Consider the following 65283-nt stretch of genomic DNA (forward strand, 5'->3'; position numbering starts at 1 on the left):
ACCTCTTGTGGCAAAATTGACACCAAATTCGTCCCGAAAACCACCCGAAAAATCACGAAAGCTGTCCGAATGAGCAATCACCTCAATCCATTGCTAGATGGTGCTGCAATCAGTGAGAGACAAAATCAAGTTGGAATGGATTTGTTGAGTGTCCTTTTGAAATTCTGAGATTTGCCTCGATATTAAAGGATAATCACGTGAATAACACATTCAATTCCTTCATAGAGAATACACTACATCTGATTCAAGTCAAGTTGAGTGATACTCCCGATGTGAAGGAGAGAATTTCGCTGGCAGAAATGTTTCAAGGTAAAAAAAAATCAACATGGAGGTTTTTTTAGAACGAAACTTGTGATGTAATTGCGATCAATTTACAGCTTCAAAGGTGCCTGATTTATCCTTAGTGACTGAATATCCTGAGAAAGTGGGATTTGATGCTGTCGACTTGATGGCAATGGAGATTTTGATCGACCAGGGAGTTGATGTGGATTCCATTGTTGAGGACTTCAATATTGCAGAGATCAATGTTGATGCTTCGGATTTTGGTATTTAATTTACCTTAATTTCTCTTTAAAGGCGTATTTTGATTGACACAATGACTTCTTTGTCAGATTTCCTGGACAACTATCAAGAGGTTGCAATGTTTCCTGATGCTTCGCCGCAACTTTCCCCGCCAGTGAAATCTCCTGAGGAGCAGCAAATCTGCGAACCTCTTTATTTCACTATTCCCGGGGAGGACAACGCAGAGGTGCCTGCTCAAGTTGCTGAGCCCGCAGCGACGACGACGGCTTCTGTCGAGGTCCCGAAGTTTGTGATCTTGAAACCTCCGCTGCAAGTTGTGACGGAATCTTCGGAGGACGAGCAGGAGATCAATTTGGGGACTGATGCGGAAGAAATGCCAAAGGCCGAGATTACGATTCCTGTAATTCCCGCAACAGTGACAAAACCCAGAATAAGAAAGCAGATCTTCAAGAAGCAAGCACCAAATTGCCAGGAACGTCCAATGTTTACTCCAATCGTGACGACGCCTAAGAAGAAAAGGAAGAAGTCTGCTGCTCAAGTGAAGAGGCAACTCTTCCCGGCTGACATCAAGGGGGCTGCAGAGAAGGAGAACATTCCTCCGGAGGATTCGAGTCGCGGAGAGATGCCAAGGCAGGAAGCGTCACCAAATGTGTCTTCAAAAATCACCATTGCGACTCGCCGAAGTCTTCGTATTAACAATTTCATCTCTCGCGAGAGCAACAAGGAGATCTACTTCTCCTGTGACATCTGCCCGAAGATCTTCAAGGAGAAGAAGATGATTGAGAAGCACCGCAAGAATCACGCCGCGAAGTCGCCGCAGTGAGTAGAAGTTTGCGAAATACGTATTTACGAAGTATTTACGTCGTGCACTTGGTTGTGTTGATTATGATTTGATTAACGTGGAATCAGCAGTTAAAGAAATTTAGCATTATCAAGACAAAATTTCTTATGTTCATACATTTCTCATACATGATGTATTTTAAATCTTAAAACACAGGTTTTTTAGAATTAAAATAATTTCCTGTCAAATTACCATCGGATAAGTTAATAATTTTCAGTAATTATCAAAGTGAATTCTTAAACATAGGTAATATTTTAAAAATCTAGCATTATTTCGTGGTAATTTCCGCCAGACGCCAAAAGAGTTGAAGAGATTGAGTGGATTAATAGTTTTGTCACGTTAAAGACATTATTTTCACATCAGATAAATCAATTTATAAGTGAGTGGAATGCTAGAGTCGGCTAGAAGAAGCAAAAAGTTAATTTACAATGCATTGATTTATTTGATATCTTTATGTTATGGTGTTTCCTCTTCGACAAATTAATTCAGTTGAACAAGTCAATTAAAGGGCAGTTTGAAGCAAATTTTATTCTGACGTCATTAAAAGAAGATATTTAAGTATGAAGTGATAGAAATAAACCACATCGATTCGCAATATTTGGTCTTATTTGTACGAAAAGTTTAAATAATGTTCTATATAAGAGTGAAATTGACGTGTTACGAAACTGTTTCGTTATCACGTGAAAAGTCTTGCAAAAAAGAGAGAGACAGACAAGATCAAATGAACACACTTCTAGAACGCGTTGAATGTAACGCCATGGCTTTAATTTGATTGTCAAAATTTACGCTTAGGAAGGAGAAGAATCTCTTGAGACCCTGACCATGATTTTTTCCCATTTAGACGTGTGATAATTAGTAATTAATTAATTTGTGTGTTTGGCCAGCGTGTTTAATTTAAATTCTGTTCACTTTGTGGGTGTGCGGAATGTGCGCGACAGAAGAGAATCCTTTAATTCCTCATGCTGTCAAAGAGTGATTTAGTGGCTGTTTTTTTTTATCTCCTCCTCCCGCTGTCTATAAATATTCTTTCGATGATCTCTCTCTGTCTCTCTCCCTCTATTCTTAATCCCCACTTTTCGGGGTTGATTTGAATGCTCTGCAGGTGTTGAGCGAACGTTCCCCAATGAGATTTTCACACTTAAGAATTCTGGGAGGGCGCAAGAAGAGTGTTTGTTGAGAAAAATTGCCAGTGAATTTGGTGGGGAGAATTTCACTGGGATATAAAATTGTGATCTGTCGCTGATGGTGTCAATTGCATTTGCTAATCTATCGTCTCTCCAGTGAGTGTTGTTGCCACAGTGATCAAGTCGCGTTGTATTCGTTAAAACACAGTGAAATATAAGACATTGTTTGAATTAGTACGTCAATTAACTAAATAAGAGTTTTTTTTCGCCTTTATGTGTGTCTTGAGTGAAAAGACTCAAAGATTGTGAGTCTATTTGATCATTTGGTGAGTGAAAATTTACGTGAAAAAGGAACAATAAGTGCAAAGAAGTGACGATGAAGATTCGCGGATCACATCAATTGTGCCATTTGCTCAGCCTATTTGTTCTTGTTCAGGTGTTTGAAGGTAAGACTTGTGTTTTTCCTCACTAAATATATATTTGCTCTAGAATTGCACATCACGTGAATTGCACAAATTTGATGATAAACGAGAGAGTGAGAGAGAGAGAAAAATATGCTAAATTGCTTGGCTCGTTAAGGGAAAATATCTTGTCACCTAGATTTAAATCTCATGCTAATTCTCTCCATTTGGTCATTTATATAATGCATGTCTGAAGAGTCTGGCGTCAATATTGTGTGTTTTGAGAGGTGATTTTCCCCAGATGTAAACTGTGTAAATTTAATATTGAATATGATCATTTTTTTTTGGTGTTATATTTGCTCTCAAATTTTACTGCAAATAAACGTGATGTGCGCATGTTCACGCGTGCAAATTGACTTGTATTGAAACTGATCGTCAGGCGATTTTCATGTGCTTTTCAGGTGATTGCCATCGCTTTGGATACAGTCAAGCTGAGCAGAGAAGATGGTCGAGGAAACATGGAACGTGCTCGGGAAAATATCAATCACCAATTGCTATCAATTCCAGAAGGGTATTTAGAGCAATTCACTTTGCCTTGCTGCTGAACTTGAGGTCTTCCTTTCCTCCTTTCAGGCCTTTCACTTACCAATGCCAGCACTGGAATTGGTGGGTTATCACAATTTACTTCCAGGACCAATTTTGATCCACAACAATGGCCATTCAGTGTCTTTGACGATTCCCAAGCCAACCAGTGTGCAGCTTGAGCAGGGAATTAAGCATCCCTACATATTCGGTGGCAAACTCAAGAGTGAATACGAACTGGAAGGTCTGCATTTTCACTGGGGCGACAAGAATAATCGCGGTGCTGAGCATGTTCTCAATGATATTCGCTATCCCATGGAAATGCACATAATTCACCGCAATCGAAAATACAAAGATGTTGCTGAGGCGCTCAATTATGGTGATGGATTGACAGTTTTGGGATTCTTCTATCAAATTCAAGAGCACGACGGTGGAGAATTGGCGACTATTGTGAGGAATTTGAGTCCAGTGTCTGATTTTGATCGGACTTATTCACTCAATTTCACCTTTTCGCTGTCTTCGCTCATCTCAACGGTGGACACGCAATTATTCTACACGTACAAAGGCTCCCTCACAACTCCTCCGTGCTCTGAAGCTGTCACGTGGATTCTCTTTCCCGATCCACTGCCCGTTTCTGTGTCGCAGATGAACAAATTCAGACACTTGTCGAATGGAATTGAAGGATCTGTGCTTGTGGACAACTATCGAGCGCTGCAACCGCTGGGAAATCGAAGAGTTTTCGTGCGGAAGGTGAATGAGAGAAACACTCACTTGAATACGATAGATAAGAACCTTCACTACAACAAATGGGATTGGCTGTATTAATTGATAGATTGCTTTGAAGTTGTGCTGATTTCTCTATACTGAGACGCCCCAGAATTGTGTAGATAATGATATTACTTGTTATATAAAGGGTGGGAAAATGTGCAATGACCAGACAGAAAGGTGGCAAAACTCCATTGAATACTTTTGACCTCTCAATAAAATTATGCCTTATCTTTATGATTTTTCGGGCTCCGTCAGACTCATAAAGTTTCGTCTGCGCAAAATGTGAGCATTTTACAACCTCACGGTGCTAAAAAAGATTACTTGAGAATACTTAAATGCTGATAGAGCAAAAAATTGGGCATGCATGAGTTGTTTCCATGCATTTCAGTAATTAAAACCATTAAAACAGATTTCAGATGAAGTTTATTGAGTGCTTAAGTAAATGGTTTTGAGATGAAAGTTATAAATACACAGTTACTAATATTTATTAATAATTGTAATATTAGAATTGTTCTTGCTTCTTACATTATTATTATTGAATCTTGTTAGAGAGCAAATATGATTAGAAATAAATTTTATGAATTTGTGTTCAATATTCATTTGATGTTAAAGATCTGAATGTCCTAAAGTCAAACACTGCGGATCATCTTTGAATTCTCCGACATTTTGCAAGACTCCGTGCGGTGCACACTGCCAAGGATCATTTGTGTCTTGCAGCCACTTCTGCAGGCGTTCCTGGAGTTCCGCCTTCACCTTATCCATGGCTTTGTTGGTAAAGAGATTTCTCAATTCTCCCGGATCTTGCTTCAGATCATACAATTCCCATTCGTCTCTCTGGTAGTATCGCTTGAGGCTCTTATACCACGGCAGAGGTTGTTTTGTCATGGTCCTGTTGAGGATGTCCTGGAATGTGGGCGACACATAGAAGTCCTGATCAATTGGAAAGGGTGCTTGATAGTTTAGATTGTGAATCAGTTTGTAGCGCCTTGTCCTGATGGCTCTCATTGGGTAATTCATGGTGACTTCGTGATATGATTGACTAGCGAAGATGGCTGCGTCGGGATCATTGGGTGGTTCAGCAGTGATGATTGGCAAAAGGGACTTTCCGGTTAATTTTGTCTTGGCTTTCTTGGGATATTGCACGCCGTACCAGTCCAGGAAGGTTGGAAGTAAGTCTAGAAGGCTGGTTAGAGTGTAGCTAACTTCATTTTTACGGGCATCTGATGCTGGCGATCGGATAAACATTGGTTCAGCAATGCCGGGATCGTAAAAGTTCGTCCTTCCAGACGGTAGAGGAGGACCATTGTCTGAAGTGTAAACCACAAGGGTGTTGGAGTCAAAGCCAGCGTCTTGGAGCTCCTTCAGGACAAGTCCGACGCCTTGATCAAGGCGTGATATTGTGGTGTACTGCGCAGCGACGTCTCTTCGAGCTGGTTCGGTGTCTGGAACGTAGAAAGGCAGATCAATCTCATCCCAGACATAGTAGATTGGATGCCAGTCCGGAATGAGACCCATTCCTTCCTCTCCACTTCCCCAGCGTTCGCAGAAGCTGCCATACTGAGGCGTCACATGTCCACAGCGATGCGGATCATGAAAGGAGACCATCAGGAAGAATGGTCGAGTGTCGTTGGACGATAGGAATTCCTTCACGAGGTTCTTGATATTGGTGATGTTTCGGCCGACTTGATTGATTGGAAATTGCTCTTCTGTTCTCTCAAAATCGAATTTGTACACTTCAGACGGCCCAACGTGTTTCTTTCCAATGATTCCAGTGCGAATATTGCCCTTGCTTCCCAGCAGATTAGGCAGACTGACGATGGAATCGAAGGTGTTGAAGTGATGAACACCCTGGTGAAGACCATACATTCCATTCTGATGACTCGGCAAGCCGGTGAGCAGAGCTGCTCGGCTTGGAGAGCAGCTGCTGACTGAAGTGTAGGCGTTGTTGAATATCACACTCTGCTTCGCTAAAGCATCGAGGTTTGGGGTTTGGCAGATGCGATTCCTATAGGCGCCCATCTCGAAGCCACCATCATCGGCTGAAACGGAATGTTAATTCAAACAGGGTGCTCAGCCGAGACTCGTAGTTTGTGGGCGAACGGCGAGACAGTCGAGACACTCACCGAGGAGCAGCAGAACATTTTGCTTCGAAGGTGGCTCTAGTTGTATTGGACGTGGCACCTCAAGAATTGCCGGCTGTGCAGCCGATGACAGTGCCACAGAAACGATAAGGAAAAGTAAATATTTCACTATCATTTCATCAGAAAATTTCACGCACATCCACATCAATTTCCCAGAGACTCTAGAGAGCGCGAGTCACAGAGTGGAAGAAATATTCTCTCTATTTGGTGGATTCTGTGATGAGAAATATACTGAGCAAGACACGTAGTGAAAGCTTTCAGCGAAAGTAACTGAGAGACACTGAAGGCGTCTTTGGATATTCTGTCAATCTTCACGTGATCCAGAAGGCGGGGTAAAAAACCGTGATTTTATTATCTTTTTTGCCAGTGTATTTTATTTGAGCGTGTTTTCTTATTCCAGCCATCATGACAAATCTCAAGCGAGACGAGATTCTCCTACTCTTCGACGTGGATGGCACTTTGACGGGTCCCAGGATGAGAATAACTCCTGAAATGGAGGATTTCCTGTACCTCAAAGTCCTCCCGAAGGCGACACTTGGCGTCGTGAGTGGATCGGATTTGGAGAAATTGTTTGAGCAAATCAGTCGCGATAGAATTCAGGAGTTGGACTATGTTTTCCCAGAAAATGGACTTGTTCACATTGAGCGTGGTCAGGAGAAGAGTCGACAATCGCTGCAGAATCACTTGGGAGAGGAGAAGATTCAGGAGTTTGTTAATTTCAACCTTCAGCATCTCTCGACGATCAAATTGCCACTCAAACGTGGCACGTTCATTGAGTTCCGAAGTGGAATGATTAATATCTCGCCAATTGGAAGGAATTGTACGCGTGAGGAGAGAAATGCCTTTGCGGAGTACGACAAGGAGCACGAAGTGCGGAAAGGAATGATTGAGGTGCTGAGGAAGCAGTTTCCCAATATTGATCTCACTTACAGTATTGGTGGTCAAATCAGCTTTGATGTCTTCCCGAAAGGATGGGATAAATCCTACTGCCTTAACCATGTCACGAAAGGTAGAAACTTCAAGGAGATTCACTTTTTCGGCGATAAAACCGATCCAGGTGGAAATGATCATGAAATCTTTGCTGATTCACGAACTGTTGGACACAGTGTCACATCTCCGGATGATACCAAAAGAAAGTTGCAGGAACTCTTGGGAGTTTAATGTGAAACTGAAGCCTTTTCACAAATATCTCTGATTGTAAATGCACTTTATCACATAAATTTGTGTTGTTACTGTGTACAGAAGACGCTTATTCACCCTTGTAGATGGGCTTTCTCTTCTCGGCGAATGCCTTCAGGCCCTCAAGACGATCAGTTGTTGGCATTACTTGGGCATAACAGGCCTCTTCAATGGCAAATCCCGTGTTGATATCCACCTGGATGCCATTGTTGATGGCTTTCTTGGCCATTCGCACGCCAACTGGTCCATTGGGGAGGATTTCGGTGGCAATCTGCAAGGCTCTCTGGTATGCGGCGTCTTTGGTGTCATTCTGAGGCACAGTGTGAGTGCAGATTCCCATTTCCTTGGCCTCCGTGCCATTGAATACCTTCGCCGTGAAGATAAGTTCCTTGGCCAGGCTGGGACTGACAGTTCTGGGAAGTCGTTGAGTTCCTCCAGCGCCGGGAATAATGGCTAAGCGTGTCTCAACGAGACCCATCTTGGCATCAGCTGAAGCACAGCGAATGTCACACGCCAGAGCCATTTCCAGACCGCCTCCCAGGGCAAATCCGTCAACGGCAGCGATCACGGGCATTGGCAGCTGTTCAATCTGCGTCAGCATCCCTCGGAGCTTCTTCACGAACCTCACCACTTCCTCGGGTGTCATCTTGGAGCGCTCCTTGAGGTCGGCACCAGTGCAGAAGGCTCCGGGAACGAGACTCCTGAGGACAACCACGCGGCAGTTCTTGTCATGCCACAGAGCATCCACGGAGTCGATCAGCTTGTTCACGAGGGATTGTGAAAAGGCATTCTTGGCACTTGGACGATTGAGAGCGACTACGGCGATTCCTTCCTTGTCACCCTTGAGATACTCCAACTAGAATTACAGGAGAGGCGATCAAGTCTCGATCAGGATGATCAGTTTAGGGAGATTCTCACCTCAATCTCTGTCTCCTTGGCAGCACTGAAGTGTCTGTTGATGATCGGGGAGAAGGTTCTGAGGCTGCGGAAGTTCCTGAGGAGTTGAGCCATTTTTACGTAATAACAACCAGAAGACTGATAACTGCCCGCGGTGATTTTGACTCGCGCTGTCAAGCTAAATCGGTCGTAATCAGACCTCGAGCGCCCTCAATCAACATGTGGGGAAGTTACATTCATGTTGCTTTAATGTTCAGAACTTCAAGTGCATCAGAATTAGGGTCATCGTGTAATAACACATAAGAATACCTTGTGTGGTCAAGATTTTCTTCTTAGAAATCAATTAATAAAGTGATGAAGAAGATGCGATGTAAGGTTATTTTTATGCTCTCAATTCTACAGAATATTTTCATACTTGATTTCACACCTTATCTATGAATGTTGTTTTGAATATACATGTCGATCAATTTCCTTGGGTTTCCACATCATCAGAAATATCAGTGAACGATGATATCGAGTAATGGAGCTTCGCCCATATATCATTGCACACTTCTTTGTCATCACTGACCCAGTGTATTAAAAAACCAATCATAAATTTCCTTTCAATGACGCACATGAAGAGTTGAAAGGTCAATAAAATGTAAAATCATCACACTATCAATACATTAACAGCATTTGAGGTGGCAAACGAGGTTTTATAATAAATTAGATGTAGTCGTGGAAATGCTTTTAGAGATTGTTATCAGATTGCGGGGGAATTTTCCATATTTTATTTTTGGAATTATCGTTGGCTTATTTATTTAACTTATATATTTTACAATTCATCCTCTTGATAATACAAATAATATTCTTTTATCATTGATAATCTATACCTGAAGAGAACTATACAATTTTGGTTTCTGCAACTAAATCATTCACACATATTTACTTAATAGAAAAAAAGGTCCTTCAAAACCATTTTAAATTAATTTATAGAAATTGAACTCAATGTTCAAGAATATATGTTCATTTAAAAAAAAACTGTTGATGCATATCAACACATTTTGTTCGTTGGTTTTTTTTTTAATAATATAATTGTGACTATTAACCTTATTATTTACACACTTTTGGTAAAAGAAATCTTCCGCACTACCTTTTCTGCTAACACTTTTTTTTTATCCTGTGGCTCTTTTGTGTCTTTACATATAAAATTCTTAAATTCGATTTCACATCCTTCTCAACGAAGGAAAGCGCTTCTTTTGCAGTGCGATCTTAACATCTGTGACTAGCCTATCTTGTTCAGTGGCACCTCTTCGGCTGGTCTCACTTGATCTGTTGGGGCTGGTCTTCTGGTTCGCGTTCGGCACATTTTAGTCTTAATACCGCAGCAATCTCGTCTGCAGATGACGCCAATTGCCAGTCCAACAATGGCTATTATTATGATTCCTGCGAAAGTGGAAAATAAGGTGTTATTGAGGACTTGCAAGATAAGGTTTTGTATTGCCGATGGGATTACCTATGAGGATGTTGTTGATAGTTTCAGCTGAGAGTTCAACAACGCCTCTGGAATCGATTCCTTTGGCTGGCGTGTTTGCCACACTGTCCTCTGTTGTTGTCATATTGCTGACCTCTGTGCTGTTGTCCATAGATATGATCCTAACTTCGCTGGATATTGAACTGAGGTCCTTTCGATTTTCGGGTGCAGCGGTTGTCGATGATGTGGACTCAGAGGACTCTGCGCTGACTGATTTGGTGGTTGACGGAGTGTGTGGCGTTGTGGATGTTGGTGGCGGTGACACTGTTGATGGTGGATGCGTGGCGATGCTCTCCTCAAATGTCGATCCCGATGCCAATTCGAAGCAACTCAGGATGAATGTGGGAAAGCGTATTTCATCTATGGACACGAGATTGTCACATAACTCTGGAATGTTGTCCTGATGCAATGTAATGCTCTGGAAGTGCTGCAGACTCTCCAGTGGTTTGAACACATCCACATTCAAGTTCTGCAGAGAGGAGAGAATTGAGAGATTGTCAGAGGAATTGGATGGACGAAGAATGTGTGGGGGAAATCAATTCACCTCATCGATGGGATTGTTGTAGAGATTGAGTGCCACCAAACCACTCAGATTTGTGAAGGTGGTGAGATGGAGATTGCTGATATTGCAGTCACTCAAGTCGAGTTCCTCCAGGCTCGGTGCATTCAGCAGTGATGCATCTTTTGGAATCTCCAGTGGATTTCCACTCAGGTTCACCTTCTTCACGTCTGGTGAATGGGCCAGGGTGTCCGGATCGATGTGCTTGAGATGATTGTGTGACAGGTCGACACTATCGAGCCGGTCTAGTTGGGCAAATGCCTTTTAAAATATGACAATTATCTCTCCAACGAGGTGTGTCTTTGGGTCGCGGGGACATGGACTTACCATTTTATCAATGCTGGCCAGCTGATTGCCACGCAGGTGGATTTCTCTGAGGTGCGTCGCATTGCTGAAATCATCGATGTGCACTGTGGTGATGAGGTTGTGATTGAGATCGATAAATGTGGTGTTTGGCGGCAGATTTGCGGGCACTTGTGTCAAATTTCGCCGACTGCAGTCAACAAAGGAGTGCGGAAGGCAAGAGCACTCCGTTGGGCATTCTTGCGCAGGAATTTCCCCATCCGCGTCACTCTCCTCGTCGTCAAGCACTTCCCCTGCAGTTGACTCAACGGATTTTTCGCTAAACGCCTCTTTCACCTTTTCCGCCAATTCGGTGATGTTGAATCTCTCCATTGACTTATCGGGCGCTTTATCAGTTTGATTTTCACTCTCTTCCATATAATCTTCATCCTCATACTCTTCATACTCCTCGTCCGTGACATCTGCCTTTACTATGCTACATCTGCAACAGGGAGTTGAGAATTCATTAGAAAACATTTATCTTTCGTTGCGCAATTCGGCACACATCTTATTTGTGAGATTGTTGAATGTTAATTCAAATATTGTTCTTGGGATTTACTTGGACTCTTTGTCTCATTTTCCAGCGACTGATAAAAACCCCCTTTTTCTTTCCATCCAATCCAATTTGGCAAAAGATAATTTCACGCGTTTAATGATGAAACAGCACCCATGAAAGCCCAGACACTTTATGGATATACAGCATCATTGTGTGTTTGTTGGTGGAAAAAGCATTCCTACCTTTTTTCGTCTCTAATATTCATCACTTGATGGTACTTTTGAGCTCAAGAATATTATTTATAACACCCAGTGTCTCCTACAGTGGGAATATGTTTTTTTTTTGAGGCGATAAGGTGCGGAAAAAAATTGTCACGAAAGTCGCGTGGTTTTCGTGAAACATATGGTGAGTGTTGGACATTCACGCAATGTTATGGAGAATTTAATTATACATGGAAATATTTGAAATAATAGCATTTTTACGCGCTCAAAGTCTCTGCAATAAGGAATGAATTTTGCATTTTGCAGCACAATTCTATTGATTTTCTCACACGATCATTTTGTCCTTGACCTCCGGGCAATTTATACATTTGAGTCAACGTCAAATACTGTGATTTGATGAACTATTGAAACACATTGTGCTAATAATAACGAGATAAGTTTAGAAATTTGAATATCCTATTTTCTATGGAATGAAAAAAGAAATTTGGTGATTCGCTGATTATGATGAATTGAAAAAAAAATCTGCCACGCCTCCATCAATTCGAAGATTTCTCACCAAGGAGAAGAGTAATCTATTGAAAATGTTCCGCTTTTGATTTCTTATCGTGAAAATGAGGAGAAGAAGAAAAAATCTGACCATAAATTACCTGTGGCAAAACTTGCGATTTCAACACTGTATCAATGAACCTTATTGTATTTACTTCCTTTAGGCTCACAGTGTACATAAGGAATTTGCTAAAGACATGCTTTCAATCAAAATTTAAATTTCGAATTTTTGAGTGTGTTTAAAGTAAAGAAAATCCGAAGTCAGTGAATCATAAATGAAGTGAAAGAGAGTCAGTGTATAATTTTATGGGTTCATGTGAGGTTATCGAGTAAATTGTCGCTCTAACTATTGCTTGAGGTCCTTTTTTCAAATTGACTAATGGAAATCTCTGGATTTCATTAAATATTGAATTGAAAAATCGTGTGTAGAATTTCTCATGATGCATAAATATTGAGTCATGGTTGTTTGATAGGTAATTTGATGTGGTTGGAATGTGCTTAGCTTATTACTCACCTCATTGATAAAATTCCTACAAATACAATCAGTCCAAGTGTTAATTTGTAATCCATTTTTGCTGGTGAAACAAAAAATGCAGCTTCTTCAATATTTGCTATTTCTTTTCACAATTCTTTTTATTTCGTCTCGCCGTGAATTGGTTCAATTTATTCTCCACTGTCTTCTTGTGTGTGTGTGTGTGTGTTTTAGTTGAGAAATTGAATTAGATCAATTTAATTGATACACACGCAAAGATTGAAGTTCACTGATGAATTGGCTATTTTGTCACGCTGATGAACTGTTTTCTGGGCCGATGATGAAGAGTGGTTTGGTGTGCGCCAAAGCCATCCGGCAGCAGTCAACTTCACGGAATCACTGAATTTCATGTGCGATATCGAAGATTGTCTGAGCCACAAAAATGTTGCCTTTTCCTTATCATATTACTCGGTGTAAAGGTTCTGGATTTTCTCCCACTCTTTTTTACGTGTTATACTGCGTGTCTCATTTGGGTTGCATAGCGTTTCTCTGTTAATAATTTGCTATTAACTTTTATTGTGACTATGGCTGAGGAGATTATTCGGGGGGCCGTTTTTATCTTATCAAATTAATTTGCTGAGCCACTTTCTGACCACTCCTCTCACTCTCCGGCAAACTCACAGTGAATCCCTCGCGCAAATGTTGCTGTTCACCTGCGATTCTAAGCATTCTACACCGGCGATTGAGTGTTTTATTTTCTCTTGATATTACGTGTGTTCACTTGTGGTGTGGTGAAAATTGTATCACACACATTTTACTGAACAGCAACACAAACACACAGCTAAAAATAGGTAATTAGAGAGTATATCTGAGATAAATTACCGGTTTTTTTTTGTGCACACTCGTGGTCTGTCTTTGCCGGCAAAAATGCTCAAGAACTCAGCATGATGAGTGTCTTTTTTGAGCCGGTTCTTGCAAAATATACTTCACGACTTTGGCCACTTTCTCACCTGTTTGAATTGGTAGGTAATCGTGAATGAGTCTCTCTTGAGCACAATACGTTGCTATTTTTGCTGGTGATGAGTCTTGTGCAACACGTGGAGAATATGATTACTTAACACGCTTTTACTGTTGGGAGTTTGTTTTATCACATTCGGGCTGATGAGTGCACAATTTAAGGGGGGGAAATATACTTATGGCAACTTCATTTCAGGATTCTTTCTCTCACTTCTCAACTTTCCCACAGAGGCACTGAGCAATTTTAATCAATCGTTTTTGAATGAAACTAAACACACAATGAGGGTATCGGTTCAATGGCTGTTATTTTTGTATATGAGAAATAGTCGTGCTGATGATGAGAGTGTTGTAGAGCTAAAAAGCACGCACGAGAGATAGTAAAATTACGTATTTATAGACAATTTCTCACTACATATCACTTTGTGAAGAAGTGTATATATTCACCCCGATTCAACACAACTCACAAACGAGAGACTTTCAATCTCATATTTCGAATTTTAGAGACACAAACGATGGACATTCTTTGAACCTTGTCCGGTGTGTGGCTCTGTTGGTGATTTGATGTGTATCGGTTTTGAGAAGTGAAATTATATATTGAGTGCGCTGCTGCTGAATGGGATCCTCTGGCGATGGTCCACACTGAGTAATCACTTTTGGCGAAGGGAAAAGATGTAGATAAGAGTGTAATCTCTCTCTTGAGGCGTTGGTCTCTCAGCACTCCATTCTCTCGTAGCCTCAGTGACTGACTGACGGACGGCAACTATTCGACGGTCGAAGGCGATCCGATAATAATTCTGTACGCTGTGTGTACTTTTGATGATGTGTTGTGTGTACAACATATAATATTCCCTGAGTGTTTTCCTCCCGAGCGTGTGAGAGCGACTGAGAAATGCGCGCCAAAGCGAAAGAGACGATCCAACACAAAACCATCGCGTGGAATACAATGGGAAGGAGAGATGATGAGAGGTGGATAGAAAGAGAGAAGGAAGGAAGAAGTTCGCTGAAAGAATTCTATAGAGAACACTGTGAAATTCTACGAGACAGAGAGAAAAGTGTAAGAGAAAAATGAGATGAAGTGCAATTTTTTTGTAGGATTTGTTACTCAGAGTGACTCTTTCGGGTGAGTATGGTAAATGTGAGAAAAATGCATCTTAAGTCAAAGAATGTCCAGAAATATTCATGTGTGTGTATTGCAAAGTTAAAACATGTTCTTTTTGCGGTATTGACAATTTTTAAAGCACAACTTTTCACATGCAACACACCAAAGAAAGAAATTGCAGTGAGTTTGTTGCTTTTTCTCCATGATTTCTATGCAATAGCTGATGAACCTTTGAATTTGCCCCGAGCAATAATAATAGTATTTACTGTTTTGTTGGTCAAGAGTGCAGTTTTTGCCTAGTGTGTTAATGATTTGTTATGGCAGTTTTTATATAATCAGTAAAATATTCCATTCTGTGGTAGTTTGTAACAATGGAAAAGTCAATTCCTCAAGTTAATCATGTCTTTTTCCAAGAACGTCTCTCTCTCTCTTTTGCAATTACCAAGAGTTGTACGGCTTGACTCATCCCATCTGTCTGCATTGTTGGCTATTGTGCGAAAGGGAAATTGGTCAAGTGGTGAGGAAAATGACCGGAACTAGAGAATTGCCCTTGAGGCTTTTTAATACCGTTCGAATCCTAGGCGAAGCTGAGCTTCATTTCATCCTTCGCTCTCGAGTCAGTGAGATGAAATACTTGGCATAGTTTGAGCCAACACGAATCATTGATTATTTTGCTGTGAGTTTGTGTGGCATCATGTGTAGAATTTCAATTTGTTTAATTCTGTTTGATGTTGAGGGAAAGAGTACATATATAGATTTTCTGCAAATTAGATATATTTTTTGATTATGAAGAGAGAAAAACGAATCGGTTATGGTGTGAATTTCAATGCAAATTAGCAGACAAACACGTTGTATTGAGAGGAGAGAGACATTGAGTTGATATTGTTCTACTCATTGACCTGTGACGCGTGGTTGTTTATTTAATAGTTCAATAACAGTGTTGTATTTCCATTCATGAATAAAACAGGGTGCAGAAATATATAATTCAGCAAGAAGAGAGGTGTTAAAATGCAGTGGAAACACACACTTGTGTGTGAAAATTCACAAATGCTGGAGAGCCAGAGCGTTGGCAATGCTGCACTTTTCGCATCATTGAGTCGTAATTATTTGAAATGTCGATTTTTGAGTGGCAAACTAAAGCTGTATGTTGTGTTGCAGAAAAAAAACTGCGGTGAAGAGAGGTGAAAAGACAGACAGAGACAGAAAACGTGGCATAAAAAGAAATGTTTGCCGGCCGGCTGGTGGTCGAAATGACGCGCCAAGAATCGTACGATTATTTTGGGGATCTTCCAAGAAAGTGGGAAAGAGACGGTGTGTGGCAGAGAAACCCAAGAAGCGTGTAATAAAGTGAAGGAAAAACAGCATAAAAGAGTGGAAGGTAGAGGAGGAATGAAGGAAAGACGAGTGATAGAGGAATGAATAAATGAATTTACCTGGCATTCAGCCAGTTCATAATAATTTATGTATTTCATTTTTCAGCACACATAATTCTCACTTTATGTCATACAATGGCAGAGATGCAAAATGCAAGTAAAAAAAAGTCTTGAAGATTGATCACATTTTTTGCAAATTTGCTGGATATTAAATTACCTATTGATATGTGTTCACAGAAATGAGATTAACAAGCTGTTATTAGCGTGAGTTTTTTTTGTGTGTGTGCAAAACTCCTTCCTCGCATATTAACGGCTTTTTGGCGGCAAACATTAAATGAAGGGAGAAAGAATTTTTCTCAACATTTGGCCAAAGTTTACCGGAATGATTTGTAAAATGAAATAAACGCTTTAATTCTTTATTTATTCTTCACATTGCCCCGACCTTTCTGGGCTCTGATGCAGAGTGTGGAAGACATAAATACCAGAAGGCAGTGGTTTGGGGAGGATGAAGGCATCTCTGAGTGTGTTACTTGAGTCGTCAATTCATAATTTTCATACGACTTGCATGTGGTTAATGTGGCGAAATCACACCGCAAACGAGGAGGTGTGCAAAGACGAGGGGTTAAGAGCCAAAAATGTTGGTGAAAGATTAGGGGACTCGTGAGTTATGGATTTGGCATTGCGGATCATCAATAAGCACAGTTCGATGTGATATTGAATCATGCAGCAAATAGCCATTTAATGGCATTGCAGTACAAAATTGGCTGCCAAGTTGTTGATCAATTTGAGAGTGTAAAAAATTCCAACTAATTCCTCCACTGAAAGCTTGCTTGAGTGAAACTTTTCGACTTTATCATTTCAAAAAGTTGCTAATACTTTTTGCAGAAGCACTCGAGAGGAGATGGGATAATTGTTGGAGTGTGTTTTGGGGAGTCAGTCTTGGGAAATTCATTGGAGTGTGGCTGGAAAGTTGAGTGTGATGGCTAAAGTGCACGCACAAACGCAGGGACGTCTGCATGGCGGAGATGTCTTGAGAACAAGGGGGAGGTGCTCTTTGATAGTCGTCCAACTTTCCGATGGAATTTATTGCAGCAGGAAATGTGAAACACTGAACAATATTTCTCATGGTCTCTTGTGGCGCGTCTCGGGGTATCAAAGGAAGTTTGGGCGGGTTGAAGGGATGCGTTGAGTTGTGTCTTGGCGTGGGGGTTGTTTTTGGCATAAACCACCATTTCACCCACTCCCCTCGCCCAGGTTTGTCTTCGCATCAGAGGATTTGGCGAGTCTTGAGAGGGGTTGAAGTGAGTCTCCGTTTCAACTTCACTCTCTTGAGTAATTCTTACACCCTGTGTTCATCAATGATGTTATACATTTAAAATTCTGTTTCGGATATTAATTTTCATGTCTCTTTTTTCGCAAGCCAAAGTGCCATTAAGTAACGATAATGGGGACGCACCGGAGGGTGAGGACTTGTCGTGTGATTGAAGGATGTCTGGGGCTGGAAATGATGATGGGAAGTGAAAGGGAAATTTGCACGATGTCGATGGACAAATGAAGAGAGAGAATGGATGGATGCACTTGTGTATGTGTGTTTTTCCCATGGGAAACAATTAAATGTATATGAAAAATCATCAACTGAATCCTCCAAATGGTGCGCGCCAGGAAGAAGAATGGACCCGACACTGGTGGGAGACAGAATCAGACACGGAATGGCATCACGAGAGATGGAGCAGGAGTGATAACAGATGAATAGAGTTTCCAGCTAATGGAAATCATATTGAAAAGGGCGAAATGGAGGGAGAGATGCTGCGGATGGGTGGCTAGAGAGTCCTAATGGAATTTCTGTCAGGAGAGCGAGAGAGGGAAAAAAATGAGATCATATCAACTGACGATTATTATCATTAGAATACAAGTGAAAGAGACAAGCGAGAGAATTTAATAAATTGCATCGAGAGTCTTTGCGCGAATCGTGGGCCAACGAATCATCACGGATGGGCTTTTTTTCTTTGGCATAATGAAATTTTTCACGCAACAACAGGAGAATTATGTTATTTAATTCAATTAAGGTGTTACTTTGCTCCCAATATCTCTCGGCTTATTTAATTATCCTTCCTAGTGAAGTGGCTCTCTAGGCGAGGTAATTAATCATATTTTTAAGGGGAATATATGTAGTTGAATGTTGAAGTGTTATTTTTAGAAGATCAGCGAGTGAGAAAACTGAAATCTTTCATTTAAGATAATAAATAGTTTGGTTGTTGCTTCGTGTGAAGTGTTTGCGGAATTCCGTGTGTACTTTTTAGTGCTTAAATTGTGGGAAAAGCGTGCTACAGAAAGATGTTTTAGTATAGAAAATTGATTTTTTCTCTGTCTTATTTGATGAATTGTAATCAATTGTTGTAGTCAAAAATTACTCAATTTACGTACAAAGATGAATTTACTTTGAAAATTGACTAAAAATCTTATGGCGAAAAGAATTTAGCCTTTTAATAATAATAACTTTAGCCAACAACATTGTAAGATGAGCGTCTTGTTCACGGGTTTTCATCAAATTCAGGGGGATTTTCCATTTAAATCGGCATGTTGCTCAGTGGAGTGAAAGAACAGCAAATTGGTAAATGTGTGCTTCATTCTGTGACGGAGAGAAATTTGCGTGGTGAAAAGAGGACCAAATGCTCAGCGAATAAGAATCAATTGAGGAGGGTGGAACATAAGACTTTTCCTCATTTCTCCCCTTCCTTTTAACGATGCTCAAGGATGCGCGCGGGGATTTGGCGCGGAAAGGGCAACGGAAAAATCGTGCCACACTTTTGACCAGAAGAGATTACATTTTCCTCACTTTTATGTGTGTGCGAATGAGTTCGGGTGGAACGATAAAAAAGGATTTCTTGATTGAGTGAGATTTGTTTAGAGATGATTTAATGGTTTGGAAGTTATGTCACACTTTTATGATTATATCTCCAGTTTTATGTTGCTCACTGTCAAGATCAATGCTTAACTTTATCGGGTGATTTCCTGAATGCGTGTGTTTTTTTTTCTGCCGGCAAATTGTGCTCAAAAGGAGGGTGTTAAATTGTACATTTCCCCAGTTGTGTCCAAGGGGAAGATAATATGCCTTAAATCTGTGCATCACTTTAGAATCCTTCTAAATATCTGACAATCTTCCTTCTTATTGACATTTCTATTTCGCGATAAGAAGATGTGCAGAGCCTCCAATGCATCCAGTTTCTCTTTATTGTGGAAGCTTTCTAGATCACAATATCGCTTGTTATCAATTGCTAAAGATCCAAAAATTGCTGATTCTGAGCCAAAATTGTTTTGAAAGTTTCCTAATTAAACATTTTCCAAGTTCAAATTAGTCTTTTTGAGGTTATGTTCGGACTCAACAAGATTTGCAGTATTTCTTGGCATCATATGCATGCAAATGCGGTCTCTCGGACTTAAGCATAAGAATTGTTACATTTCTGTTGAGCTGTACACCACTTCTGCTTGCATTTTCTCCTCCTTGGTTGTGCCCTTCCCAAAGACGCTCCAGACAATTTCTCCTCTTGCTCTGATGTGTTGCATTGTTATGCCAGTCTGGAGATAAGTTTGTTTGATGAGAGATAAATTAATTTTCATTGACAGACAATTCAAATCGATGCATCGACAAGATTCCGATTAATTCGTGAGAATGCATGCGCAAAATGGTTAATAAATGCTGCAATTGCCAATTGAAATTTCTCTCTCTATCTCGCATTTTGTTGGTCACACAGTGAATCAACTTTATCAGATTGATTAAGTTCCAATGCGTTTTTTTGCGGACCACTTTTTGTCGCGAATTCCCCAAGAAAAAGGCGGGGAGGAGGACAAAGTCCTCCCGCCAATTGAACAGTCCATGGTTGAGTAATCGCTGAAATCGTCATTCCAAAGGCTCACCAGCGAAAATACAGTCATTAATCTTTTACTGTTTTTGGTGTTGTAAATCGCGTGTTTCTGACGCCATGCGATCAAATTCCAATTGTTATATTGTTCCACATCCACCCTTGATAAGACACTTTCAAAGTTGTTCACCGACGAAATAACAAAAGTGCTGCTTGATTGATTAACATTTGAGGGGATAATTTATTAAATGTAGTATTTATTTCTTTAATCAGCTAAACTCGGAGAGACACTCAATTCAATTCTGCCTTCCTTCCTGAGTTTTCTCTCCTTCTTCTCTGGTGTTTTTGTGTGTCCTAATGTTTGGAGAGGATTTAGACACGAAGCCAATACATTGACGATCGAATGCGATTGTATTCTGGCAGATTCTCCACAGGACCAACAGCTGCAACCGCCGGACAGCGATCGTAGATATACTTCATGGCCACATCGCGAACATTCTGTGCATCGACACTCTGCAAAGAACAACAGAAAAAAAACAGCCTTCATTTAGTATTCATTCGAGTGAATTGCACTAAATTTCCCGTACATCAATGCGCTTCTCCAGTTCATGAAGGGGAATTCGTCGATTGTAGCACAGCAATTGCCGTCCAATGTCTTCACACACTGGCGTTGTGCCTGAAAAAGTGTCAATTGTCAGTCATTTCATCCTTGAACAATCCTCTGTTTTCTCTTACCGTCCAACTGCAGCAGCATGTTTGTCTTCAGGAGGTTCTTCGCCCTGTCCACTTCGCTGTCTGTGATCATCGTGCACAGCCTCATCCACTCGCTCTGGACATTGAACAGCATGTCATCGCACTGCAGCGGATCACACACAAAGTAGATGCCCCAGAGGCCGGTGTCCTTGTAGCAGGTGTTGAAGGACTGGAAGCTGTGGCAGAGACCCTCCTCGGCGCTGATACGTGCCAGATGGGAGGCGTTGTTCACGCCACCGCCCTGGGAGCGATCCCACGTGCCGATAAGAGTATTGGCCACCATCAGGGGTACATTGTCCTGATCGGTCCAGCCGCATCCCTCCACAGCGATGGCCACATGAGCCAGAGGAATCGAATCGTCTCGCACGCGCACCTCAGAACCTAATCAAGACGATGATAACTTATAAATATCTTTAAAACAAAAACCCTTCATTGCACTTATCTCACCAGTGAATCTGCATGGGTGCAGCTTGGGAATCTGCCCATCGTACGTGTTCTCCAGCTTTCCCAGCTCCTTCTGGGCCAAATTCACGAGATCCTCGTGACGAACACCGCCAGCGCCGGCCAGGACAACTCTGGCCGCCTTGTAGTGCGTGGCAATGTAGTCCTGCAGATCCTGTCGACCAATCGACTTGATGTTCTTCGTGGGACCCAAGATGGTGTTGCCCAGCGGAGTGCCCTGGAACGCAGTGGCGTGCAGATGATCGAACACCACTTCCTGCAAATTGCTCTCCACTTCTTGCATCTCCCGCAGAATCACACCGCGCTCGCGCTCAATCTCGCTCTCGCCCAGCTTCGAGTTCTGGATGATGTCAGCGAGGATCTCAACAGCCTTCGGCACATCCTTGGACAGGCATTTGGCGTAGAAGACGGTCTGCTCGCGAGACGTGTAGGCATTCAAGTGGGCGCCCAGGTTCTCAACCTCAAGCTCCAGGTCGGTCTGGGAGCGCTTGGAGGTGCCCTTGAAGGCCATGTGCTCCAAGAAGTGGGCCACGCCGTTGTTGCTGTCGCTCTCGTAGCGAGATCCAGCGTCAATCCAGAGACCGATTGTGGCAGTCGGAGCTCCAGAGTCCTCGGTGGCCACGCGCAGGCCATTGTCGATCGTCGTGACGTTCGTGGCGGGAAGATTGACCAGAGCAGCGTGCAGATTCGATGCCGAGGTGGCGCGTCCTCGCCGGAACTGTAAGAAAATTGAGAAAACTCTTGTTCAACATAACCTCAAACACAACTGCAAGACTTTGTCCTCAATTCAAACACTTCCTGAGGAATATTTCTTGCAGGAAATAAAAGCTCCTTGTTACTTTAATAGCATGAATTGGGATCGAATGTCTTTTCTCGTAATTTAACGTGTTTTTCACAATTTTCCTGGCCATTACGTAATGGAAGAAAAGTGGAGTGTTTTGCCTGGATTTCAAGGCATTCCTGCACCACTTGGAGTCTTACCTGCAGCAGCTGAGGACACTGCTGTGTAGCGCGGATCACATTGGACAACCTGAGCAATCGTGATGCCATTTTTGGGGCGCTATTTTACGGAAAAACTCTATCGATGTGTCTCGAGTTTTTGTGAGGACTGACAGGTCGATCTGGCGTGAAGTGTGTCGCGAATCACGTGAAAATCGATATATTTGGCGGTCGCGCGATATTTTTGCTTCGGCTCAGTCCTCGCAATTCGATTTTTAGGAGTGTTTAGGAGACATCCGGCGATATTGCGTGTTTTGCTCGGTTTCTATTGTTAATTTCGCCACTAAATCATGTCCAGCACGTTTTATTCGAATGACGCCACTCTCGAGGAGGACGCAGAGACCACATCGCTCACGCAGGACTACCTGCCAACGCTGGAGGAGACGTGGAGTGAGCAGGAGCTGCAGAGATGCAAGAAATGGATTGTGGATAGTGGCTTCAAGAGGATTAGCTTGCAGTTTCCTGACTCACTTCTGCAGCACAGTGTGACCATTTATGGGCAGCTGAATGGGGAGATTGAGGCGGAGTTCTTCATCCTGGGCGACACGAGCTACGGCAGCTGTTGTGTGGACGAAGTGGCGGCTTCTCATGTGGACTCAGACGCTCTGATTCACTTTGGCCAGGCGTGTCTCAGCCGGAATACGAGACTCCCTGTTCTGTATGTCTTCCTGCACTTCTGCGTCAAGTGGGAAGACTACCAGGAAAAGATAATGAACACTTTTCCCTGTGGAGATGAGAAAGTGATAATCTTTCCGGACACTGCCTTCTATCACGCCAAGGAGGAGCTTTTGCAGCAACTGGCGGAGAGGACAAATGTCAGAGTCGCCTCTCTGGCTGTTGACGATAGCGTGAAGGCAAACTACTTATGTTGGCATGTCCAGGATTTGGAGAGTATCGACATAACGCAGTGGAATTGCCTGTTCATTGGCGAGGATGATCAGACTTTCTTCAATCTCTCCCTGGCAATTCCCGCCGCCAAGTGGTTCATCTACGATCCCAAGCGGGAGACGCTCTGCCCAGCGACGCCCAGGACATCCTCGTGGTTCCGTCGACGATACTACTACGTGGAAGTGTGCAAGGACGCCCAGATGATTGGGATTGTCATGGGAACACTCACGTCTTCGGGTTACCTGGACATTGCCAAACGGATTCAGACGCTGGCCAAGGAGCGCGGCTTGAGGAGCATCCTGATCTCTGTGGGCAAGATAAATCCAGCCAAGCTGGCCAATTTCTCCGATGTCGACTGTTTCGTGCTGATCGGATGTCCGCAGAACAACGTCTTTAACTCCAGGGACTTCTACAAGCCAATCCTCACGACATTCGAGGTCGAACTGGCGCTGAATCCTGCCTGGAAGGACACCATTCCGGACACTTATTGCGTGGACTTTCAGGAATTGCTGCCCAATGGGAAATTTCACAGAGAACACGATCCGGAGGAGAATCTCGAGAGTGACGTGAGTCTCATCACTGGTCGTGTTCGTGAGCGCAATCAGCGGCCAAATGGGGCGCCGGCGGAGGCTGAATCGGCGCTTCTGGAGCGAGAAAGTGGCGCTCTTGTCAGCAATCGAGTGACTGAAGCGTTCCGGGAGCGCTCGTGGCGCGGTCTGGATCCGGCCTTGGGACAGGACGAGCCGGCGCGCATTGTCGAGGGACGTTCCGGCATTCCGGTGGCCTATGAGGAGCACAAGGACGAGAGGAAGTGAATTTGCGCATTAAATTTATTCGCCAAATGATCATTTCACCAATTTCTTCACGTAACAATTTGCTGTGGCATTTTCGTGAGGCGCTGGCGGCCTTAATTCCACTTCTCCTTGCCAATCTCGGTAGGCCTGGGTGTGCACGAGTGTCATTCCAAGCTTCTCTGCGATTCGGGCGGAGAAGATGCTCGTGCAGACCGCTCCAATGGCTCCAAATCCCTTCTCCAGGGCATTTTCAGAGGCTTTCTGCATCAGCTTCTGTCCAATGGACTTCCCGCGGTGGCCGGAATGGACGGAAAGGACGCTGAATTGAACGCCTTTCGGGACATCGAGCCGACGACAGATGGCTGAGTGCTCTTCCAGGTCATGCAAGAAGGTGAGAATTGCGCGCCACTTGCAGTCTGTGATTTGGGATGTCTGGATCTTGCGCTCTGGCAAGGTGGAGTTGTCCACCTCGTGGCACAGAAGCACGCCAACGAAGTCCCCACTGGAATTCTCAGCCACAATACTCAATCCGGTGGGAATGCACGATAAGGAGAACTCCTCGTCAGCTTTCGTGGGTTCTTTGGGTGCAATTGAGAGCGTCAAGAGTTCTTCTGGATAGTAAAACTCCCGGATAAACTTCAGCACTTCTTCCTCGTCTTTCGTGAGGGCAACGCGGAAGGTGAATTCAGTCATTCCGAACTTCTTCACATCTGCAATATAACTGATCGCTTTGGGAAACTTCCACGAACATATAATCATAAATCCTCTTCTAAAAATACATTTTGGGCTCTTGACTTTACGCACACTTACGCAAAAACCGCTAGAGAATAGTTTTTCGAATAGTTCTTTTTCGTTATCTTCGGTATTGTGTGAAATTAAGACTTGATAAGATTGCTGCTTCTCGGATATTTAATACAAAGTTCAGACTTTGCACAGAACGATCATTTCTCATAAGTTGCGCCATTTTTCCTCCTGGAACAAGATTTCGGAGATCTTTTGCTTCATGAGGAATGTTCTTGCTCGCTCGGAGGATTCCTCTTTGTCTTTGGCACACGGTTCAGCCTGGTGTCAATTTGGATCTCAATATTCTCCTGAAAATCTTGAAACTGAGGAAAAATAGAAGGAATTCGAATAAACTATCAGAAGGAGGGATTCGCAAATTTCCGATATTAATCGATTATCGCGACCCGAAATCGGCGCCACGGAACTGATTTTACAAATACAAGATTTATAGGAAGATACCCAGCTCTTACGCTAATCTGCTCCTCCTTTAGGTATCGAGTCTTATCAGTCTTATCGTCGATGTCAATTTTCAATAGAAATTGGCCTTATTTCCAGGGTATTAAAGTGGTTCCTGGCGATGACTGTTCTTTCTCATATTTTACGAAATAAATCGCACTTTGCCGTCTTCTCATCAATCTTTGTGAGGAAGACAGTAAAGGTTGAAAGTTTTCCCATCATTTTCGTGGAGATTTAGAAAAAAGGGGGTTTTTTACAGGAAAAAATAACCGTTTGGATTTGGATCTTAAAAATCAGCTGTTTTTTGATACCTTCAAAGCCTTCAAATGCGTGACGTCAGTGAAAATTGTAAACAAAACGAGGTTTTGCAGTCAATTCTTCGTCACGCGTTTCCAGTGAGTATTTCGCAACAAAATGAAGAAGAACCAGCGAAAGATGACCAAGGAGTTCCGGAAGATGAAGGTTCGCTGCCCGGACAAGCAAAGCAAGGCGGAAAACTCTGCCGAAACTGCATCAGAACTGCACGAGGATTCGGACGAATCTTCCGCTGGTTCTGGCAGTGATTCGACATCCGAGAGTTCAGGTGGGGAGGATTTGGGCTCTCCGCCCACCTTCAAAGTGGCCATGTGGGATCTCAACCACTGCGATCCGCGGAAGTGTTCCGGACGGAAGCTCGCCAGGCACAGGCTGATCCGGAATCTCAAGCTTGGCCAGAGGTTTGTGTCTTCATTGAGAATGTCTTTTCCACTTGAGCTGCGCTAATGTGAGTTTCTTAGATTTCCCGGACTCGTTCTCACGCCCATGGGCACGAAAACTGTGAGTCCCGAGGATCGTGAAATTGTGCAGAACGCCGGAATCGCCGTTGTCGACTGTTCCTGGGCGAAACTCGATCAGACGCCCTTCGGCAAGATGAAGTCTCCCCATCCGCGCCTGCTGCCCTTCTTCGTGGCTGCGAATCCCATCAATTACGGGAAGCCCTGCCAGCTGAGCTGCGTCGAAGCCATCGCGGCCACGATGTTCATCACGGGATTCAAGGCGGAAGCCAACTGGTACTTGAGCAAATTCAGCTGGGGACACTCCTTCGTCTCCCTGAACGCCGAGCTGCTGGAGAAGTACGAGAAGTGCACGACGGCGGCGGAAATCGTGGCCGCCCAGAATGATTATCTGGAGAATGCGCAGAAAGAACAGGCACAGAAGGCGCCGGATTGGCCAGTTGTGGCATCTTCGGATTCAGAGGAGTGAAAGTGTGTCTTGTTTGCTTGTTTTTACACCCAAATATACACAATTATTGTGGAAATCGCGGCTTTTTCTCCTTGGCTAAATGTGAGGTTAGGACGTTTTGTTTTGTTTTTGATCAGGAGGAAAATCCCTGGGCGTGGGAATTTCGCCTTTTCCTGGGCTTTTCACACTGAAAATGTCTGGCAACGAACAATCCAACACTTTTTCTAGTCAGCTCAGTGATGAAAGAGTTCGAGATAATCTCATGTGGGCGGTAAATCGGCATTTTTCCAGTCAATCCCGACAATCTCTAACCTCACTCTTCTTCCAGAGTCGTCCCTGCTTCCTCTATAAGCACGAATTCAAGGATTGCAAGAGCTACAAGGCCAGATTCAATCAGTACTTCATCTACGGAGAGTCCATAGATTGCTCACAGTGGGGAAAGGATTACGAGGATTGCCTGAAGTATGAGGAGCATGATGATTTGGCTGCTGCGCGGCGACTTCTGGACAGCGAGGCTGAGCGGAGGCAGAAGAGGATGGAGGCTCACAAAGCCAATGACGTGTGGAAGAAGAGATCAACTCCGCCAACGGAATGGAACGCTCCACTGCCAGAATGGTTCACGAAGACCAACGAGAACACATTTCTCGCCCTGAAATCCAAGGAATTGCAGGATGGCGTCGAGATGCCGGCGAAAGAAAGCTCCTTCTGCTCTATAATGTAGCCGGGAATTGACAAAGACAGCTTCTAGTGTAACTTCAATGAGGGAATTTAGTGAAAAAGTCGAGAAAATGCAGGAATTTAAGCGTCTTTCTGGATCGACACCAGAGTCTTTCCCGGCCGCTTCGCCTTTGTCGCCCGCTTGCGCGGACTCGCGTCCTGGGAATCAGCGATGCACTCGTCGTCGCTGGCGGGCTTGGGCGTGGAAACTATCGCTCTGGGACTCTTCCGCGTGGCGACAGACTTCGGCTTGCGCTGCACATTCACCACAACGTCCGCATCCAGGCTGATGTCCAGCTCCAGATTCACCTTGTACAGCTTCTTCGTCTTCCCCGTGGTCTTGGTGACTTCCGTCTTGGCTTTCGCAGTTTCAATTTTCTTCCTGGGCGACGGCGAAGGCGCAACAGCCGGACTTTTCTCCCTCTTCACGCGCGGCTTTCTCTCCGGCGAGACGGAATCTGAGTCTCTGGGACGCTTGGGAGATCTCTTGGCGGCATTGATGGCCTCCTTCTTGGCCTTCTTCAGCGGCAGCGACACAGCGGCAAACTCCAAGTCGCCCGAATTCGTCTTTCCCAGCGTCTTCAGCGCCTTCGCGAACATCTGCCGGCACTCGTCATAATCCGGCTCCTCGTCGTGCTTCAGATCTCGCACGTGCTGCAGGAACTCCTCGAGAGGACGCGGATAATCGCCCGCGAAGAGATCCTTGAGTGACTTTCGCACATCCTTCATGAACTTCTCCTTCGCTTCCTGCACTTTTGTCGGCACTTTGAGCGTCTCCGGCGCCTCCCAGGGCAACTTCGAGGCGCACCACTGCACGAGGTTGTAGCCCAGAATCTCCAGGTCGCCGCGCCTGGTCTGGACGCCCAGATGCGCGTCCCGCGACGTGTATTCAATCGTGCCGTTGTGCATCTGCTTCGGGTCCGGCTTGAAGTCCTTCGTGGTGAAGTGCGTGGCCAGACCGAAGTCCACCAGGTACGCCTGGGCGCCGCCGCCCTTGCCGAAGCCCAGCAGGATGTTGGCGCCCTTGAGATCGCCGTGAATGTACGTTGCCTCGTGAATGTACTCCAGAACGTCAATCTGCAGGGGAAGAACGACTGTTTGGTTAGCATTTCTGACGCTTTCCGGGCTCTCGACTCACCATCTGGATGGCCAGCCGGTAGACGGTGTGCAGCGGAATCTGGCGGCCGTTGTTGATGAAGATCTTCCAAATATCACTGCCGTAGCGCGGCATCACGACGAATCTGTGCTTCTCGCCCTGCAACTCGTGCGATCCTCTGCCCAGGAGATACGGCATGCCGAGATTCTTCAGCTTCCTGGCCTTCTTGAACGCCTCAACTGGAAGACAAGTCTGGTCAGTCACCCCGCCACGCGTGAGCCCCACAATTCCCACTCACTGTCGGCAGTCTTGGTGTTCCGGATGTAGAAGTGCATCTCGACGAACAGCGGCCCATTTGCGTACGGCTCAATCTTCAGCACGCTCTGGTAGTCGTCGGTGCTGCGGGGCGCCTTCTCTGCCTCGCAGCAGGAGTAGATGTCCCCGAAGCCGCCGCTGCCGATCGCCGGGCCGACGAGCCAATCCTTCTTCTCCAGATCGCGCAGCACGCTGCCCAGCGTCAGCTTCACCGACTTGCTGTAGCCGTTGGCCTTCTTCCGGGGCCGCGCCGGAGCCTTCGCTTTCCCCTTCGATGCCATTTGCCGGAGCGTCCGTGAAGAACCCTTCGTTATTTCGCGCACTTCCCTGAACAGCCAAACACTGCTGCCAACCATGCAAACCCAGCAGCGCCAAAGGGCGAAATGTCGCCAGACGAGCGACGGAAAGGTCCGAGGGTGTCTTTGGAGGAGTGGAAAATGGCTTTATTACAGGATTTAAGTATATTTTCCGCACTTCTTCTTTTGTCCTTGAATGAATAGATTGAAATACCCGAAATTCTTGCTTTGCAAACGCGATTTTCACTTCGATTCAGCTTCATTTTTTCTCAGTACATCTGCAGACTAATTCCAATCCCAGCCACTCGTGGCGCTGCACGAGCCAAGATTGCAGAAAATAAACAATGATATTTTTTTCATGCTAAAACAAGTGCATTTCTGCGAAAATCACTTATAAACGCTAGTATAATATTCCTCCTCGAGGTCATAGAGATCAGCCGCCATGTCGTCTCGCAGGTTCATCAGCTTCTTGTCGCAATCCGCTTGTGTGGAGCGATAGAATTGGGAATTTGTGGTGATCGCCTCGTTGACTGAGTGGAAATCATTGAGAATCAAATACTGCTTAATGTCCGAGACCAATTTCATGAGACTCTCGCCCGCGCGCACTGAAACAGAGCCAAAAACACAGAGAGAAATGAGTCATTTCGATCATGATGCAATTTTCTCTGTTAATCACCGATATTTGCCGCCCGGACTTGCATCTCATATGTGTCCTGCTCGCATTGGGTGATCTTCGAGAGTTGACTATCATTTTCACCCTTGGCAAGCTTCAGTATCTCTGCAAAATTATTGACTTTAGTGTGTTTTGAGCGTGTTTGTTTACATTTTCGCCACGCGCCAACCTTCAAAGTTCTCCTGCATGCTCTTCACGTCATCCTTCAGGCGCGTGTTGTAGGACTTCAGCAGGGCCTCCTTGGAGTTCGGCAGGTTGCGCTGCGTGCCCATGACCCCAAATGTGCCCAGAGTGATGCAACAGCGGTGAGAATTTCAGGGCCGGAGAAGCGATGTTGTGTGAACTTTCACAATTTCACCCAAATGTGACGCGATATATCGGTGAATGTCAGTGTAGTTCCAGACACACACCCATGTGGCGCTGTGTCGGCCAAACTCGCGTGGACCAATCAAATGCACACAACAATTCTGACGTCGACCAATGAAATAAATCCACGCTTTGATATCAGCGCCTCAAATTGAGGTGCGAACAGTAGAGGAACGTTAGTTTTTCAGTGAACATTGCGAAGAGTGGAAGGAATTTGTTGCAATTATTTGCCAGTTTCGGTGTGAATTCTGTGAATTTCCTGTGCAAACGCTGTGCGTTGGAGCTCTTGGACATCCCCTTGTGGATTAATTGTGGTGAAATTGTTGGAAATCCGCTGATTATTCGCTTGAAAAGCGAGGTAAGTTTTTTGGGGTGTTGCAATGTGGCCGGCATTCTTGGGTTTTCCCATGAAAACGCGGTTTTTGCACAAAATACGCCTCTTCCCGGCTGGGAGGGTGCTTCTGGGGTGTCTTGGGGGGCCAATGGGGTGTGCTGTGTGGGTGGAAAGGGGGTTATTTGCAGGCAGAGTGATGAGAACGTTCCAGACTACGTCATCAAAAAGTAATGAAAAAAATGAGGCCAACGTGTCGCATTGAGAGTGCAAAATTCCTCGAAATTTCCAAGAATTCCGAAGATTGTTGCAAAGTTCTCAGAATTCATTCACAATTCTCCATTTTGCGGGGTTGAATCGGTGCATTTGGGTGGCAAGAAAGCCACAGAAAGTGGCAAATTCTCGTGATTTTCCCTCCGCGAAGTGACTGGAAAGTGGCTGGAAAGCGCGGGCAGGTGGTCAGAGGAGGCTCTGGAATGCGCGCGAGAGCCAGGAAGCGCAAGGCATAACGGTGAAATTAACCGCTTCGTCATCAGAATTGCTCGTCACGTCTCGTGACCTATTTTTGCACTCCACTGACTTTTCCCCCCTCTTTTCCCGCCCTTCCAGGCTGTGCAGCAGAAGAAGAGCTGAAGATGAGAATACTGCGATTGCTGGCCGTGGTGGCCTTCGTCGGCCTGGCGCTGGCGGAGGACAAGAAGGAGAAGGACAAGGACATCGGAACCGTCGTGGGCATTGACTTGGGCACAACTTATTCATGGTGAGTTTTCCAGCCTCTTTTCCTTCATCTCTTGTGTGTGTGTGTGTTTTTGTCCATAGAACGACTAGAACTGCCAATGCGCTGCCAAAGCGTGGCCGTCTCAAGATTGGACTACATTGAAGGCGTATTTCTATTTCATGGCGACTCTTTTGCATTGCGTTGAATTGTCGTAAATTTTAAGGAAATACACAAAACGCCCACGATTTTTACACTAAAGTGATTCGATTTTTCGGGTGTAAATTTGACAGGTGTTTTTTCCACGCCTACCAAGATTTTCCCGCGATCTTGACGTGGAAAATTGACAACATAACCTCTAAAGTGAGAGTTTTTGCCTTTTCAGGGGTGAAATGTGGAAAATACTCGAAATTTGAGGGTGAAATTGTGTTAAATTATTGAAAAATTGATCAAATTGTCAAATTTTCAATTGATTTCCTTCATTATTTATTGAAATTATGACTATAATATTGCTTAATTAATAGAAACATTAAAAATTTGATTTCTAAAAGGCGATTTGAGAACATTTTATGTTGATTTTTTGATAGAATTTTAATTAAGACACAATTCTTAATATTTTTTCATACTTTGGGACACTTTAGTGGAAAGTCGTTGCGGAAAATTGTCTGTTTTGCTCGTTTTGCTGGTGAAAGAGATTTACTAATTGCGTCATTTCTCTCTCTCTCTCGCTCTAGTGTTGGCGTTTACAAGAACGGTCGCGTGGAGATCATTGCCAATGACCAGGGAAATCGCATCACGCCGTCTTATGTGGCTTTCACGGCCGAAGGTGAGCGTCTGATTGGCGATGCGGCCAAGAATCAGCTGACGACGAATCCCGAGAACACCGTGTTCGACGCCAAGCGTCTGATTGGGCGTGAGTGGAGTGACACGACGGTGCAGCACGACGTGAAGTTCTTCCCCTTCAAGGTGATCGAGAAGAACAGCAAGCCGCACATCCAGGTGGCCACGGGATCGGGCAGCAAGGTGTTCGCGCCGGAGGAGATCAGCGCCATGGTGTTGGGCAAGATGAAGGAGACGGCCGAGGCGTATCTGGGCAAGAAGGTCACGCACGCCGTGGTCACGGTGCCGGCGTACTTCAACGACGCTCAGCGCCAGGCGACGAAGGACGCCGGCGTGATTGCGGGGCTGAATGTGATGAGAATCATCAATGAACCCACGGCGGCGGCAATTGCTTATGGGCTGGACAAGAAGGATGGCGAGAAGAATGTGCTGGTGTTCGATTTGGGCGGCGGAACCTTCGATGTCTCCCTGCTGACCATCGACAATGGTGTGTTTGAAGTGGTGGCGACGAATGGCGACACGCATTTGGGTGGCGAAGACTTCGATCAGCGCGTCATGGATCACTTCATCAAGCTGTACAAGAAGAAGAAGGGCAAGGACATCCGCAAGGACAATCGTGCCGTGCAGAAGCTGCGTCGTGAGGTGGAGAAGGCGAAGCGCGCGCTGTCGGGAAGTCATCAAGTGAGGATTGAGATTGAGTCGTTCTTCGAGGGTGAAGATTTCTCTGAGACGCTGACGCGTGCGAAGTTCGAGGAGTTGAACATGGATTTGTTCAGATCGACAATGAAGCCAGTGCAGAAGGTGTTGGACGATTCGGACATGAGCAAGAAGGATGTGGATGAGATTGTGCTGGTCGGAGGATCGACGCGTATCCCGAAGGTGCAGCAGCTGGTGAAGGAGTACTTTGGTGGCAAGGAACCGTCGCGTGGCATTAATCCTGATGAGGCTGTGGCTTATGGCGCTGCCGTGCAGGCTGGCGTGCTGTCTGGTGAGCAAGACACCGATGCCATTGTCCTGCTGGACGTGAATCCACTCACGATGGGCATTGAGACTGTGGGCGGCGTGATGACGAAACTGATTCCGCGCAACACAGTGATTCCCACGAAGAAATCGCAGATCTTCTCCACGGCGTCCGATAATCAGCACACGGTGACGATTCAGGTGTACGAAGGTGAGCGTCCCATGACGAAGGACAATCACTTGCTGGGCAAATTCGATCTCACGGGCATTCCGCCGGCGCCGCGTGGCATTCCGCAGATTGAGGTGTCGTTTGAGATTGACGCCAACGGCATTCTGCAGGTCACGGCGGAGGACAAGGGCACGGGCAACTCGGAGAAGATTGTCATCACGAATGATCAGAATCGTCTGACGCCGGAGGACATTGAGAGGATGATCAAGGATGCGGAGAAGTTTGCCGATGAGGACAAGAAGCTGAAGGAGCGCGTTGAGGCGCGAAATGAGCTGGAAAGCTACGCGTACAGCTTGAAGAATCAGCTGGGCGACAAGGAGAAGCTGGGCGCCAAGGTGTCAGAGGAGGAGAAGAGCACGATGGAGGAGGCGATTGATGCCAAGATCAAGTGGCTGGAGGACAATCAGGATGCGGATTCGGAGGAGTTCCGCAAGCAGAAGAAGGAACTTGAGGATGTCGTGCAGCCAATCATTGCGAAACTCTATCAAGGACAGGGCGGCGTTCCGCCCACGGACGGCGGAGATGAGGATGATCTCAAGGATGAACTGTAGGCATAAAAAGTTTGTGTTATAAGGACATTAACAACTAATTTTTAGGGAGAGGAAAAGCTGAGTCGAAAATATGAGGAAAAAATAATTTATGAGATCCAAAAGTAGGAGAATTTCGCGGATTTAAATTGATCACAGCTATTATTTATTGTATAAAAACAGAATATCTCTTTAAAATTTTTAATTCACCGTCAAGTTCAGTGTTTTCACAGGAGTGTCCTGGATGAAGGACATCCAGAGGAAACATATGAGATACAATTTCCGTTGGTATTTTCTTTCAAACACACCTGAAGAAGAAGAAAAAAACAGATAGAAAAGGAGGAAATATAAGTTAATTGACTGATTGTGTGCGTGTGATTTATTAAGATTATGTAGCGAATGTATGAAGAGAATTTTATAAATAAAATAGTGAAAACTTAAATGGAGACTTTTTCCCCTGAAAACTGGAAACATGGCAAATGTCACAATCTCTGACTGGACAATTGAATGTCTTCGCGGCTGGAAGCTTTTGGCGGTGTTTCAAAAGACTTTCAGATATAATTAACTGGAACTCGGAAAGTGCAACTTTTGAAGTAAATTTCATAATATATGCAATGAAGAAAAAAAAATCAGTGGAAAATTGATGAATTTTTGTGTCATTAAAATTCCACCAGAGAAAATGTTCAACATTTCTTCAGTGGATAAGAGAGAATCCATGAGATTTAGCGAGTCACTTTGGTGACATCACAAGTTCTTCGGCGTGCGACAAGGGGGAGATATTGTGGTAGGAATTCTCCAATTGATTAATGAGGTTCAACATAACCTCAAAAATATTACTTCAGAAGCTTCAGAGTCAAGTTTTGAGTTCAAAAATCACTATTTCAGCCCATTTCGAGTCGATTATAGATGATTATATCCTTGTTTTTGCATATAAAAGGCTATGAAAGGGATCAATGAGGATTTCTATACCATTTTTTTGAGGTTATGTTCGGAAAAGAGACGACAAAGAATGATTTTAACCACTTTAACCTGATTTTTATGATGATTTAGCACTGAATTCAGTACAAACACTTCATAAATTACAATCTTCAGCTCATTTCGAGTAGAATTTCGTGGAATTTCTTATTTTTAAACCCAATTTTAGGGGGAAAAAGAGTTAAATAGACAGTCTAAGGACTATTTAGACCAGATCAGTCCTATTTTTCCCTTGAAATTGTGTTCAACAAAGGAAATTGAATGCAATTCTGGACGATTCAACGCGAATGAATGGATAACTCCATTAAAAAGGATCATTAAGGATATATTTCTATTGATTTATTTGAGGTTATGGCTGAAAAAACAACGGCAAAGAACGATTTTAACCTTATTCTCACGATAATTTAGGAATGAATTTCAATAAAGAGTTAATAAAGTGTTATAAATTTGTGGAAATGGAAGAATATTCCTGTCTTTGCCGTGTTATCTCCCCCTTGGCGTGTAATTGTGAAGGCAGGACACACACACAGGATGTTCGAGCTCACGCGCAATTCATGCAGTTTGTCCGGCTGTGGAAATTTGCTCCTTCTGCAGCTGAAAGACACACATTTTGCCACGCGAGCCGGAATATCAGATAATGAATAAATCGTGTGTCTCCTGAGGAGAAGGAAGCCGAAGGACGAAGTGCGTCATTCGCTGTGTCATCTTGGCCGATTCTCCTTGAGTGCCTCGCGGCGGTGAAATTTTCCAGAGGACCTTTTGAAAGCTCGCGCGTCGCGGCTTTAGTTTTTGGTGCGGAGAAAAAGTTTTTGGCGGTTCATCTCGACAAAGAGGAGAATTTATTTTCTCCTCTTTAAATTAGTCAATTCAATTAAAATTTGCCACCCTCAAGGATATGTCAAGGGAAAAGTTTGCGCAAAGTGAGCTTTTGTGCCACACTCACTTCCGCCTCCCTTTTTTCTCCCTTCTTCTTCTTCTTCACCATGTGGGAAAAGTATGTGTCGCCTATTTTTTTTGGGCGGGAGAATTTAATATTTTTCGTCTCTTTTTCCTTGGAAGAAAAATAATTTTGTCGTAAACAATTCAGTGAAAATATTTCGCCAAGTGGTGAGGAGGCGGAGAAGCGCACACACACAATGTGTAATATATAATATTGGAAAAGTTTTCAAATTACTGAAATTTTTGTACTTTTATAGGGTGAAGTACATATGTATATTTGGCACAAAAGACTCTCCCGACGAATGGAGATTGTGTGGCATTCGCTTTGGCATCGATTGCACTCGCTCTAAACGCTGCTTTCCAGTGAAAAATGCTTCTGAAGAACTGAGCAAAAGCTTCCCAAACTCACCTCACCGCACATTTCATTGCGCCCAAACGAGGAAAACCCAAAGCGTATCGCCGAGATTCAATGGACAATTGCAATTTTGAATTTCACCCATTTTTTTCGACCATCTCTTGAGGAAGTTTCCGCATTTTATGAGCTTTTATCCTTGGCTGAATGTGGAAAATGATGGATATTTTTCCAATTACGCTCAATGACTTTGTTTTGAGCAGTGCGGCTTCGCCAAACTTATGTTCTTACATCCAAGGGGGAGATATTGCAGTCAGAAGTGGTGTCTTAGGAAACGATTAAATTAACGTGATTCTTGATTCTTAAATTGGAAAAAAATCATACTAATTTTTTTCTAGGTTTTAAATCCTTTTTTGAGACAGATTTAATATTTAGAAAATAAATTTATGTTCAAAAATCAAAAAGACTGTTAGTTTTTGGCAGATTCAAGTGATTTCTAGGTAAATAAATCACTATTTTGGACCTTTTAAGTGAAAAAACAGTGAAAATTGTGCTTTAAAGTCTGACATAACCTCAAAAATGACATTTTTGACGAGATTTCGATCGTTTTTAACTTGAAATTGAAAGGTTTTCAACTATTTTGAGTTCATTGCAACTGATTTTGCCTTGGAAAAGTCCTCAACTGAGTTATTATTTTGAGGTTATGTTCGGATAAGAGAGATTTCGTGTGAATTTTCACATAATTAATTAATGATTAATGCACAAACAATCAGTTATCAGTCGTATTTGTTCTCCAAAATTGTATTTAAAAAGAAAATTGCATGCAATTCGTGTCGATAACTTACATTATTTTCCCCTTGACGAATACTTATACATTTGAGAACAATAATTCAGTTGAATTCATTTCTAAATGACAATTTCAATTCAACAGCAAAGAGATAAATTTTTAATTTAACACTTTCAGTGTCAATTGAGGAGGAAAAAAACGGAAATTCCTGATGATTCACATTGTGAATAGTTTATTCGATGAGCAATTTTATTGAGGAGGTGGGAAAAAATGGCAAACAAGCAGAAACTGGAGGGATGAAAGTTGCCACTTTTATAGAATCAACAATTAGTGATTTTGCTGCTGAGTTTCCGCATTTTCCCGGAGTGGAAAATGACGACACTCGCTCGCCTCGTCAACTCACAACTGGCGAGCTTTGCGGACGGAATGTGTACCATAATTCAATATCGGAATTAGTGATGCAACCCAGAAAGCACAAAACAATTTACATAATTGAAAAACTCCGGGTCACAATAATAAACTAATTAATTAAATTGTACACTCTCTCGTCCGAGGCTCGTCGCATTTTGGCTGATGCGACAGGAGTTAGTGAAGCCGAAGCCATGAAGTCCATGAGGTCCTTTCTCAGGCGCTCGTCGCAGGTTTTTGCACTTATCGTGGAGATTTTCTTCTTCCTCCTCGCGCGCCTCGTGGGAATTCTGCCCATCACGCTGGACGCGCAGGAGGGAAAAGTCCGCATGAGTGTCCTTCTGGTGCTGTACTCGCTGGCGCTCGCCGTTGTGATCACCATCACGGTGCCCGTGAGCATCGTGGTGCTGCTGCAGATGATGAATGTCTTCGACGACACCATGATGCTCGTCGTGTCCATCATCGAGTACTTCATGGCTTACGGCGTGGCCGTCGTGGTGCTCTTCACCAACATCTACATGGCGAGTCGCATGGCAAGAGTGGTGAACATCGGCTTTCCCATGTACAAGAGTCTGCCGCAGGTAAAGCTCTTCAATTCTTTCAGTTGAAAGCGACACAGTGATTGATGCGACGATTCAGACTCTAAATTGGATGTCAGACTAAAGGACTCGGCAAATAGACAGCATTTTGCTCTCTCAATTCCATGAAATTCAGCAACTATTCGTGTCCTTTTGACTCTTTCAATCGACTTACAACCTATTTCTCTGGGCTAAAGTGACATTTAAACGGCGCAAACGAGCAAGAACCAATGATAATTAGTGACTCAAGTGAGAAAGGAGAGCTTTTTTCCAAGGAGAACAAGGCAAAACAGGAAGAAATGCTTAATTAGCGGCAAATCCGGTCGTTCTAGAAGAAAAAAACTGAGCTAATTTGAGCAAATAAAGAATTTTTGTGCTCTTTTTAAAGGCTTAAATCCTTTAATTCAATCTTGTCGTTTCGATTTCAGAGTGAAAATACGACTTTCACAATTTGCGCTCAGTTCTTTGTGCTCAGTTCAACACGAAAGAAACTTACGTGGGAAAACGCACTAATTCTGGAGACAAGAAGTTAAATTTTGTCTGCATTTAGATGCTGAACTTCAATACGAACATTTGAATTGAGTTTCAAGAGATTTTTAATAATTTTTCTTGCTTGCTTTCTTTCGTTTTGAAGTTATTGACACTTACCGATGAGTTTAAATCAACAGTCTAAGGATCAATTAATCCTTATCAGTTCTATTTTTCCACTAAAATTGTGTGAAGAAGAAGAAATTGCGCCCAATTCGTGTCGATAAGTGTCGGTGAGTGTCGATAACTTCAATCACTTAAACGCAGTGGGATAATTCCTTAACAAAAATGGAGGATGATTGAAAATATCTCTTCAAATTTCACAGAATTCATTATTCAAATTGAATTTTTTGTGCTCTTAAACAATTTTATGAGATGCTGAGAAATTCTCATACAAATAATATAGATTGACAGTCATATATATTTGGAGATTTTGTACATATGATGTGCACATCAAAAAGCATTGTGGAAGGTTGGATAAGGTTTCCATGTATTACATTTCTTGTGCGGAATCGTTTGCAATTTTTTCTGATGACTCTGGGATGGATTTCACTTTGGGGAAAAGTCTCAAGCGTTCGCTGTGGCAGAATTTTAAGAGGGGATTTCTTAAATCCCCCCCCAGAAAAATACACCTTCAATCCCTTTAATTTGCCCAGGTTGCCGTGGAGAAATTGCGGCGTCGCTTCTACATTTACGTCTTGGTGATGACTTTTGCCGGAATCTCCTCGAGCGCCATGAATATTGCGCTGGTGAGCAAGAACAGCGACGCACTGTCCTTCTTCCTGCACGTCCTGTACTGCACAGCCATCCCCATCACGATCCTCACCACGTTCGTGAGTCTTTACTACGGCGGCATGCTGATGGTGATTGAGAAGTTCAAGCATCTCAATCGACGTCTCGTGGCCGTGATCGATCAGCTGGACGACGTGGTGGACATTTATGACGACAAGCGGCGCTCCTACAAGATCACAAAGTCCTGCGAGCTGTCGGACGCCTTGGATGCGCTGTCCATCGAGCACGACGAGATCTGTCGCTTCGCCGTGAAGTTCAACGAGCTGGGCTCGGTGCAGATGCTGGTGTTCATCCTGAACGCCTTCCTCAGCATTGTGTCGCAGGCTTTCTTCTCCTACGTCAACATCGTCATGTCCATGCGGCGGAATGAGTCCTTCCACGTGAACCTCATCGGCGGCATGGCTTACGCCATCGTGAATGCGGTGCTGCTCTTTGTCATCGTCAATGCCACTTCTGAGGCCATCAACAGGGCCAAAGCCACGGGCGTTCTGCTGCACAAAGTCGTCGCCGGCTGCCTAGACATCCGTCTCGAGCGCAGTGTAAGTGTTGCACAAGAGGCCAGAGCCCTAATCACCTTTCCACCCCCTTTTCCCACCCCCACAGATTGAGATCTTCTCCATTCAGCTGCTCAACCAGAGCCTCGACATCACGGCGTGCAAAATGTTTACCCTCAACTTTGGCCTTATTTACTCTGTTGTCGGCGCAGCGACGAGCTATTTGATCATCCTCGTGCAATTCGAAATGATGCGGCCGTCGAGAAATTAGTGCATTGTGTAAAATTGCACACTAATAACCAAATAGCTGCAAACACAGGATATTATTGATGTAATCAGCGTGTAATCAACGGAAAATAGACCACATGGTCGCATTTTTCCGCTGTCATAGTGAAGAATTTGCACGAAAAGCACTTCAATCTGCAAAATAAGCATTTTTTCTCACTCTCTGTCGCCATTATTGGCATTTCTTTATACATTCAAGGGGTTGCTAATGTCAATTTTGAATGCCACTGATTTGAAAGGGTGGAAAATGAGAGATTTCAGAGCGAAAAGAGGACATTTTGAATCAGTTGCAAAAGAAATTATATTCTGAACGACGGACAAATACTTGAAGAGAGAAATTAAAATTCGTGTTAAATACAGAAAATGGGAAGAGATTTTTTAAGAAAAATGTATTTTATCTTATTAAAATATTGAAATGAAAATTTTCCCAAATAAAATTGCAAAATATTCAATTATAAAGTGTTTTTGGTAAAATATTCAAATTATTTGATAATTTCTGCCACTTTTTGCCACCAGAGGGCAACAGTTGAGGCTTTAAAAGCACGTAGAAGTTCCGATTGTATTTTCAAAAGGCAAATTTAGGAGTTTGAGTTCATTTTCTGCCACTTTTTAAGTAATCTTCAACATTAGCAACCCTTTGGCCTACTCACACTCTGTTCGAGGCGATATTCCAGCATTTCTGCACGACAAGCGCTGAGAAGAGACAGAGTTTGGCGGATCTGCAATTGAGATATGAAGTTTTTGAGGTGAGAAATTCCATTATTTCCCATTATTAAAAGTTTAATGCACTTTTGCTGGAAAAGTCCCTGGAAAGTCGCAACTTGGAAAATTGTCAGTATCAGAGTTTCATCGATATAATATTGTTGCAATATTGTATTTACCTGCTTTTGGATCGCCATTGAAGCTTGAATGACAAAGAAAATTTGAAAGTAATGCAGAAGGACAAAGAGCAGCTCAAATGGAAGGACGGAGTCGGTGGTGTTCTCCGTCGCCAGGACCACGTAGACGAGGAAGAGCTCCACGATGATGGTCATGAAGCTTTGGGTGATGATTAGGAGGAGAGGCAGCGTGCAGAAGTCGTGGAGCTTTGCAATGAGACTCACAATCTCACCGAACAGAGTGGCTATTTCGTCAATTTCATCGCTCAAATGCAATTGATGCTGATGCTGATTGAATGAGAGTCTCGTGCGCCCTTCCCCGCGCTTGGGGGTGATTTTCCCCGTGACTTCCAACAAGTTCCCATTGAGTGACATCCAATAGGAGGCCAGGAGCAGCGAGGCGCCATAATATGCATTGGACAGGGTGGCGAGCAGCACAGAGGGAAAAAGTGCCACGAGGGTGTGGAGGAATGCAATTGGGGTGAGTTCACCGCCCAAGTGGTGGTGCACATTGAGCCACGTTGCAGCGAGCAGGGTGATCTCAAAGAGGACGCTCTTCAGCAGAAAGAGAGCCACTAAATTCCTCCGGAGTGGCGCACGGTGTTGATGATAATTGTCGGCCATGTCAGGGCGAATGGACGGCAATTTGCGGTACAATGTCACGGCGCCACGGAGGAATTTCGCAGTGTCCTCGCGACGACATCCCATTTGCATGATGGCAATCATCAGGAGTGCCACGTAGCCGCTGGCACACTGCGTCATCCAGCTGATGCTATTCAGGCCTGCGGTGGAGGGCGAGTCTGTGCCGTGACTCAGAAAGCTGCCGCTTAAAGCACACCAGCTAATCGGATACACAATGACGAGCAGCGGCAGCAGCAGCGCGGCGAAGAGGGACGACCACCGGCTGCCCTCTTCCACGGAGAAGGTCGCAAAGTTGACAGCGAACGGGGCCAGGCCGACGATCCTGGAGACCGCAAACAGCCCGCGAGCGCCGATATTGAAGAAAACCGCCGACCGCATCGCTCGCCCGCGTTTACGCAGAAAAACCCTGATTACTGAACCTCCGGACAGTCGCTGTCGCGCATTTAAGAGCCGCTGCAATCATTAATCTCCGCGCAAGGTGAGATATTACACCTGAAGTCTGTACAAAGCACTTCAGGCACTTCGAAAGTGTCACAAAGAGATATTTGAGCTTGTCTTTGAGAGTAAAGATGGCGTCAATCAAATGAAATACTGGATTTCAGCTGTTTTTTCTTTAGTTTCTGCCTTAAAATCCCTGTGAAAATGCTTTAAGTCAACAATAAAAGAGATTCTCAATAAATTGTGAGGTTATGAAATATCTTTGGGGCTTTTTCTAGTCTTCAAAAGGCCATAATGAGCTTAAAATAATTAAAACATATAGAAAGACATTCTTTAGCTTGCGGAAAAGATATTTTTGAGGTTATGTTTGACTTTATTGCTGTTGTTTATAGTTTTCCTCTAGAAAACTTGTCATAATCTCGTATTTTTAGCATAATAGGAATGTTTTTTCTTAGTAAAATGTGCGATGAAATGCAATTAAGAGCGCTAATGAAATATGGCAAATATTTCAACACTTTTGAGCACATTTTCTTCCCTTCGACGAGAGCGATAATTGAATATCTTAAAGATAAAAATATACGCAAATCTAACATTGCAAATATCCGAATCTTCCGAAGAATTGCCGGCCAATATGCTGAGTCTGAAATTAATAAAAATTCCCCATGGAAATGTTTATTGGGATTCCATTTGTCTACTCGTACACCATTCCTTGGCAAATTCCTCCTCCTTGTCTCCGCCGTCATTACACGAAATCGGCTGTTGATTTATGAATTTCCTCTGTTTCTCACATCAAATAAATTATTGAGCTCCGAAATCACGTTGTGAGTTTTCCTCCGGGGCGCGCGTGGGAAGGGTGCGTTTTTGGGGGGAGACACAGAATCACTAATGCATTTACGAGCGATTTATATTTTCCCAATAATAAATTCATTATTATGTACAAGAGCAACTCCCACGGATGGAATTTCATTTAATTGGGAAAATGGAAGTCAGTGAAATTACTTTGAAAATTCGCACATCAATTCTGATTGTATTTATCATGCGTAATTTTATTATAATTATATTAATTATATTGTCGCTCAAATTATCGGTGGTGGTTTTTTCTGTGGCTTCGGAAATGTCACTCGTATGGCATTTGTGGTGTATTAATTTGTATAATTGTCGTTGTCATCTGTTGGTCAATTATTCACGGCAAGTGATTAGATTGCCAGGACATTTCGAAAGAGAGCACAAATTACCATTTATTGATTTCATGCACTTTCACAAATTCTACAAACGGCATCGTTTTTATTTTAAAAACCCATTGAAATTTGTTGTTGTTGTTGAAATGATGGAATAAAAATAATGCAATTCGAGCTGAAACACAATTACATGGGAAGATTTTTCCTCCAATTTGTGTTTACAATGAAATCTGAAATGATATCAAATTGATCAAATATTTTAATTAATATGCATTTCAAAAGCATAACGTGCAACTGGGATTTTTGCATTCAAAAAAAAATACACCATTTCATAGAGCATCAGAAGTTTGTTTGTGCCATTGTAGTGAGTTCTGTAATTTTCGTGTGTAATTTATAAAATAAATTTGAATTTCCAATTAAAATTGTTTAATATGAAGCTTGGTGTGGATTTTTAAGCGAACGACCGGGGAATAGTAGACATATCAAAATGCTCAATGTTTAATGCAAAAATATACATTATTCACGTTCTGAATGAATGCATCAAATGTATTTCCTCCGCCCATCAACCCGGGTGCATTACATAATTTATTAATTTGTCAATTTGGACGAAATTTCCGCTTGAACGCACGCTGCGCGATGGAGACGCCTGGTCATTGGAGCTTTCATTACATATGTATGTTGTGTGGAAATTGCCTAGTTCAAGGGGCTTTCCGAGCGTTCAGAATTCATCAATTAGCACGAGACTCGCCGAAGGAATCACAGTTGCTGCGCTTGAGGCAGAAAGTCAGCCTTTAATTAAGCCAAGGGGAAAATAATGTGCTTTTCTGACAAATTTTCACAGTTTCTCTTTCTGATTTCAGACCGTGAAAAATGATTTAAATGTTTCTGGATTTGTATGAACAATTTCCGTCAAGAATTCTTTAAAAAATTCCGACTAAATTGTGAGGTTATGAATTTGGCTTAAAAATACTACAAATCTTAAGGTTTTCACTAAATATTTTGGCATAATTTGCCATTTTAAAGCATAAATCGCGGAAATAACTAAGCAAAGAAAATTTTTTTTGGATGTTTTTTAGATTATGTTTGACCAATCTAGAGTTTCTTCGAACGCAAATGCTCAATTTTTCCAAGAAAAAGATAAGTATTCCCAGTTTCAACACAAAATTGATGATTTTGAGGTTATTTTATCACCAGAATCTATTTAAAACCAATCACATAACCTAGAAAAAAACGATAAAATAGATTTTTCTGGGCAAAATAATCAAGAAAATAACTGAATTTATTGAAACGGAAGCTTTTGCGATACAAATATTCTATATATTTTACCATTTTCAATTTCAAACACTTCTTTTAAAAGCTGTACACCACTTCCGACCACAATATCTGCCCCTTGACAGTGAACTTTCTTCAACTCTGGAGACGATTCGCTCGGTGTAATGAATGTTAGCTTCACTGAAGCTCTCAAATGCACGCTTACACTTGTGAGACACTCTTGAGAAGCCGAAACCGCGGAGGATTTCTCGGATTACCGGGCGAAACTTTCCGCATATCAATAGACGCGGAGAAATATGTGGAGGAGTTGAGTGAGTGTATATAGTGAAAATTTTCGTGAAAACTCCTCTTAGTCTCGTGCTCTTCACACTCCCAATTTCCAAATTGTCATAATTCTTCGCTCACGCCGCGTCTTCAGTCTGAGCTTCCCATTGGAGCTGATCGCGTCGCGCGAATTTGCCTCGTGATGCAAACATTGCATGTAAATCCGGAGCATTGACTTGAGAATTGGGGAATTTGGGGGAAATTGCATTTTCCTAAGTTCAACACAAATAGTGACGGGTTAATTTTATGGTGACGTCACGCGTATAAATAATTAACTTAATTGATTGTTTCGCAAGTGAACATGTTCGCAGTGTGACGAGCTGTCGGACTGTGTTTGTGTGTGTGTGTTTGTGTTTGGTTGTGGGCGAGAGCAAAAGCACAAGCGACACGCTGACAATATAATAAAATGCATAAAGTTTTAGTTGCAAGTTGTAAAATTTTCCAGCACAATTTATTCAAATTTCGGGAGTTGGGCGAGAGAGCACAGCGTTATTATTGAAATTCTATATAGAATTTCGAGCACGACAAAAACCATATTTTAGGGTTTAAAAATAGAGTCGGAATGGGAAAACGTGGCGCTTTGTGCATATGTGTGGCGATCACACATGGCGGCGAGAGGAGTAAAGTGTGGCCAAAATATTGTTACAATCCAATTCAGCGACTCTTCTTCCTCTTGCACTGCAAACCCCAAAACTTCGCACTGTGTTCACCATATTGCATAATCCCGCGTCCACTGTCCATGCGAAAGAATACATGTGCGCCAAGGGGTTGCCAGCATCGCCATTTTGAGTGTTCTGCTCAAGATTTTGATCTTAGAACATGAAAAATTGGCTCGAAAAGGATGAACTCGAGAAATTCTATGCGGGATTTTGAGAAAGGGTGGAAAATTAGGGTGGAATAAATATATTTAAAGTATCAAAAAGTCTAATGATAGATTTCAGAGCGATAAGAGAATATTTTAGAACACTTTGGAGATCATTTGTAGAAGAAACGTGAGAAAAAATTTTAGACAGTTTTCCCTCTGGATTCCTGCAGGAAAGTCCATTATCATTAAGAGACTTTCTCTCATTATTCTAGATAATATTTTCAAAGGATTTTCATTCATTTTTCCTAGTTGAAGATTCCTCAAAGACGAAGAAGATGCAAAAACGACGGATTTTCAATGATTTTTCTACGGGAATCCTGCAGAATCGCCTTCAGCTTTTGTCTGACATTCCAAATGATGGATTCTGTCTTGAGACGTCTTTAAGAAATGATGTATTAAATAACAAATTTTCATCAGGAGTCTTAAATATTTTCATATGTGCAGAAATTATGAGGTTTTTCCCAGTTCCACACGCGTTTTTAACGTAAAACCTAGTCTAAAACCGTAAATATTCGATTAAAGATTGAATATTCAAGCAATTTGGTTTATTCATTGGCGTTTTCAAGCTTTTAAGTTGAGAAATTCGTCATCTACTGTCTCTAAATTAATCTTTTTAATCTTTTATTCACTATTAGCAGCCCCTTGATGTGGGCAAATGGGGGCTCTTGCTGGGGTGTCATTTTGGGGCGCAAAAGCGCCAAAAAAGCCGACACACACCAAAAAATCTCATGTGTGCACGACTAGGCAATTCTGTTAGTTGCTATTTTATCGATTTTCCCCATTGGAATCACCTCAGCTTCAGTGATTCAATGCAAAGGACCACAATAACGTGGGCGGCTGCGGAAGGGGCGTGCGAAGGGGTGGCGAGTGCAGTTGGGGAGGCGGAATTATCATAGTGCAATCTACCATGCACATGTATATAGTATTAACAAATTTAATGGCACGTTCGTTTTGGTGTTAAATTGCTGATGGAAATTTAATATTGCCTTGATACAACAAATTATTTCACTTGCAATAAAGAAAGCAACAGGTTGACGACGTTATTGCTGATTGCGAAGCCGTGTTGGCGCGCGTGTGGAAAAAGAAATCTAAATATATAGTGGTTGACTGGAAAATTCCTCTTAATTTAACGTTTACCACTCCGAAATTCTCTTCTCTCTCTCTCGTTTTAATGGTGGAAATTTGCTGTATTTCACCCACGCGCTGCTCAATTGAATAATGTCAACATTTGTTTAATTAGAATGTCATTAAGGTAGATTGACACAAAAATCCCCACGATTTCAATCATTTTCACTTGTCATTGTGCAAAAGCAATTAGCATAATAGAGAGACGAATTGCTATGTTTTCCTGTAGCCAAAGATCCATCTGTTACGCCTTGGCGACCCCGAAAGGAAGACATTCTAAGCCACATCATCACTTCTGCATCAATTGATTCGAAATATCCTCGTGTGTCAAGTTTACCTTCTGCAACACATTTTTTTTCTTTTCCCCCCCAATTTTCCGCCTTCGCCCATCAGCCCAACTTTGACTCCTCGTGTGACTTCCCACTTCTTATCTCTCGGTACCCTTCGTCTTTTGTAGCGAAGAAACGGATTATGGAGAGAAGAAATGCGATTTGAAGTAAGACAGGCGTAGAGTCACATTCTATTTGGCAACTCTGCTAATACAATTAAAGAGACGGCCTTTCTCACGAGCTTTCTCATCATTCACACGCCGAAGAGCTTTGCTTCATGACTTAAACATGTGGCATCGCAAGACATTTCGGGGGTGGTTAGAAATTTAGCCCGGTTTTTGACACGATTTTGATAAGACTTTCATGAGTTGTTTTAAACTGAAAATGAATTTATCAGGAGATATTTTTAGTCGGAAGTGATTTTTGCCTTCAAAAACATAATTTTATGTGCATAATTATGGAAATTTAGGTTAAATTGCAGTTTTGAAGTCGAACATAACCTCAAAAATCTCAATTCGGATCTAAAGAATGTGTTTTTCATGAGTTTTCCTGACATTTTATGATTTTAATGACTAAATTTATGTTCTTCACCAAGGAGTAAATAATTAACAATCGGTTAGTTTGCTATTTTAAGGAATTGGACAAGTTTGTTTTGATACATAACCTCACAAATGATCGAAAAATCTGATTCTTTATAGTTTATTCAGTTTACGGTCTGTTTTCAATAAATTTAGCTAAATTAAATCGAGAAGAAGGTTCAGAAGTGCCAGAATGACACCAAATTGTGATTAAATAACGATTTTAGATCTCACACTTCTTGCAATTTCCATCACGACTGATTATAGTGGGAAAGAAGTGCGGCGTAAGAGGAAAATAGGTCATGTTTATGAAGCTCGACTGAATTTAAAAGGGCGTGAGAGAGGAAAATGCCTGTAATCCCGCATCTCAGATTTATTAAAATCTATATGCGTATAAAGAAATGGGAGGTCGGAAGCTCATAATTTATGAAGATCAAAAAATCGATGGATTATTATGTGCGGCCGCTTGACGCAACGTGGGGCGCCACTGTCGGCTATATATATATATATCGTCAAATGCTTGTGCCTCTGCTCTCGCCTGTGGTATTGAGAAATACACCGTGGTTGACATGATGAGTGATACATTATGTTTTCGGGGCACTTTCTTTCCACTCTTTTTTTCCTTCCATTCACAATTTCAAGCATCGGGAGCTTAAAGCCATGCGAGAGGTTGTCGTAATGTCCCTTTTTTTCCTGGAAGTTCGGGGGTTTGGCTGAAGGGTTTGTAACTTTTCCTTATGATACCATTTTTCGGTGAATCAGACGCGGTGTGGGAAAAGGTGGACATACATTTTTTGCTCTTTGTCATTCGCCTCGGAGCTTCGCAGGCCATTGTCACTCTATTATTTTTTCAACTCATCGTGATCATAGCAATTGAGGACTCTCGACCGTCCCGCCGGCAGTTCGGTGAATGTGACGTAATTGAGTGTAATACGGGAAATTGGATGGATTAATAAAAAGGCAGTTTCGCACAGGAGAAGGAGAGAAGGGTGAAAAGGAGTGAAAATGTCTCAGCGACGCGGCCAATCGATTCCGCCCTATGTGTACGAAGGCCATTCGCCGAACGAGAGGAATCGCTGCACGGCCGCTCTGTGCATGTCCTGGAAGTTCTTCACATGCCTCCTGTCCCACATAACGCTTGTAAGTCGCGCCTTCAATCACTTATCCGGCTGGGATTTGCATTACAGCTACAATTTGTGATCGCGCGAGAGATAAAATTTCGCAAAATCAACTAAAATAGACTCAGGGAGGGTGAATATGACGAAAAAGAGAGGATCATTTTATCCTGTCCGTCCGTCCGTCGTTATAATCGTGACTGCAGTGCCTAAACGATAAGATATATCCAACTCCGCCATTTTGAAAAAGTAATTTTTCTCGTTTACTCAGACTCTTTGGATTAGATCGGTCATAATTTTTAATATGTTACAGTTGGTATTAAGACATTTCCAACGAAACCACACTTCAGGCGCTAAGTCTTCCTGGACCCTAGCTTTTAGGATTCAAAGTTTGAAATAAAAATTGACTATAATTCTGGTTCTAATTATCCGATTTAAATGGTTAAGATCGCATTTGAAAGATCTCGCTAAGAGCAATTTTTCACTTACACTTCATAATTTGATAGAACCACCGCTAGAGGCGCCAGAGTTAATAAAACGATTTTCAAAACTTTAAATTCGAATATCTTAGAAGAAAGCTTATGGATTTTCTTTAAATTGTAGTATGTTGTAGTTGAGGTCAAGACCTTTCCAATGAACTTTTTCTTATAAGGATTGATGTAATAGAACTGAAGTTATAGCGGTTTAAAGTTTCAATTTTGGATGAACTTTAATTTTGGTTGAAAAGGTCTTGCGAAACTCTACAACTATTTAGGACAATAGATGTTTATCATTGTGACATTTGATGTTGGCCACAAAAGAAAAGCTACAGCAAATCTCAGTTGAGCACAAGCAGACGCCAAGCGTGTGCTTTGCCATAGTTTTCAATGGATGAATAGTGGAAGGCGAAATGATTGCTCGCCATGTTTCCTGGTCTTCCTCTTTCAGGTGACTCTCGTTGTGTCTTATTGTATTCTGGGCGCGTTCACCTTTGAACATCTGGAGGCTGACAATGAAATTTCGGTGAGTGGCTCCCATTCTGTCTCTCAACCCCTCATCAGCGCCTTGAATATCAATAGACGAACAGATTTTCGTACACTCGCTCCTCCTCCTCGGGCGCCGCCGCCGCCTCTCGCCACCTGCTGCCGGCGGCAATGAAAAAAAATCACCCGCAGAACTATTTGCTCACGGGCGAATGTTTGTCAGCACGAATTCATCTTTTCGGGTGGGCGAGGGTGCTCATGTGTAATAGAGACGTTCGACGATGATGATGATAAATACTTGTTGAGAGGATTTATCAATAAACACTCTCCCAGCTCCGCACACGTCTATTTTCGAGCAATTTATTAAGTCTCTCTTTGTCTGTGGATGTTCATTTTCAGGTGAAACGAAGCATCGTCTACATTCGTGGCAATCTGACGGAGGATATCTGGAGAGCCACAACCGGAATTGCCGTGCTGCACCAGGAGAACTGGACCATGACAATGGAGTACAAATTGCTGGAGTTCGAGCGGGAACTCCTTGAAGCCATGAAGGCGAAAGGATGGGACGGCAACGAAGATGAAAAGCAAATGCAGTGGACGTTTGCAGGCGCTCTGTTCTACTCAATAATCGTTATTACGACAATTGGTCAGTGGAAGAGGCAAACTTTGTCAATTTCTCGCTTTGCAATTTCACAAGGCTTCAACCCAATAATGCACATCCTTCCATTTTGCCATTGGAAAATTCATACTTCACGCATTCCACGGTGATTTTGGTTTTCCAGTTTGAGTTATTATCTGATTAAATGCTGATTCTGGCTGGACTTAGTGGCAAAACATGCATAGAGCGATGTGTGGCTGACCGCTTTCCGTTTCACAATCGGATTTATGAACATTTGCATTCTTTTACTCCAATCATCTAAACGCAAATTTATTCTAATTTCGCGGTTTTACGCAACCACTGAAATATGTAGCTAAACTTCTTTCTAAATTGGATTATTTTTTGTTTATCAGCATGCATTAATTTTGAAAATTCGTGCCAAACTTTTGCTTCACTCGAAATTTATGGATTAATTCTCTGTAAAAACTGAGAAATGTTAAACTTCACACACTTCTGGGTTAAAATAATTATGGGGAGGTTTATGGGCGGTGGAAGAGAAGAGAAAGTGTTAATCAGAATACCATAAACTATTTAAAATTACATAACACATCTCTAACATTCCTCAATTTCAGTGGGAATTCATGAAATTCATATGTGTAGTATTAAATGATAGAGAAAAGCGTCAACTTTGGTCAAAATCCTGGTATATTTCGGCACATTTGTTGGTGAAACTTAACACATTGTACATGTTTGTTTTTGGTCGGCTGAAGAAGAATGATGAGATGAAATCACAGGCACTCAATCGACGGATTTTTTCTCCACCTTTCTCGTCTGCTCACTCGGAGCTCCGGAGCGGAAGTCGTCAAACGGCGGTCTATTATATGGCCCGAACCCACCAGGACCGCCAGGACCACCAGGTCCGAAGCCTCCAGGACCACCTGGGCCACCGGGACCGCCTGGACGCGCGCCAAAGGCGCCAAATCCGCCATTCGCGAGACCAGCGCCGGGTGGGAAGTAGCCTGGGGGTCCGCCTGGCCCACCAAAGCCACCAGGACCGCCGGGACCGCCGAAGCCACCGCCCGGGAAGCCTCCGAGGCCGAAGCCACCGCCACCGTAGCCGCCGGGGCGATTGTACGGCGGGGGACGGCCGATGATGCCAGTGGGGCCGCCTGGTCCCACGAGCACTCCGTTGGCGGGATTGCCTTTGTTGGGCCTGAAGAAGCCGCCCGGACCGCCGGGTCCGCCGGGGCCGTAGCCCCCGAAGCCGGGGCGTCCGGTGAGGCCAGTGCCGGCGCCGAAGCCGCCCGGGAATCGATTGGGGCCATCGATGCCCGTGCCGCCGTTAATCAGGCCATTGTAGTTGGGTGGGATTTGACCATTTGCCAGTCCGAAGCCATTGAAGCGCTGCCCCTGTTGATTTCTTTTGTGCATGGCAAGAGAAATGGACAATCTGAATTAGGGGTTGTGTTTTTCACTATCGCACTCCACACATCACGGGGGAAAACAATGTGATTGAGAGCTCTGATTCTTGCGAGAGGTGCTTTTGTGTGAAAAGTTTCCAGAATGTGTGGATGGACTTAAAGAGGTGCTATTCAATCAATGGCCAGCGGGGAAAGTATGTAATGCTGTCTGCCAGAGGGTGTGAATTGGGGTAGCTCATGTGTGAGGAGCACATAATGGGAAATGAGGAGTAAATTTGCCATTCATCAGAGTTACAATTGAGGGAGGCAAATATGCAGAGATACACAATATCCCAACTGGAGGATTCTCCCACCCACAATTACCCATATTCATTGTAGAACTCATCCTTCTGGGAATTCGGAGAGCCGAGAGGTCGAGGCGTTGTTTGCTCCACTCGATCTTCCTCTATTTGGTAGGGGCGCGAATTGGTGGGAACACGAATGCGAGCACTTCCGCCCTGATAGTCCACTCGATCTATTTGGTCACTATCGCCGCTGCTCCTCGACCAGGACCATTTGTCGTCCGCGGCGTGACTGTAAGCCAGCGCCAGGAGGAGAATTGCACAAATCTTGGCTGAAAATGCAAAGTATTTCGTACACACAAAGTGATGGCGGAATTTGTGCAGAATACCTACAATTATGCATCATTCAATCACATGTATTCACAAGTCGTCAGAGACTTGTTGCTGCTGTCTTGAAGTGTTTCAGTCGTCGCGAAGAATTCCGCATAAAACTGGCATCAAGAATATGTTTGAAGTTCACCACGGAAGCCTGAAACAGAGAAAAGTTCATCATTGAAGTACAAATGCAGGGAAAATGCAAATATTTGCGCGAATTGACGAACTCAAGGGGCAGATATTGTGATCGGAAGTGGTGTACAGTTTTAAAGGAAGGAATATTTGCATTACAAAAGCTTCCGTTTCAACAAATTGAGGCCTTTTCTAATTTATTTTGTCTAGAAAAATTAATTTTATCGCTTTTTCTAGGTTATGGCGACTAAATAACCTCAAAATCATGAAATTTGTGTTGAGGCTGAGAATATTTCTCTTTTCCTCGGTAGAATTGAGCATTTGTGTGTGAAAAAATTCCACATTTGTTAGGAAACAGCCTTAAATTTAACCATAACCTCAAAAATGTTTGAAAGAATTGTCTTTAATTAGTTTTTTTTCTGGATTTGCGCTTTAAAGTTGCAAATTTAACATCATTTTCGAGTAGAAACTTTGCAATATTCTTCATATTCACTGATTTCCAGATTTCAAAGAATTTAAATTAAAACAATAAGAATTTTAAGGCTGGATTCATAACCTCACAATTTTGTTAGAATCCTTCTAAGCATTTTTAAAGAGCAAAACAAGCAAACCAAGATGGAAATTGTTCATGAACAAATTCCTGGACTTTAAGAATAGTTTTTAGAATCTGCAATCTAAGTATTTGAAGACAGAAAAACCTGGATTAATTTTGATAAGTCAGAAATCAGTGTGAGAAACAATTAAAAGAGTTGGAAATGCGATGGAAAATGCCTTTTGAGGCGTTCGGAAGTGTTGAGAATTCAGCAGAGAACCGTGAAAATGTGTCAGAAAGTGGTGTACGGATCCAAGGCACACTATCTCCCCCTTGGATGGAGGAAAGTGAGTGGAAAACAACACTTCACACACGCATTTTTCACGAGATTCTCTTTCAACGCGGCGTTTGAGGCAATTCTATCATGGAAATTGATTTGTGATGAGAAAAACTCCCACACTTTATGTCCAATTTAGTGTACTTAAATAGTTTACGACTCTATAAACAAATTGTTTTCAATCAATCTTATTAGGTTTTCCGCTCATTCGGCGCGCGTCGGAATCCGTTTGGTCATCAATCAATTTTGATGCTTTGTTTAATTATTCCAATTGGACACGATGATGGTTGTCTGCGCCCCAAAAGCGCGCTTCGGGTATTAATCAGGGACGGTTTTATAATCTTTGTCGTATTTGCTAATTCCAATAAGCACACTAATCCTCAGCATTAATTATTTCTTTTCAACACATGGCTTTTCTCTCGCCCTTTTCGCGCTCAAACAAAACACGCACAACTTCTCACTGGTAATTCAGCTGTTCGGGATCGATTTATATATAGAAAGGGAGTTTGAAGACAGAAGGAGTGTTAAAGGTAATAAACTTCTCACCCATAAAATAATCACTAAACTTGTGCTTTTATAGTTGATGTTGGCGTGAAGTTTGCAGAAATAAAACTGAAGTGGATCCAAAATGAGACCAACATCTTATATATTTTTCGTAATATAGACATATTCCTTCACTCGGGCGCCGCGCTCGCGAGCAAAAGGGGGAGAGCCTTGATAATTTTCATACAAGTCAACACATATACTCTCAGTCTTTTTCGCATTGTGCCGTGTTATGAGTATATTTTATTGCTGTTACGTGGATAAAATTTAACATAGATTGAGCGAGGGAGAGAGAGAGAGACATAATACCACGACATCAGTGCTCTAATACCTCGATGATTCTCAAAAGTTGAGCCACACGAATTGGTCACAGTCGCAACTTTCGCTTTCGCGATCACGCCAGAGAGAAATATCTTCGGGTGAATTGAACTCTCTCACACACGAGCGTGTGTACTTCTTTTCTGCTTCGATGTCATTCCAATTAAAATTCAGTTCCAGTTCCGAATCTCTCATGCAGCACCGCGCTTGGACTGCTCAATTCCATGCTATTATCGCGGAATGTTTCCTCTCACATCACATCCAGGGGAAAAAACCTCGCCAAGACCGCTAGACAACATCTTAACCGTGAATTTCTATCAACGCAGCGATCAAAAAGAGCTAAGAAACCAGAGTTGAGAGGAAAAAACTCATTTCTTAGCGTGTTTTTGCTAAAATCTTAGCAATCTGAGGAGAGAACAAAATACATAGATGTCGCAGCAAGCGAAAACACAACAAATTAATTGTATAAATATGAAATAATGACATTTAGCGCCATTTTCCACTTCGGCGGGTGAATAAAAAACTATGAAAAGCCAAAATTTAGCGTTAATAAAGCTGCGAAATTTGCTAAATTTTATTCAAAATTCTAAAAATGCCTTCAAATCGTCCGATTAAGTGCAAATATTGCTCTGTACTTATTTTTTACTACAATATGACAAAATTAATAGAAAAAATTGAAAATATTACTTTTAAGAGTCAATTTTAATAGTTTTTCAGTCGATTTTATCCAAACAAGTTAAAAAAAAATCAACTTTTCCGTACAGTTTTCAAGTGAAAAAATTTAAATATATGAGAAATATTCATTAAGAGATTGAAAAAACATTTTAGAATGATTCTAAAAATTTGAAATAATTTTCTGTAAAAGCATTTTATGCGTTTAACTGCAAAAATGATTTTTGACGAAGTTTTAACAGAGTTTTAGAGGAAAATCGATTAAAATCTGTCGAATTTCTCACCTGAAATTGTCTTCAAAAATGCAAATTGCTCACAATTCATGTCATACTTCAACGTATATAATAATTTGATATAATTTATTAAAATGAGCTAATAGAAAAAGAATTGCTAAAAATTTCGCTCAAAATTGACGTGTTTTCAACTCTTTTTCTTCGTCTTTTAGCACTTTTTAGCTAAAATTCCTGCTGTTTTTTTAGCTTTTCTGCTCCGCTGGAGATTTAAACAAAGAATTTAATGCTGCGTCGGAAAAGTCCTGTGAAAATATGGCATCTGGCGTATTTATCCTTCCAGTTGAATTGGCGCTGAGGGAAGAAATCAATCATCAAGTCCTGCAACGCGGAATTCATGGGCTCAGATGGTCAATTTTCGCACAAATCCACTGTGGATTTTGCCAATCGATAATGATTATTGTGCGGTTTTATTTAAACCCAGCAACACTGTGAGAATTTCCGCCAAGACGCCGACCTTCACCCACTTTCAGGCACATCAGCGTTCTTATTGAGCATCCATTAATGCTGGCGAAGTGGCGCGATTTACATTAAAGAAAAAGAGCCTCCATTTGCTGTTTCTTTCTATCAATTCGCCGTCTTACCACACATGCACTGAGATGTCTCTCTGCAGCACCTTGATTTTTTGTGAGCGACGCGGGAAAAACCCACGCATTGGTAGTAAATAATAAGTGGGTGATTTTCATCCAAGTCTACTTCATAGCCATGACCAAAATATGCTTCTTCTCGGGCGGGGAATTATTCTGTGAGAATCCTGACAGTTTCCTTGATTAGTGAACAACATTATTATGCACTGTTTTGGGTGTGGTTTGCTGTCAATGAATGGGAAAACGCATTAACGCGTGATTTCTTTCAGTGCAGAAAAGCAAAAGTTTGTACAAAATTTATGTGAAAAAGGCACTAATTAGGCAACACGATAATCATCAATAAACATTTTTCGAATGCCAAATTACTGCAGAGAAGCTTGATTGAATATTTTGAAGAACACACAAACAAAATCTCGGTGAAAAGTTGTGCGTGTAGAATAATTTATTGATCCATCAGATGATGAGAGTGTTTAGCATTTCACGTTGGATTTCCTTCCCCGAAAAATTTAATTTAATTTCCTCCACGCTAATAATTAACGGGCTGAGCGGCCAGGTTGAGCTCAGCGCCGGACATGAACAAATAAGCATTCTTGGGAGATTTACACACACTTATAAATCACCTTGTTTCCCTCGAAATTCCCACGAAAATCCGCCCATGACAGTGTCATTGCTGTGATGGCAATAAAAGCGCCGCTTTTTTGCACAAACAGCTTTACTCTCAATGCACTTCATTGACAAAGTCACGCCAATGGAATTGATGCGATGATTTTGCGCGGAGCTTTTCATCATCATCGACGATGATTAAAATTGAAAGCACACAGAATTGCAGCACAAAACTGCGGGGAATGTTTATTGTGAGAAAAACGTACATTTAGTGGAATTTGAGCGATAATCTGCTTTTGATATCGCGAAGAAAATATCCAAACCATTGTTGCAGAAGTGGAAAACGAGCTCGACAATCTTACACATCACTGTTCGAGACTCTCTTTCTCAATATCTCGCTTTGAGCAACTATTTCTCTACGATGTGATTTTTTTTTCCGCCAACCATTGATAGTTTCCGGCGGTGTTTTGTGCCGCTTTGCACTTTAATTAAATTCAGTAATTATGTAAGAGAGTCTCATTTGGAATTTAACACTTTGTCGCTCCGACGATTGGGTTCCCGTGGTGGTTTTGGGGGCTCCAGAGTCATAGAATTAGATGAGGTAGAGAGAGAGATGTTGTTATTGAATGCAGAGGCCGCATTGTGTGAGCTCTGCGGAGCATGAAGTCAACAGAAGCCACAATAGATTGGGAATTTCGTTGAAACATCATCTGGGAAATTAGACGGAGGCTTTCCTCCTTGCCAACAAGACAGGGACAAATGTTGCGAAATGAGCTGACATGCAAGAGACACGGAGAGTCGCATGAATTTCTCAAGTGCTCCACGTCTTCGTCGTAAAGTGAAAGAAACATAATCATTGATGGAAGCGAAGGATTTTCAGCAACATGGAAATTTCGGAGGTTACACACGTCCAATCGCATGGGTTTTTCAGACACCCTCGCCATTTAATAGAATAATTTGTGTGTCTGCAAACTTTTGCAGCACTCCTTCTTGCAGCTGCAATCCAAAGTCACACAGCTCTTGTAATCACTCAGAATCTCAGTTTCGTCCATTTTGAACAACCCTAAAACACATTTTCCTCATTTGCTCAGTCTTTATGGCATGAATCGGCCTCAGATTTTAGTAAGGTATAACTGACGTTAAAGCCTTTCTAACGAATCCATACTTAAGGCTCTAAGTCCTTACAAATCCTAGATATTAACGACCAAAATTTTAAACTTTAAACAGCAATAACTTCGGTTTAATTGATCTAATCAGAATAACTTTGGATTCATTGGAAAGGTCTTGCAAAATTTAATCTTAAACGTGAAAATCATAACTTGGTACAACCACCGCTAGGGGCGCTAAAGTTGCAAGAATGATTTTTAAAACTTTAAATTCGTATAACTCAAGAACTAGACCACAAATTTTCTTTAAATTTTAGTATGTTGTAGCTGAGATTAAGACCTTTCCAACGAATCGTCACTTATGAGGATTGAACTTATAAGAGCGAAGATATGGAGGGTCAAAGTTCAATAGGTCAAATCTTTATTTGCTTATATCTCAACTGTTTACCGACCGATTTCGATTATCTCTTCACCAAAAGACATATTTAGCCTCCCTTTAGTAGACCACATTCATCATTAGTCTGTGACGACATCACGAACACCGCCATATTGAATTAACTTTGAACGCCTGTATCTCGACAACTTTACTAAGTATACGAATAAGATTCTATTATGTTGTAGTTCAGGTCAGGACGTTTATTAGAACATATCATACCTCTCATTGGGAATAGTAGAATTGGAGTTTTGGCGCTTCAAAGTTTTGATTTTGTATGTTCTAAAACTTTGCTTCTCTTTGTTTGAAACTTCTCGCTGAAGCTTATAATTTGCCTCAAATCGAGTTCGCCACAAACCCAGCTTGTCTCCGTGAGCTGAGCTGACTTTCTCTCTCTCTCTCTCTCTCTCTCTGTCCGTCTCTGTCTCTAGGGTACGGTCACATCGCGCCGAAAACTCATATGGGGAAAGTGACAACGATTTTTTACGCCATCCTCGGAATTCCACTGATGCTGCTGTGTTTGTCAAATATTGGCGATATCATGGCCTCGTCCTTCAGGTGAGTTCGGAGTGAATTGTGTGCTCTGCTGCTCCCGACGTGCAAACTGACCCGCAGGGGAAGGTTGTAAATTTCAGGGCGAAAGTCTCACAGCACAGAAATGGGCGAAAAATTAATAATAAATTTGTTAACATTGCAGATTTTTGTACTGGCGTGTGTGCTGCTTTGTATGCACCAGAGAGCCGAAACGCTCTCCGTCGAGACGCTTGCGTCCTGGCAGAGGAACCATTCGTCAGCCGGGGTATTTTGCAATTTTACTCGTGATTGAATTTACTCTCTCTCCACCTCTTATTCCAATTTCCCTCCCCCCTGAACAAGTGTTCGTGCACATTTCCCATGAGTGGAACACACGAGACTTCACAGATTTCACATCCACTCTCCTGGAATACCACACTTATTTGATGTAGGGCACATTCCCCGCGAGCTGTGGGTCGCCTCAATATCCTTCAGCTCCGCAGCACATTTTATTGCGGCAAGGAGATTAATTTGAATGGCGCATTTTATACCAGAGGAAATTCATAGAATCTACTCAGTTTTCAGGAATTTATATTCTATTTCCTCTCCTTGACTTACTTTTGTGGGTCAATTCGTGTTAATAATTAACCTTTTGCCATTCGATTTTCATGGGTCAATTTCCCGCTAAACCTGAGGAATGTTAAACTTCAAAGATGTTAAAGCTTAACATTCCAGGAAAATGGTGAAATTTGCCAGAATTTGTGGTGAAATATTTATACAAATGGTTAATATTTTATGTGTGACCCAGAATACCAAAGACTGCTTTAAACTCTTTTATCACATTTTTAACATCCATCATTTGAGTGGGAATTGATCCAATTCAACTGTTTCAACGTGTGCTAAAGAGGTTAGATGATTGAACGTAGTTTATAGACTCAAAAGCATATCAAACTGAAGAGATTTTCACAATATAAATCGCGCCTTTCCTCACAGACACTTGACATAGTAAATTTGAGCTTCGGATTGAGTCAAGAAACCCATTCGGCTGACATCTCAAATATATTTTGACGTGAGCAATCATTTCGTTTCCCCCAACATTTTGCTTCTTTTCCGCTCTTTTTTCTCTCTCAATAGACGCCAATCCATTCGTAAGACGGAACGAACAATTTCGCAGAAATCACGGGATTCAGGCTTCGAGCCCAGCCTCAGTCACGCATATTCCGACACAGAACTGCGCTACACTACGACGGAACGTGCCAGCGCGGCACATCATGACTACAACACGCGACATCCGCGCTTCAATCGCGACAAGAATCGCTTCAGGGATCGGCACACGGTGGAGCGGGAGCGGAATGTGGCGCGAGAGCTTCGCGATGATGAGTTTGGCGATCTCTCGCCGCGCCCGAGTCGCTACAACACGACAGGCGTGATAAACAGGGATTCTGGGCATCACCGCAGCGATCCGCGCTTCCACGGCCTTCGTGGCCAGTCGCTGGACCGGAAGCACAACCGCCACGAGGCGCCGGACGCGGAAATTCCGGTGCTGTGCAACAGATATGCCATCGATGACATGGATAAGGGCGCGCCGGAGGCCGGCGGCAGTGACAGGGCGGCGCACAGGCGTCGCATGAGGGCCAGACACTATCAGCCCATCAGTGGGCCGAGGAGCCAATCTGTGCCGCGGCCGCTGTACGCGAATCGCCTCGAGCTGCCGGAGATTTCACCGCCATCATCGCGCCACAAGCACTTTGCGGAGGACATGGACGATTTCGAGGAGCCGGAGCTGCGGATTCAGGCAATTAGGAAGGCAAAGAAGCGCGACAGAGCCGGTGAGATGGCAAACAAGCATTATGGCTTCCTAATCACGCCAAGCATGACTAATTAATTTACTAAAATCGAATGGGTGAATGGCTTTGGCGGAAGAGCACGGCATTTCTCATCTCTTGCGCCCAATTTGACCGATGTGTGACATGACAAGTGGTCCGTGCTATTTCCACACAAACATATAACGAATGAGATTCGCTGCGGTTAATTAAAATTTGACTGACACATTCGTGCCAAGTTGCTGACAAATTTGTGTGTATCTCGCGACATTGGACTAACATTCATATTCTCATGAGTAATCCACACTTTTCGGGGAGTTTGTCCTGGCTTCACTCAGACTGCAATGCTCTCCACACAGCGCCGCCATCGCCCCGAATCATGTCACCGATGGGATTTGCAGTGCACCGACAGGCGAGATACGAGGAGGGAAATTCGCTGTACGATGACGACTGGGACTCGTACGGGGACATGCCGAACCGATCACGTCCCGTCCCTATTTGGCTTTGTGTCTTCCTCGTAATCAGCTATATTATCGCCGGCGCATTTCTCTTCTCCAGCTGGGAGCCCTGGTCATTTCTCGACTCCGCGTATTTCTGCTTCATAACGCTCACGACCATCGGTAAGGCATCACTGCAAGGGGGAGATATTGTGGTCAGAAGTGGTGTACACTTCAGCAGAAGTATACAAGAAGTAACACACTCAGAGCTTAGTCTGCTTTATCGACACTAGCGTCAAGTTTAACGTAAAAATTGCGAAAATTAGTGATTCTCTGAAGAATTGGGTGAATTTAAGAGCCCAGGAACTACATTTTTTTCGCAAGATATCCGCCATTTTGTGCGTTTTGAGCTGTTAAGTAATTCGGCAAATTTCAGTTGAGCGCGCTGTCGTCGCGAACCTCGAAAATACCGAATGATTCTTCGATATATCGAGGATAATCGGTCTTGATATGAGATTGTGGCTCAATTTGCTCAGTTCACCACACTGTCATATTTGGGAAACGGGGAAAACCGATGATAATAAGTGGCTTAAATGAGAAACAAGAGATCCTTCTGCTGTTAACTGTGCGCAAAAGGAATAGGAAGAGGAGAAGAAGGTAAAAACAGCCAATTTGCTGAGTTTGAGCAACTCTTTGAAGGCGTTAAAGCCTATTCTAGTGAGCCAATTCGTGCTTGTCAATAATAATTAAGTCGTGGTCTTTCGATTTACATCAGTTTAACCCCAAAATTGGGTGGAAATCCGACTTTGAAAATCTGTGCTCAGTTCTTTGTGCTCAGTTAATCACAAGTAAACGCAGTGGGATAACTCCCTTATAAATCAATTCTCATTCAGATAATAGCTTAACACTAAAAATCATTAATATTGTGAAAAAGTCCTTGAATAGGTTTGAAAATCATACTTATGAACTTGTTAGTTAGATTTCAGTTAGTTTCCAGTTATTTTTAGCCTCCATGAAGTCGTGGGAAGTGTTTGTGATGTACAGATTCGGGGCCATATTATCTCCTCCTTGCATCAAGTGTAAAATATGCAAAGAAAAACCCTCTTCGGCATCAGAGGGCGAATAGTTTTCCTCAGCACGTATCAATTATGTAAGACGACGATGTGCCGTAATATCTCTTCTCATTTCGAAGGTTTCGGCGATTATGTCCCGGCGACTGGTGTGAAAGCCAATTCGGAAGTGTCAATAGCACTGTGCTCACTCTATTTGCTCTTTGGCATCGCACTCCTGGCCATGAGCTTCAATCTCGTGCAGGAAGAGGTAATCGCCAATGTAAAGAGTGTTGCTCGTCGTTTGGGAATACTCAAGGAAGAGGAAATCGATGATTAGACTCCACCGGATAAGGCTTCGGCACTCTTGCAACATTTTCCACGCCCAGAATCTTATTAAATTTTCATTACTTCACTGTACTAAACTGGAGTATTTACATTACATTATATACAGCCCCAAAAATTTGCTCCACTTCCTATATGATTGTGAATTTTAACACTACATGTCTGTCACCTATAAATAGAGAAATTTTGTGAATATTTCAATATATCCTTGGCTAGAATGTCACCAACTTATTGGGAATTATCTCCAAATTCTCTGGTTTTTCTTCAGTTGAAAAAAAAATCCCATACAGAAGTGGTTTTTGGTTCATATTTGATGAAAATCCAAAGGGATTTTAGACAAAATTGACGAATTGATTGACTATGTGAGCAAATCGTTTTAACACTAAAGGCATAAAATAGTCGTAAAATTTTTTAATAGCAAATCATTGCAATTTTCAATCATGATCGAAATTCATTGTAACAACTCGTAACAATGTGAGGGAAAAAAAACCATCTTTGGGGGCAATAATGTCCCATCATGAATATGATAAACTCCCACGCATTTTCCTCCCCCCCCCAATTTTAATATTGTATTTAATATAATGTACAAGGATGTTAGATGATAATAAAGCTTGTATTTTTTATTACCCGCAGCATTAAAATATGTCGATGCAGAGCAAGGGAGAAGAATAAGGATAAAATATGTACACAAAATGGGTGAAATTTCTTATTTTATCGGCGCGAGGATGTGTAAAATATGCGCTTTCACGTTTAAGTGATGCTTACACCACTTTACGAAAATTTACGATTTGTTTTATTGATTGATTTTATAGCTATTATGTGCCACACTCATGGCTAATATTATTCATGTGAAATATGACGGAAATTGGCTGTACGGCAAAATTTCGGCATCACTTTTCGACGTCACGGCGCTTTGGCTCCGATGCATCGCAATGTTCTGCATCAATCTTGACTGAGAATACTTGCGATAATCTCAGCTTGGATTCCTTCAGCGCAAGGACACTTCACCACAATTCGCTATGGAAACGAAATGTAGAAGATAGAGAAGCTTAGTGCGATTTTAAAAAGCTCCACTCTCCCCTAAGCATACATACAGTGGACGACAAAGGAATAAAGCAGCTCAGCTTCAAATGTGCTGCCAAATCTTGTGAAATTTCTGCAGAAATTTCCGTGAAGCTTCTGTGAAATGTCGGAAATTGCTTTCCAGTGAAAAATTGCGGAAATATGCAAATTGTGGACATAATTGAGCAGGTAAGTCATCATAAAATGCAAAAACGGATGTTCTAAGACATTCGTATGATGGAAGGGAATCTTAGAGTATTTAAAGACTTGCGGGTTACTCTCGAATCGACGAAAACTGGGATCAATTCTCAGTTGAACTGGCGCTAAACACAGTCAGGAGTTATTCTTCTTTATCGATACTAGCGACAATTCTGCTTCGTGTGTTCAGCTGTCAATTAGTTTGTTTATTTTATCCAAAAGCGTGAAATTTTACGATAAAATTGCAGAATAATTAAATGATTTTGAGAGCCTACGAAATTATTCGCAAGATATCCGCCATTTTGCTTTTCCTGCGTTGTGAAATATTTCGGCGCATTTTCGCCCGAGCGCGCTGCCGTCGAGAAAACCAAAAAATCGGATGAACCTTCGATAGATCGAGGGATTGTTCGCGTTTTATGGCTTAGCGAACTGTCAGTCGTTTACATTCGCGCTCTAGCTTATCCTCTCGTGGATCACCAGCAAGTCTGTAATCGCTCTTGAGCTTAGATGAAACTGTGGTTCATTGATCAACATGTATTGATTAGCAAAGCTACAGTCGCGGGTTCGAATCCCAACGGTTGTCAATGTTCGAAGACATCAGCAGTTCTGTTATTATATTTCAAGCTGGGCTTTTCTGGTTGGTCAGCAAACTGACAATCGAATATGTCTTAAGCCACCTTAAGTAAGTAATCTTAAGATTAATCTTCTTCTCTTCTAAAAGTGTCTTAAACTATCAAAATTCGCCAATTTACCCTGAAAGTAAATGATTTATTTACATTTCTCGTGATATCTTGAGGTTTTTCGATGGTTTTTCGGGGAACTCGGAGGGTGTCTTATTTCACTGGCGCCCACTGTAAGTATGGACGTCGAAATATGCGATGCCCCATTTTGCCTTGATGCGGATTTTATTTCTCCTTTCCAGCGAAGCCTCTCCATATTCTGGAAAACATTGGCGTATTCTTCAGATTAGATTGACGCTTATGTCAGATTCACGGGCTCCGTTTTTCGCCCACCTTTTCAGCACACACACGCGTTGTATTGATTTTGAGAGATGGCGAGGAAGAATCGCGCGGTGTCAGCAAATATTGAGCCACTTTGTGCTCGTCTCTTTGCTGCACTGTTTCGATAGTTCGCCCATAATGTCAGTCAACAGTGCTCATGATCCCTTGATGGCTTTTTTTCCATCCATTGACTTCACCTCAACACCCCTCGGGGCCGCGGAGGGTGGAAATTTTTGAACGACAATCGAAGAAAATATCTCAACGCGCGCGGGATCGAAAGCTGTGCGATGTGAAAAGTTCCTCCGCCACATCGCGTGCTAAGTGAAGTGTCATGAGCAACAACTCAAATCACTTTGCTCAATCTCATAAACTTATCATCCCTTCACGAGTCATCACCATTGCTGTGCTTTGGGGCGGGGTGAATTAACAATGCCGACACGGCGGATTGCGGAGTCAATGCGCTCCACTTTCCCCCCGATGTTAATTAATAATTCTGGCAAATATAATTATCAACTTGTAGCACAGATGCATCACTGAAATCACCCCACAAGCCGCCAATACAGTGAGTCTGCGGCACGTATTTTCATCATTATGCTGAACAATTATAGATTTATAGCGCCGCGAGGTGACGTCACAACTGTGATTTTTCCAATTTGAATTGGCACAGAAAACTCACATGGCTCGCCACTCTGTGTGTGCGGCAGAAATAGCCGTGGAAATTCCTTGGCTGGCTGTGAAAATGAGAAAATTAATGTTTCAGAGGTGAATACGCGCTCACTTCAGTGACGATATTATGCGAGTTGACGCTGCTGAGATGGCATCAGCGGCACCATGTGGCGCTGAAGTGGAGCCGAAAAAAAGCGCGGGGTTTCGAGACAACAAACACCGATGAGCGCAGATAAAAAATGTGACGGAAAATTTCGCAATTGGGACGTCGAACCCAACATTACACATATATAACTCAGTGGAAAAAAGAGGTGTTTCGATCAAATGGATCTTCTCGCTTGGCTATAATTTAGGTTTAATCATTTTTTTTTGAAAAATCTGACACACATTAGGTGATGTTGTGAAATGTATGACATTTATTTACAGTATGTTCTTTCAAACTATTGTCGGGGTCAAAGATGGAGATGATGTGCATGAAATTTCTTCCAAGATTTCTCGATTTATATGTGAAAACATCAATTTTCTGTAGGAATTTTATAATAAATTGTCAAATTTAGATCAAAAGCATTGCTAGAAAATGAATTTTGTGACTTTTTCACTAGTAAATCAGATTTATCATGTCGATTAATCAATCTCATCGTATAGAAACTCTTTTCGATATTGTTTCTCGTCTTTTTTCAATGATAATCACAAACAATATTCAGAGATTTTAAGGAATTTTATTTGGTACTGAGCTAAATTGC

The 65283-nt window shown here is 42.7% G+C and overlaps 16 protein-coding genes and 1 long non-coding RNA gene across 18 annotated transcripts; 10 read left to right on the top strand and 7 right to left on the bottom strand.

Annotated features, from left to right (window-relative positions):
- The first annotated feature begins 113 nt into the window (after positions 1-113).
- LOC132261321 (uncharacterized) lies at positions 114-1941 on the top strand. The gene is made up of 3 exons (XM_059760108.1): positions 114-309; positions 378-545; positions 612-1941. The coding sequence occupies exons 1-3, from the start codon at positions 300-302 to the stop codon at positions 1343-1345; spliced, it is 912 nt and encodes a 303-aa protein (XP_059616091.1). The 5' UTR covers positions 114-299; the 3' UTR covers positions 1346-1941.
- Positions 1942-2863: 922 nt separating this feature from the next.
- On the top strand, positions 2864-4348 carry LOC132261445 (carbonic anhydrase 2-like). The gene is made up of 3 exons (XM_059760272.1): positions 2864-2933; positions 3350-3459; positions 3522-4348. Exons 1-3 carry the CDS (start codon positions 2864-2866, stop codon positions 4293-4295), a joined length of 954 nt encoding a protein of 317 aa, XP_059616255.1. The 3' UTR covers positions 4296-4348.
- A 41-nt stretch (positions 4349-4389) lies between these two features.
- Positions 4390-6494, bottom strand: LOC132261455 (N-sulphoglucosamine sulphohydrolase-like). Its single transcript, XM_059760284.1, has 2 exons — positions 6362-6494; positions 4390-6277 (listed from the first exon to the last, which is right to left on the bottom strand). Exons 1-2 carry the CDS (start codon positions 6492-6494, stop codon positions 4845-4847), a joined length of 1566 nt encoding a protein of 521 aa, XP_059616267.1. The 3' UTR covers positions 4390-4844.
- LOC132261398 (phosphomannomutase-like) lies at positions 6428-7599 on the top strand. Its single transcript, XM_059760198.1, has 2 exons — positions 6428-6711; positions 6780-7599. Exon 2 carries the CDS (start codon positions 6785-6787, stop codon positions 7538-7540), a length of 756 nt encoding a protein of 251 aa, XP_059616181.1. The 5' UTR covers positions 6428-6711; positions 6780-6784; the 3' UTR covers positions 7541-7599.
- LOC132261152 (methylglutaconyl-CoA hydratase, mitochondrial-like) lies at positions 7570-8690 on the bottom strand. The gene is made up of 2 exons (XM_059759755.1): positions 8477-8690; positions 7570-8414 (listed from the first exon to the last, which is right to left on the bottom strand). The coding sequence occupies exons 1-2, from the start codon at positions 8567-8569 to the stop codon at positions 7629-7631; spliced, it is 879 nt and encodes a 292-aa protein (XP_059615738.1). The 5' UTR covers positions 8570-8690; the 3' UTR covers positions 7570-7628.
- A 523-nt stretch (positions 8691-9213) lies between these two features.
- LOC132261372 (oligodendrocyte-myelin glycoprotein-like) lies at positions 9214-13783 on the bottom strand. The gene is made up of 5 exons (XM_059760175.1): positions 12647-13783; positions 10855-11311; positions 10513-10788; positions 9951-10437; positions 9214-9880 (listed from the first exon to the last, which is right to left on the bottom strand). Exons 1-5 carry the CDS (start codon positions 12700-12702, stop codon positions 9720-9722), a joined length of 1437 nt encoding a protein of 478 aa, XP_059616158.1. The 5' UTR covers positions 12703-13783; the 3' UTR covers positions 9214-9719.
- Positions 13784-13790: 7 nt separating this feature from the next.
- On the top strand, positions 13791-15819 carry LOC132261384 (uncharacterized). The gene is made up of 2 exons (XR_009468425.1): positions 13791-14741; positions 15688-15819. It is a non-coding gene; the product is annotated as an uncharacterized LOC132261384 (long non-coding RNA).
- Positions 15820-20190: 4371 nt separating this feature from the next.
- Positions 20191-22297, bottom strand: LOC132261170 (mitochondrial-processing peptidase subunit beta-like). Its single transcript, XM_059759792.1, has 5 exons — positions 22150-22297; positions 21154-21886; positions 20689-21087; positions 20541-20629; positions 20191-20466 (listed from the first exon to the last, which is right to left on the bottom strand). The coding sequence occupies exons 1-5, from the start codon at positions 22216-22218 to the stop codon at positions 20326-20328; spliced, it is 1431 nt and encodes a 476-aa protein (XP_059615775.1). The 5' UTR covers positions 22219-22297; the 3' UTR covers positions 20191-20325.
- Positions 22298-22405: 108 nt separating this feature from the next.
- Positions 22406-23991, top strand: LOC132261241 (2-(3-amino-3-carboxypropyl)histidine synthase subunit 2-like). The gene has a single exon (XM_059759955.1). The coding sequence runs from the start codon at positions 22458-22460 to the stop codon at positions 23868-23870; it is 1413 nt and encodes a 470-aa protein (XP_059615938.1). The 5' UTR covers positions 22406-22457; the 3' UTR covers positions 23871-23991.
- LOC132261463 (arylalkylamine N-acetyltransferase-like 2) lies at positions 23901-24656 on the bottom strand. Its single transcript, XM_059760295.1, has one exon. The coding sequence runs from the start codon at positions 24606-24608 to the stop codon at positions 23901-23903; it is 708 nt and encodes a 235-aa protein (XP_059616278.1). The 5' UTR covers positions 24609-24656.
- A 535-nt stretch (positions 24657-25191) lies between these two features.
- Positions 25192-26438, top strand: LOC132261422 (18S rRNA aminocarboxypropyltransferase-like). The gene is made up of 2 exons (XM_059760236.1): positions 25192-25804; positions 25865-26438. Exons 1-2 carry the CDS (start codon positions 25503-25505, stop codon positions 26328-26330), a joined length of 768 nt encoding a protein of 255 aa, XP_059616219.1. The 5' UTR covers positions 25192-25502; the 3' UTR covers positions 26331-26438.
- LOC132261431 (UPF0545 protein C22orf39 homolog) lies at positions 26406-27057 on the top strand. The gene is made up of 2 exons (XM_059760247.1): positions 26406-26580; positions 26638-27057. Exons 1-2 carry the CDS (start codon positions 26503-26505, stop codon positions 27028-27030), a joined length of 471 nt encoding a protein of 156 aa, XP_059616230.1. The 5' UTR covers positions 26406-26502; the 3' UTR covers positions 27031-27057.
- Positions 27052-28995, bottom strand: LOC132261414 (nucleosomal histone kinase 1-like). Its single transcript, XM_059760223.1, has 3 exons — positions 28421-28995; positions 28165-28361; positions 27052-28103 (listed from the first exon to the last, which is right to left on the bottom strand). The coding sequence occupies exons 1-3, from the start codon at positions 28791-28793 to the stop codon at positions 27108-27110; spliced, it is 1566 nt and encodes a 521-aa protein (XP_059616206.1). The 5' UTR covers positions 28794-28995; the 3' UTR covers positions 27052-27107.
- A 94-nt stretch (positions 28996-29089) lies between these two features.
- On the bottom strand, positions 29090-29854 carry LOC132261439 (mediator of RNA polymerase II transcription subunit 22-like). Its single transcript, XM_059760260.1, has 3 exons — positions 29576-29854; positions 29410-29511; positions 29090-29338 (listed from the first exon to the last, which is right to left on the bottom strand). Exons 1-3 carry the CDS (start codon positions 29676-29678, stop codon positions 29121-29123), a joined length of 423 nt encoding a protein of 140 aa, XP_059616243.1. The 5' UTR covers positions 29679-29854; the 3' UTR covers positions 29090-29120.
- A 96-nt stretch (positions 29855-29950) lies between these two features.
- On the top strand, positions 29951-33816 carry LOC132261405 (endoplasmic reticulum chaperone BiP). The gene is made up of 3 exons (XM_059760211.1): positions 29951-30130; positions 30713-30863; positions 31553-33816. Exons 2-3 carry the CDS (start codon positions 30739-30741, stop codon positions 33396-33398), a joined length of 1971 nt encoding a protein of 656 aa, XP_059616194.1. The 5' UTR covers positions 29951-30130; positions 30713-30738; the 3' UTR covers positions 33399-33816.
- Positions 33817-37029: 3213 nt separating this feature from the next.
- On the top strand, positions 37030-39498 carry LOC132261470 (putative gustatory receptor 28b). Its single transcript, XM_059760309.1, has 3 exons — positions 37030-37416; positions 38598-39272; positions 39337-39498. Exons 1-3 carry the CDS (start codon positions 37030-37032, stop codon positions 39496-39498), a joined length of 1224 nt encoding a protein of 407 aa, XP_059616292.1.
- A 4855-nt stretch (positions 39499-44353) lies between these two features.
- On the top strand, positions 44354-62284 carry LOC132261228 (uncharacterized). Of its 2 annotated transcripts, XM_059759935.1 has the most exons (9): positions 44354-44493; positions 47904-48281; positions 49184-49258; positions 49618-49864; positions 57878-58004; positions 58144-58245; positions 59094-59788; positions 60142-60402; positions 61412-62284. In XM_059759935.1, the coding sequence occupies exons 2-9, from the start codon at positions 48147-48149 to the stop codon at positions 61606-61608; spliced, it is 1839 nt and encodes a 612-aa protein (XP_059615918.1). In that variant the 5' UTR covers positions 44354-44493; positions 47904-48146; the 3' UTR covers positions 61609-62284. The 2 variants fall into 2 exon arrangements, with proteins under 2 accessions (XP_059615918.1, XP_059615927.1); XM_059759944.1 differs by lacking the exon at positions 49184-49258.
- The last annotated feature ends 2999 nt before the right edge of the window (positions 62285-65283 follow it).

Source organism: Phlebotomus argentipes, unplaced genomic scaffold, assembly GCF_947086385.1.
Source record: "Phlebotomus argentipes unplaced genomic scaffold, Phlebotomus argentipes genome assembly contig_8, whole genome shotgun sequence".
NCBI lineage: Eukaryota > Metazoa > Arthropoda > Insecta > Diptera > Psychodidae > Phlebotomus > Phlebotomus argentipes.

Excerpts from the sequence above, each read along its gene's own strand:
- LOC132261321 (XM_059760108.1), top strand. Across the intron at positions 546-611 it reads TGTTGATGCTTCGGATTTTG|ATTTCCTGGACAACTATCAA; the intron begins GTATTTAATTTA and ends CTTCTTTGTCAG.
- LOC132261445 (XM_059760272.1), top strand. The coding sequence starts at position 2,864 with ATGAAGATTCGCGGATCACATCAATTGTGCCATTTGCTCAGCCTATTT. Across the intron at positions 2,934-3,349 it reads TCTTGTTCAGGTGTTTGAAG|GTGATTGCCATCGCTTTGGA; the intron begins GTAAGACTTGTG and ends TGTGCTTTTCAG. Across the intron at positions 3,460-3,521 it reads TTGCTATCAATTCCAGAAGG|GCCTTTCACTTACCAATGCC; the intron begins GTATTTAGAGCA and ends TCCTCCTTTCAG.
- LOC132261455 (XM_059760284.1), bottom strand. The coding sequence starts at position 6,494 with ATGATAGTGAAATATTTACTTTTCCTTATCGTTTCTGTGGCACTGTCA. Across the intron at positions 6,278-6,361 it reads AAATGTTCTGCTGCTCCTCG|CCGATGATGGTGGCTTCGAG; the intron begins GTGAGTGTCTCG and ends ATTCCGTTTCAG.
- LOC132261398 (XM_059760198.1), top strand. The coding sequence starts at position 6,785 with ATGACAAATCTCAAGCGAGACGAGATTCTCCTACTCTTCGACGTGGAT.
- LOC132261152 (XM_059759755.1), bottom strand. The coding sequence starts at position 8,569 with ATGGCTCAACTCCTCAGGAACTTCCGCAGCCTCAGAACCTTCTCCCCG. Across the intron at positions 8,415-8,476 it reads CCAAGGAGACAGAGATTGAG|TTGGAGTATCTCAAGGGTGA; the intron begins GTGAGAATCTCC and ends CTGTAATTCTAG.
- LOC132261372 (XM_059760175.1), bottom strand. The coding sequence starts at position 12,702 with ATGGATTACAAATTAACACTTGGACTGATTGTATTTGTAGGAATTTTA. Across the intron at positions 11,312-12,646 it reads GTAGGAATTTTATCAATGAG|ATGTAGCATAGTAAAGGCAG; the intron begins GTGAGTAATAAG and ends TCCCTGTTGCAG. Across the intron at positions 10,438-10,512 it reads ACAACAATCCCATCGATGAG|AACTTGAATGTGGATGTGTT; the intron begins GTGAATTGATTT and ends TCCTCTCTGCAG.
- LOC132261170 (XM_059759792.1), bottom strand. The coding sequence starts at position 22,218 with ATGGCATCACGATTGCTCAGGTTGTCCAATGTGATCCGCGCTACACAG. Across the intron at positions 21,088-21,153 it reads GCACCCATGCAGATTCACTG|GTTCTGAGGTGCGCGTGCGA; the intron begins GTGAGATAAGTG and ends CGTCTTGATTAG. Across the intron at positions 20,630-20,688 it reads CATGCTGCTGCAGTTGGACG|GCACAACGCCAGTGTGTGAA; the intron begins GTAAGAGAAAAC and ends ACACTTTTTCAG.
- LOC132261241 (XM_059759955.1), top strand. The coding sequence starts at position 22,458 with ATGTCCAGCACGTTTTATTCGAATGACGCCACTCTCGAGGAGGACGCA.
- LOC132261463 (XM_059760295.1), bottom strand. The coding sequence starts at position 24,608 with ATGATTATATGTTCGTGGAAGTTTCCCAAAGCGATCAGTTATATTGCA.
- LOC132261422 (XM_059760236.1), top strand. The coding sequence starts at position 25,503 with ATGAAGAAGAACCAGCGAAAGATGACCAAGGAGTTCCGGAAGATGAAG. Across the intron at positions 25,805-25,864 it reads AATCTCAAGCTTGGCCAGAG|ATTTCCCGGACTCGTTCTCA; the intron begins GTTTGTGTCTTC and ends TGAGTTTCTTAG.
- LOC132261431 (XM_059760247.1), top strand. The coding sequence starts at position 26,503 with ATGTCTGGCAACGAACAATCCAACACTTTTTCTAGTCAGCTCAGTGAT. Across the intron at positions 26,581-26,637 it reads GAGATAATCTCATGTGGGCG|AGTCGTCCCTGCTTCCTCTA; the intron begins GTAAATCGGCAT and ends CTCTTCTTCCAG.
- LOC132261414 (XM_059760223.1), bottom strand. The coding sequence starts at position 28,793 with ATGGTTGGCAGCAGTGTTTGGCTGTTCAGGGAAGTGCGCGAAATAACG. Across the intron at positions 28,362-28,420 it reads GAACACCAAGACTGCCGACA|TTGAGGCGTTCAAGAAGGCC; the intron begins GTGAGTGGGAAT and ends CTTGTCTTCCAG. Across the intron at positions 28,104-28,164 it reads ACCGGCTGGCCATCCAGATG|ATTGACGTTCTGGAGTACAT; the intron begins GTGAGTCGAGAG and ends CTTCCCCTGCAG.
- LOC132261439 (XM_059760260.1), bottom strand. The coding sequence starts at position 29,678 with ATGGGCACGCAGCGCAACCTGCCGAACTCCAAGGAGGCCCTGCTGAAG. Across the intron at positions 29,512-29,575 it reads CATGCAGGAGAACTTTGAAG|AGATACTGAAGCTTGCCAAG; the intron begins GTTGGCGCGTGG and ends ATAATTTTGCAG. Across the intron at positions 29,339-29,409 it reads AGTCCGGGCGGCAAATATCG|TGCGCGCGGGCGAGAGTCTC; the intron begins GTGATTAACAGA and ends GCTCTGTTTCAG.
- LOC132261405 (XM_059760211.1), top strand. The coding sequence starts at position 30,739 with ATGAGAATACTGCGATTGCTGGCCGTGGTGGCCTTCGTCGGCCTGGCG. Across the intron at positions 30,864-31,552 it reads TTGGGCACAACTTATTCATG|TGTTGGCGTTTACAAGAACG; the intron begins GTGAGTTTTCCA and ends CTCTCGCTCTAG.
- LOC132261470 (XM_059760309.1), top strand. The coding sequence starts at position 37,030 with ATGAAGTCCATGAGGTCCTTTCTCAGGCGCTCGTCGCAGGTTTTTGCA. Across the intron at positions 37,417-38,597 it reads TGTACAAGAGTCTGCCGCAG|GTTGCCGTGGAGAAATTGCG; the intron begins GTAAAGCTCTTC and ends TAATTTGCCCAG. Across the intron at positions 39,273-39,336 it reads ACATCCGTCTCGAGCGCAGT|ATTGAGATCTTCTCCATTCA; the intron begins GTAAGTGTTGCA and ends CCACCCCCACAG.
- LOC132261228 (XM_059759935.1), top strand. The coding sequence starts at position 48,147 with ATGTCTCAGCGACGCGGCCAATCGATTCCGCCCTATGTGTACGAAGGC. Across the intron at positions 49,259-49,617 it reads AGGCTGACAATGAAATTTCG|GTGAAACGAAGCATCGTCTA; the intron begins GTGAGTGGCTCC and ends GTTCATTTTCAG. Across the intron at positions 59,789-60,141 it reads AAAGAAGCGCGACAGAGCCG|CGCCGCCATCGCCCCGAATC; the intron begins GTGAGATGGCAA and ends CTCTCCACACAG.